A 72,089-nucleotide genomic window follows, 5' to 3' on the forward strand; every position below is an offset into this window, starting at 1 on the left:
GTGAGAGAGAGTGAGTGGTGATGCCCCTTGAGCTGGCAGTGAGTGACATGTCAGTGAACGTGTGATGGGCTTGTGAGTGAGTGAGTTGAGATTGATGAGATGGTTGACTTAGGTGGCACAGATGAGATCATTTGTCCATTTTCTGTACTGGATGGCCAACCCCTTGTGTGTAGCATTGGCACTGACCACCACTGCCACCACCTCCCAAGTCAGAGTGATGAGACTGATGGGCTTTCTGTGGCCAGAGCAGGGGTAGAAGACTTTGTAGGGGACCTCTGCGGTATCCACAAGGTGTCCCAGGGATGCGTCACTGAATCAGGGGGCTGAACTCTTCCTGGCTTTTGGGGCCACGTCTTCAGCGGAGCAGTCCTGGGCTACAAGCATTTAGAAGTATACATTTGGCTGCATTTTAAACATGGTGCCCAGCGTGAGGAAGCAGTGAGGTAACGGCATGGCGGCCCAATTGGAGGCCGCCCACCAATGATGCGGCATGTTTCCCATGACTGTGTAATTTATGAGGCGGGAAGGTGACGATACAACGCGAAACCCACCATTGAGGCCGATGGGTGAAACAACCCTTTTCACACCTGCTACCACAGTTAGTGCAAATTTGGGATGATTCTGCCCTGAGAATCTATGTCCTACAAGATGAGCTGCCCCTCATTTGTGTGAAATGTAGCACTCGAGTTTCCATAGGTTTTGACCTGGGCCTCTGTCCCCATGGCAACTAAATCACATGGGCCTGTCTCCAGGCAGATTTCAATATTATTTCACCATCGCCCATTCTGAGGCATTCTGTTTTACCCTAAGTTAAATGAGACAGTGTAAAACATAACTATCTTATAAAGTCTCATAGTCATAACAATAACAAAATTGGAGTGAAAGATTATGTTGAAAAATAATTGTATATCAGTTTCAGAATCTAGCCCATAGTTGGAGTATGTCACAGATGCTTTAAAAAGTCTTTCCCCAAAGTCACCCACGAACAATGTATTTGTATGTAAGTGTGTATATTTTACCCCTGGATTGAGTAATCCTACTTAAAATAACCCATCAGCAAAGCTTTTTACTTAAAAGAAAAGGTTAGTTTATTTCACACTATTGCTCTGGAATATACTTAAGAGAAGATCGTCACCAATACATACACACACAAAGATTAGTTACAGTTTAAGATTTTAAAAAAAAGCTACTGATAAATATGAAACAAGTTCACTCTCTATTATTCGGTGCAGGCCTGGTATTTTGAAGTCAAGATGTTGTGTTGTCTGAAGTAAAGGTCTTGAGGTTGTAGGATTATCTCAGCAGCTGTGATGGCTTCCACAGTTGAATGGTCAGAGGTTGTTTTCACAGATAAGCTTAATAGATGGAGCAAGTTGCATGGAAAAGAGAAGGTTCCTTGCTTCTGGTTCTGCATGCACAGCACTTTCGTAAGTAACTACCCAGTTACTTACAAAAAAAACCCTTGGCTGTTTTCTGGATGCCTTTCTCTGTCTCTCCCTGTTGAGAAGTAGTTTCTGTTTCTCTGTCTCGATGGTTCTGTCTCGAGGCAGCTTACTTTGCCTTTTCTATACTTTCGGTAGGCAAGCCAAGATGGCCACTGTCTCAAACTGTTGAATCATGCCTCCAAATAAGGAAATTGGTTAACCCATGTATGGGCTGATCTCAGCCACTGTCTTTTTAGCTGAGGTAATTTGTCTTTAAATGTTCCAACCATTAACCTGAATGGCCCAATTCATCCACGGATGTTGAAATAGGAAGGGGGTGTTCACACCTCCAGAGAAATCCATTCATTTTGAAGACTCCTTGAATTCCAAATGTCTTTTATGAATCCTCTTGATGTAAGCACAGTCCGATCCACAATCTAGCTGGTCATGGTCAAACCACAAGAGAAGTCATGTGACCTCCTCATGTTGACATACGGTCCATTTTTAAAAATATGACCTTTAAGACAGCTCTCGAAAAATCGGCAAGACCATAACTGCACACCGTAACAAGTATAACATTCCTTGGGGCAGCAGTAATCAGGAATCTACCGTACAACAATCACCACAGTGCTAGTTATGCGTAATTGGTCATAGTCCTCTCTAATTGATACATTTTAGTTTTATCAATAGCTTGAAACAGAATTTTCTCCCAGAGGATATCATTAAGGTATAGAATTATAGAAGTACATCTGCAGGAACTAGTTTTTCTTGTGTTGAATTTTTTGAATAAAAAAGGCTCTTCCTGGGGCACACTGCAATATTATGTAGTATTATTAAGGACTTCAGTACAAACCTAAAATATATCCCAGTCCAACCAACTGCATCCAGCGTTTTCATCCCTATGGAGGCATAGTGTAATGTGGATTCTTTATTTGTGAGTAGTCATTCATTATAAATCTTAGAAGACTCAGGAAAAAATATATTAGAAGCCACAGTGCATCAAAAAATGTTGCAATGAAGGATTGCTGTTCATACCATAATGTTGTAGATGGTGTGCCAGAGATTCATAAAAGATTAACTGGAACTTAGTGTAAAACTCAACAGCAACGTCTTGCATTTATATAGTACCTTTAATGCCTGCAGCACATCACAGAGGGCATGGGGAGAAATGAATGGACACTGAGGCAGCTTGGGAGAGTTTGCAGAGGTGACTGAAAGCTTGATTGAAAGCACGGGTGTTAGGAAGCCTTTTAAAGATGGTGAGGGAAGCAGAGAGGTGAGAAGATTTAGGAAGAGAGTTTCCGATCACTGTGCTGAGTACCCTGATAGCTCTGCCACCAATAATAGGAGAGAGGGAGAAGTGGTGCACGAAAGACCAGAGCAGATGGGAAATAAGGAAGAAATTGCAGCTGGTATGATGAGGTGAGACCATGGAGGAGTTTGTTGTATAGATGCCAGTTCAACTCAAACTTTTCAACAGATCTATCCACATACACTGACAATACATACTCCAGCCCTTTATCTTGTCTGGGGGTAGGATTCTCCCTAAACAATTACACTTAACAAGCCTTAATATATCATACTTAATTAAATTCAGAGAGTGTTAATTGTTTGCCCTAGCTATCAGAACTCAGGTCTACAACTACCTGAAACATGCTGGCTTTGAACAAAATAACAGGGTCAAAATTATACAGGGCCTGAAAATGGACTCAAGGATGATGATGCAGGATTACACTACATCTGTTACTTCTGGCACAGGCAGATTTAAATGATTGCAGCATACAGACATCACTTGGTAGAGTGTCTACATCTGAGGAGGGTGTGAGAAGCTAACTGTAAAAGCTCACCTGCACTACTTAAAGGCAGCGTGCGTTGTGGCTGCAGCAGCTTTTTAAAAATTTATTCATGGGATGTGGGCTTCACTGACTGGGCCCATCCCTAATTGCCCTTGAGAAGGTGATGGTGAGCTGCCTTCTTGAACTGTTGCAGTCCCTGTGGTGTAGGTACACCCACAGTGCTGCTAGGAAGGGAGTTCCGGGATTTTGACCCAGCTACAGTGAAGGAACGGCAATATATTTCCACGTCAGAATGGCGAATGACTTGGAGGGGAACTTCCAGGTAGTGCTGATCCCATCTATCTGCTGCCCTTGTCCTTCTAGATGGTAGTGGTCATGGGTTTGGAAGGTGCTGCCTAAGGAGTCAAACTCATTTTAAAAATGGGGAATACTTAATATTAGTACAATATGGCAGAAACCATGCTCTAAGATCTTCCCATGCTGCACAAGAGGTGCAGGAAGTGGAGAGGAGGTGAAACATGATTTATCTGTAGGGGGCCCAGAGGCCCCTGGACAATCTTTGTTAAGGTAGCGAGACTGGATAGCAAGAGTGGCCAATGCCAAGAACCTAGCCCTGAGAAGCTGGATGCAGTGGGCACAATGTTCAGTGACTTCACATGAATGGTCAAGGTCAGTGATTGCATCTTCAAATCCCATATCCAACCAACTGCACCACTGGCCTCACACACTGCAAGGGATGGTAGAACAGGAAACAATGAAGAGGAAGAAACATCATCACTCGCTTTCACACTTGCAGCCAGCAACTCAGATACTGACACTATATGCACTTTGAGGGTGGCTTCGAGGCAGGATCTACACATGGTGTGTCACTGAGCATGAGTGGGTTATATCCAGGACAGTGGGCAAGGGTAGTGCATTCCCATTTTGCTGGAGGTCATGGTCACACAGGGGTTTTGCACAGAGGACTCAGATGAGAAATTCAATGGGGAAATTAACAGAATAAGACTGAAGGGGATGCACAATCAAATGCTTGGTGCATTAACAGGCCTACCAGAAAGCATGTAGTCCATGCCAAGCAGCATGGAGAAGCCTGGCACCAACTTGGCATAGGGATTTATGCAGAACTTGGAACCCATTCTTCACAGAGTGGAAATGGTGGTCAGCTCCTTAGCCAATTTGTAAACCCAACCATGATGCAATGCTTGATGGCTGATGTCTCAACATTCATTGCAGTGCAAGCAGAAGCCAACCAACAGTGATAGAAGGACGTTAAGACTTGGAACTGTTGACGAATAGGGTTTTGTTAATGGGTATCAAAGTTGGATGAGTCAAACACAGGCAGCCTGTCTGGAAAGGGGCTGTGTCTTTTGTCACCTTTCCTCCTCTTCCTTCTCTTGCTACCTTTTCTTCCTCTTCCTGCAGCTCAGCTTCTCACTGTATTAACTGGTGCCAAGGGTGTGCCCTCATGAAGGCCAGGTTGCATGGCACATAGGAAACCACCACGAACCTTGGCACCCATTTTGCCGAATACCACAGAGCACCTTCAGAGTGATCCAGCGAGCAGAAGCTTTGTTTCAGCACCCCAGTGATCTGTTCTATCACATTTTGTGCTTGTCATGTTTCTCAGTTTATGCATATTGCCCACGTGTGCCTGGGCGCACCCATTCATGAGCATGTCATCAAAGGATATTCTTTGTTGTCTGTGGCCACCCTTTGGTTTGTTGTGGTGGCTCATATGTCAACAGCACCCTGGGCTGCAACAGAATGAAGGCATCATGACTGCTGCTAGGATTTAGTGCATTGACTTGCATGATTTGTTGCGTATGGCTGCACACCAGGTGCCTGTTAAGGAATCTCTTTCGGTTGCTGAATGTCTCAGAGTTGACACGCGGTGTCCAGAAACTGTTTACTGCTAATGGTTTCCTGCAACATGGGGAAGACTGCAATCCTCATGAAGCGGCGTGTTCACTCTGCCTGCTTCTCTCTGACAGTAGAATTTGACATGTATTCAGCTCTCTTGAGATAGACAGCTTCAGTGACTTGCCTTACACAGCAGTGGATAGCAAACTGAGAGATGTTGAAACTAGCATTGGCTCCATCCTGGAAGGAGCCAGATGCATCAAAGGTCCATGCCCATGGCCACCTTCACAGCTACTGGCGCTACGATACACATACTACTCTGAGGTTACAGTTCCAGCTGCTGCAGGGGGAAATATTTCAGTGAGAACATACTTTGTGAAAGGGAATCGGCTATCACACTGTTCCTCACTGAGATTCAGGTAGGTGAATTGTGCCTTGAATGCCCTGGGTGGATATGGCCTCCTGATGAAAGACCTTGCCCCCTCCTTTCCCCTCTTTTCCAGCAGTCTGTCCTGCTCTGGGTCACCTCTATTCACCTTCCCGGTCTAGCAGGGAGGTGTGACCGGACTTTGGGTGTGAAGTTGGAGAAAAGGGACATGGAAGCGGGGGCACTTCTCAAAGTGTTTCAATTCCTTCCCATCCCCCACCAGACCCAACCTGGAGCCTCACATGCCTATTGGCTGTGTGTGCTCTTGTACAGGTGTAGGTGGGGCAGTGTTTGGTGTGGCTCTCATAAGTCCAAAACCCAGAGGACTTTAGCATTGAGCACCTGAGCAGTCTGAACAGGCAAATAAACACATGCCTCTCTGTCTGCTGAAGCCATGGAAGTCGCACCACATAGGAATAATAGAAAAAAGAGAATGACTTTGCAGTTTCAGAAGGGAAAATGCTTGGGTGTTTAAAAGTTTGTTAAATTGCAACTTTTATTGTCAATGTTTAAGCACCATAAGCTTCATTTCAAAGCTCTGTTGTCCAGTATTTCCACAGTTGCCTCTCACCTGCAGGTGACCTTCAATCTTAAGGAAGATGGTATGACAAGAGCAGAAGACCAGCATTGGGTGCCATTGAGAGGGATGGATTTTTGGCTGTGGAACTGCTTTGTGCTGAGGACTGGGAGTGGGCACATTGGGTTCAGAATCGGCGTGCCAGATGCTGAACTGCCTCAGATCGGCTGAACCATGGCCAAATGAGTCTATTCTGTGCATCCCAAATAGCTAGGTTTGCGGCTGTAGATGCCCTTGCCACTTCATGCTCCTTCTCTGCCCTCCTCCTGTTGCCCTTCCTCTTGCTCCTCCTCCTCAGGTGTAGAATGGTCTTCACATTTCTCCTCATTCATCTTCAGTTCTCATTTCTGCGCAATATTGTGCAAGATAGTGCAGACCACTATCATTCCAGGCCCCCAGGCTGCTGCATATAGGATGCTCCAGATTTGTCCAGGCAGCTGAATTGCACCTTCAGCATCTCAATGGCTTGCTCATGTCCATGCAGCTTTGGTTGGGCTTTCCCTGTGTGTCAGTGTTCAGACTCCTCACAGACATCGTCAGCCATGTCCTCAGAGGGTAGATTTTGACTCCGAGAAAAAATCTATTGACTTTGCTTGGAGGTGTGAATATTCGTGGGAGATTTGACTGGTGCAGGATGAAGGCAGCTCCCTCAGTATCTTGCACAGACATGCATGATGATCTTTTAGTGATTACATACCAGCAAAACATTCCTTTCAATTGATGAATACTGCTGGTTAATCTGGGGGGCACCTTGATTGCCACACTGTGCAGTCTGTGACACCCTATACCCGTGGGGATAACTGCTCTGCTCTTCTTGAAAATTATGCCATTAGATCTTTTATATTCACTTGGGAGAGCTAATGTGGCCTTGAGTTAACATCTCAGCTGAAATATGGCACCTCTGACAATTCAGCTTTTTGGAGTGGTTGTCGAGATTTTTGTGCTCAAGTTCCTGGAGTGCAATTTAAACCCACAAATTTCTGACTGAGAGTTGAGAATTACCAACTAAGCCGCAGATGATACTTAAATAAACATTTCACCTAGATTTAATCAGCTGTAAAAACTGTGATTGAACAATGCCATATCTGTTTGAGTTACCACTTTGTCAAAAAGGAAGTAATTCAGGATTGGGAATTCTGCTGACAGGCTACGAACATATGAAATAGGAACGGAAGTAGGCCATTCAGCCCTCGAGCCTGCTCTGCCAACCCACATTCCCATCTATCCCCAATAACCTTTGATCCCTTTGCCTAACAAGAATCTATCTACCTCTGCCTTAAGATATTCAATAACCCCGCCTCCACCACCTTTCTGGGCAGAGTTCCAAAGTTGCACACCCCTCTGAAAGAAAACAATTCTCCACATCTTTGTCCTAACAGGGCAACTCCTAATTTTAAAACAGTGCCTCCTATTTCTGGACTCACCCGCAAGAGGAAACATTCTTTCCACAGCCACCTTGTCAAGACTGTTCAGGATTGTATATACTTCAATCAAGTCACTCCACACTCTTCTAAACTCCAGTGGAAACAAGCCCAGCCTGTCTAATCTTTCCTCATAAGACAACTCGCTCATTCCAGGTATCAATCTAGTAAACCTCCCCTGAACCACCTTCAACGCATGTACATCTTTCCTTAAATAAGGAGGCCAAAACTACACACAGTATTCGAGATATGGTCTCACCAATGCCCTGTATAACTGAGGCATAACATCCTTACTTTTATGTTCTATTCCTCTCCTAATAATGGATAGCATTCCATTAGCCTTCTTAATTACTTGCTGTTCCTGCATACTAACTTTTTGTGACTCATGCACTAGAACACCTAGATCCTACACCTTGGAATTCTGCAGTTGTTCCCCGTTTAAGTAATAATCTGCTTTTTTATTCTTCCTGCCAAAGTGAACAACTTCACATTTTCCCACATCATAGTCCATCTGCCAGATTTTTGCCCACTCACTCAACCATCTGCAACCTTCTTATGTCCTTTTCATAACATATTTTCCTAACTATCCTTGTGTCATCTACAAATTTAGCTACCATGCCTTTGCTTCTCTCATCTAAGTCATTGATACAAATTGTAAAAAGTTGAGGCCCCAACACAGACCCCTGCGGGACACCACTCGTCACATCCTGCCAATCAGAATAAGACTCATTTATGCCTACTCTCTGTTTTCTGACAGCCAGCCAATTTTCCAACCATGCTAATATATTACCCCCTACACCATGAGCTTTTATCTCCTGGCCTTTAGTTTCCTGTTTTGTGCCTCCCTCCCTTCTTGAAAAGATGGGTTGTATTTGCTACCTTCCAGTCTGATGGAACCTTTCCTGAATCTAGTGAGTGTTGGAAAATTAACACCAACGCATCTACTACCTCATTAGTCACCTTTTTGAAGACCTGAGAATGAATTCCATCAGGACCCGGAGACTTGGCCCCAGCTATTCACAATATATATCAATGATTTGGATGAGGGAACCAAATGTAATATTTCCAAGTGTCAGAAAAAAAATAATAGCCTGGCGTTACCAATTAAATTAAGCTGATTCATCACAGCAGACAAAATTAATAATTGGTAAACTGACTGGCGATTCCCACCCCGACCAAAATAGTGACCCTACAGTAAGGGTTTATTGATTTCTCTAGACAAAGGAAAACCAGTTGCCATGTTAAAGCAACAGAACTAGTCAAAGTCTGTAATTCAGTTTTATTTGATGCAAAAGCTAATGATTTTGAATTGATATTTAAAGCATCGTCAGAGATGGTTGGTTTATGCAGTGTTTTTATTACTGGTGTATTAATGTGTTATTTTTAAATGTGCTTCTCATGAATTTAATGGAATGCATTTACATCATCCCTGTTAACTGAAACAGCTGAAAGGTCAAACATTACCTAAGTGAATATTCATTATATTTATTCTTAGTGGTAATAAAGGTGAATTAATTGGTTCAGATGCTAAGAGAAGAACTTTTCTTGTTCTAACTGTGAAAATTTGGTTCAATTATTGAAATCATGAAAGGGGCAAAATGAAAATTCATGTGTGAAATTAGAACCAGAATTCATATTAAAATCTAATTGAACTGTCCACTATAACAGGTCGTAGCATACAATAATTCCACTGCCAGCGATTTAATGAATGCTAAAAAATTGTAAGTTCATTCCATCCCTTTACAGTGAGAGTTAGTGAATATCATGCAATGCTACCTGTGTAAATAGAAGCTAGTTTTCCTAAGGAGGAAGGGCCAAAAAAAGCTGCAACAGCAGCACAGGGTGCTGGAATAGTCTTATTCAGAAGAGCTTCAAGAGCATATCAATTATGATTTGTATCCACCATGTGTGCAGACAGCAACTTGGACTCCTTGGAGGGCCGGTTGGCTAAGTTGCCTGAACAGGCAGTGTGGATCAGATTGGTGCCAACAGCACAGGGTTCGATCTCCATTCTAGCTGGATGGATTCAGGACCTGACTCCTTGCCCTACCTGTGATGCAGATCGCGGTGCTGTGGGTCAGGCCTGGCTTCAGGCAGAGAACTGAAGAAGATGTGTACAGAATACGCTGCCATGAGGTACGTGCCCAACCATACTACAAATGTGCAATTCTTCTGAAGACCTTTAAGTCCTGCATCAGCTTAAAGGGGCTATCTCGCTTCACTGTTGATTCTGCTCCACATTACTTAGCAGTATAGCAAATTAATTCCTGATTGAATTTTAGTAAGTTGTCTTGTTTGTTCCTTAATAGATCCATTCCTGCTTCTGTTTTCTATAGGATTTTTTTTATTGTTATGAGAGAGTCTTGTGCGAACTACCCCAGCAATCTCTGAAAGTATGTGCAAGAAGCAGGGTAATCTTCCTCTGGCGAGGAATGCGGAGAACTATTGCTGCAGTTTTTTGGGTTATAGGTACAGCTTTGAGCCAAAAGGAAAAACGTGTAACCCTCTTTTTGCGTATCTGTTCTACCCTAAACCAATTATTATTCAAACATTTTTAAATCCATTATGGACAAGGTTCAAGGGGAAACATATGGTCATGTTTCAATTTACAGAAGCCAATTACACCTAAGTCAGTTCAAATTCATACTTTTGAAATGGTCTAGATTGACAGAATGACCTGGAGTGATGACGAATTTAGATAAACTAGGCATACACTGCACTGAAAGTTACAAGCATGTACTTACATACCAGAATCACTTAAGACAACAAACTTGGAGCATCAATAAATGCATTAGCTTGATAATAATTCTTGATAGTGCCGTGCAAATGAAATCTTAGGGGAAGGGAATGACTGCTGTGAAGAATAACTGACTGGGACTAGATCTGCCATCGCGCAAGTTGTCTCCATCTGATCACAAAGATTCCAGCAGTGCACTAGTGTTCTTTGGCCTTGTCCTTTTGTTGCCTTATCTGCTTTGCTCTGTTTCTGCCCTTTTTGTCATCTCTGCTTCTCCTGTGTAAGAAGGAGGTATTGGCAGGTTGCTGGCAGGTTGGCAAAGCAGCAGCACCACTGCATATGATAGTTGAACTTGAAGAAGCAGCTGAAAAGAGAACTAAAAGAATATTGGATATTTGGGAGAGGGAAAGGAAAAAAGGGAAATCTGGAAATCCAAGGAGTGTGAGACAGAAACAATGTCAATTGATGAGAAAGCTGAAGGTAATTCTGCAAGAGTTAAAGTCAGTAAACATCATCAGCTCTTTACCTTTCCCAATCATTGTTCCTTCTCACTAATTTACTCTTTTCTTACTACTCTTGACTTCTTGCTGTGATGGGTTCCATGGACACTATTTATTCTCCGTACCTCTTCCAAGTTGTCATTTGTAAACTTCAACAACATGTATCAATCAACAGGCTGGGTAAAGTGGGGGTTTGGGGCGTAATTAGCAGTTGTGGCAGGCATATCAAAACCACATTTCCAGCAAGGCTCAAAGAGTGATTAGAAACAAGAATCGTGGTCAACTTTCCATTCCTTGACCTTTAGGCACAAATGACAATTGTGAGACTCCATTTGTTGCCCTGACTGTGATCCAGCACAAATTGGAGACTGAACCCAGACTCTTTGTTGTTCATGGAGCACAGCTACTATCAATTTTAAAAGCAGGATACTTAGCAACTAAATGCAACAGCATTTAACATAAGGTGCCAGGAGATAAAAGAGCATGAGAAGAAGCGAGAGAGGACCTGGGAGACAAAAGAGCGCAAGAAGGAGAGAGAGAGGAACTCGGAGGTAAAAGAGTGCTAGAAGGAGTGAGAGAAGAGCCAGGAGATAAAATAGTGCTAGAAGGAGAGAGAGAGAGAAGCCGGCAGATTAAAGAGCTAGCTGCTGGTGCTGGTGATGGGTCTCAGTGAACCGACCAGATTTGGAGAAAATCAAGTGTGACGTCATACGGAACTAGGCAAGTGATTGGTTGGTGAGTATTTTACTTGTTTTGCTCATTTATTTTTTAAATACTGGTAAAATTTATTGGTAACTGTAAGGTTTTCTTTAATACAGTTTTTGTAGTAGCAGTAGTAAAGCTTATTGGGAGTAGTGAAGTTTATTAATTAAAATAAATAAAAATAAATAAATATAAATAAATAAAAATAACTAAAACTTTAAAATACAATAAATAAAATAAAATAATGAATATAAATATCTAAAACACATACCAGTGTAATGAAGTAACATATAACTTTTAATTGTAGATGGTGCTATCTTTCAATAAGCACAGTAAATTGTAGTATACATAGGAAATTGTCTGTTAATTAAGAAAATAATTAAATTAAATTAACTAAATAACATTTAAAAAATGGCTGATCAGGCGTTCTGTTGCAGCTGTGGAATGTGGGTATTCTGTATGCCAAGGCAACCCAGGGTAAACACGTCTGCAGAAAGTGTGAGTAGCTAAAGGAATTCCGGATCAGGATTATTGATCTGGAAACTGAACTGCAGACACTGCGCAACATAAGGAAGGGGGAGAAATACCTGGACACTTTGTTCCAGAAGACTGTCACACCTCTTAGAATAGGGTTGTCTGTTTTGGACAGCAATGAGGGACAGGAAGATATGACCATCAGTGAGGCAGGTAAAGGGACCGACCAGGCAGTTGTGGAGGAGCCTCAGACTTTGCAATTGTCAAACAGATGCAAGGTGCTTGCTACCTGTGTGGATAAAAGTGAGGTCTGCAGGGTGGGAGCAGACTGGCCATTGTACCATGGTACATGAAGCTATTCAAGCAGGGGGGAGCAAAAAGGAATGTAATGATATTAGGGACAGTATAGGGAGGGGGATTGACACTGCTCTCTGCAGCAAAGAGCATGAGTCCAGACGGCTGTGCTGCCTGCCCGGTGCCAGGGTTCAGGCCATTTGCTCAGGGCTGGAGAGGAACTTAAAGGGGGAGGGGGAGGATCCAGTTGCCAATGATATAGGTAGGACAAAGAAAGAGGTTCTGCACAGTCAGTATGAAGAGCCAGGCACCAAATTAAGAAGCAGAACCTCAAAAGATAATCATCTCTGGATTATTACCTGAGCCAGGCACAAATTGGCATAAGGGCAAGTAAGATTAGGGAAATGAATGTGTGGCTCAAAGTCTGATGTGGGAGAGATGGGTTCTAGTTCGTGGGCCACTAGCATGAGTACTGGGGAGAGTGGGGGCTGTACCAGTGGGACGGTCTACACTTGAACAATGCGGGGCCAGTGTTCTAGCGAGCTTCATTACTAGGAATGTAGAGAGGGCTTTAAACTAAACAAGGTGGGTGAGGGATCAAGCTTGGGTAGATGTAGAAAATCAAGGGATAGATTCAAGGTAGGAGGGCAAAATATTAACATGGGAAATGAGGGTCAGAGAATGGCAGGAAGGGGCAGAGAGAAAAAAACCCTAAGAATACACCAACAGTCAAGACAAGGTGTTGCAAAAGTAATAAAAAGACAAAACTAAAGGTTCAGTTTCTGAATGTGCATAGCATTCATAACAAAATTAATTAATTGATAGCGCACATTGAAGTAAATAAATATGATCTGATAGCCATTATGGAGACATGGCTGCAGGGTGAAAAGGATTGGGTCCTGAATATTAGAAACATAGAAATAAAAACAGGAGTAGGTCATTTGGCCCTTCAAGCCTGTTCCACCATTCAATATGATCATGGCTGATCCTCCATCTCAACGCCGTACTCCCGCTCACTCCCCATACCCCTTGATGCCTATAGAGCCCAGAAATCTATCAATTTTCTTCTTAAATATGTTCAGTGATTTGGCCTCCACAGCCTCCTGTGTTAGAGAATTCCACAGGTTCATCACCCTCTGAGCAAATAAGTTTCTCCTCATCTCGATCCTAAATGGTCTACTCCTTATCCTGAAATTGTGACCCCTTGTTCTAGACCCCTCGGCCAAAGGGAACATCATCCCTGCATCCAGTCTGTCCATCCCTATCAGAATTTTATATGTTTCAATGAGATCCCCTCTGACTCTGATTCTATTTCATCTCCTTGTTGCTCTGGGTTCTCCAAAAAAATCCCTGCTGCCAAAAACTACTGTTCCGGTTCAGTCTTGCAATTCAAACTCCTCCCATTTAATATGTTGCTCGAGATCCCACCCTCTCACACTAAAAGCCACCTATTACCAGCACAGGTCATCCTCCAGCTCACCTAATCAACCCAAAGGAAGTTCAACCATGAAAATTGATTACGTCTCTTGCCAGCATCAAGTAGTTGGAAGCAACATCCTGTTCCCCGCGGATCAGAATTGTGCTGTCAATGTAAACTGCTCCTAGAAACAAACTTTCCAGTGGTTGTTACTTTTGAAGCTTTTCATTCAATACAGTGTGTGAAAGTATTTCCCGTTCTTCTCTAGTTGTAGACCAAAACCACACCAAAGCCACACACAAAACCAAATGGAGCAACTGATGCTCATCATGGTTAGAAGTGCTTTGAAGATCTGCCATTTAACAGTGCAGGACAATAAATGTAAGTCAAATCTGCATCAAGTTCTGGGATCCTGACGATTTCTGGGGGAGGGGTTGGTGGGAAGGCTGTTGTGAGGTCGGAAAACTTGGAAGAGTAGATTTCCCGCATGGCCTGCAGAATTTAGTTGACCAGCTTTAGGGCAGGCAGTGGTGTAGTGGTATTGTCACTAGATCGGTAATCTGGAAACCCAGGGGTAATGCACTGGGACGTGGGTTAGAATCTCACCACGGTAGGTCGTGGAATTTGAATCCAATAAAAATCTGGAATTAAAAGTCTAATGATGACCATGAAACCATTGATGAGTCTCATAAAAACCCATCTAGCCCATTAGAGAAGTAAATCTGCTGTCCTCACCTGGTCTGGCCTACATGTGACTCCAGACCCACAGCAATGTGGTTGACTCTTAAAGTGCCCTCTGAACAAGGACAATTGGGGATGTGCTGAGCCAGCAATACCCACATTCCAGTGAATAAATTAAAAAAAAGCTCCTTTAAACTGGGTTTCCTGTCCATGAGCAGTCTGATTGGCAGGTAGGTGTATTAGGAAAGTGAGAGAGATCATGGGTGGGAGTGAGGGGGAATGGGATTCTGATTGTTAGGGGAGTGTCTAGATTGCAGGGGTGGGTCAGATTGCGGGAGAGGCCTGTGGTAACCCTGGAAGTTTCTATTGCAAGTGGGAGGAGTCAGATGGTGGTCTCCTAGTTTCTAATCCCAGGAGGGGTCCCATGGTGTCCAGGGCAGGTCAGGATCATAAATGGGGGATGGTCCATTGGTGGTCTGGGGAAGGTCAAACTGTGGAGGGGGAGATGGTATTGCACAGTATCAGGAGCAGTCAGTGGTTATAGTGAACAGACGCTGATTGGGGTGGGGAGCAGTTGACAGTTAGGATGGAAAAGATGGTAGTTGGTGGAGTTGAGCCAGCCCATTTTTGATCAAGACAGGGCGGGGAATCCAATGTTGATTGGGAGAAGACAATTTATTGGGTAGCTGGTTGGGACTGGAAAAAACACATCAACTCCTCCTGGCCCACACCAAGTGCAGTAAAAGCACTTACCTCATGGATTCAGTCTCTTTCACCTCCTTTAGGCTAGAAGTTTCTCAAGATATCTTAAAAAATGAAAATGGAATGATCTATTAAAATAGGGGTACAAAACTTCATTATAATATCTGAACAAACTATCCATTTCCTATGAGAAGATTGGTCGCTTGCCCCTCATTCCAGCTGTGCTAAAACTGGAAGTGGGCAGGATCAAGTGGGCAGGGTTGGATTTCTGTTTCAGATTTCTTGCATTTTAACCTCTGACATGATCCCACCCATTTTTGGGAGTTAAGATTCACCCCTGCTTAAGGTAAAAGGAAAACCTAAATAATTCAAAAATGCTTTCTAACTGGCTTTGTTAGAATTAAAATGTTGTGTTTTTAGATAGTTTATCAGCATGCATTCTTATCCACATTGAGCTCCTCCTCAAAATGCAATGCTGCAAGATTTGTGAAGCTTTCTTCTGCTAGGCAAGCAGACCTGGCGATATCTCATAGCGGAATCAAAATAGTTTTGGGTGAATTTTTGGTTGAGTTAGTCAATATCTAATTTGAGAATATTGAACTGAACTGCTAATTTAATAAAACCATGAAAGTAATTATTGATTATTCTGTTTGTGATTCAGCATATTGAGACATTTCAATGACTAATTTCTAACAACTTGTAGAGTATATCATCTAATAGTAGATGCATAAAAGGTATTTATCTCAATAAAACTGTACCAAAACATCATGGTACAATTTTGTGATTCCTCATTCTTAGGAGCTGCTAAATTAAAATATTTAATAAAAAGTTCTAATCATACATATGTTTGCTTGGGGTTTCTGAGGTCTATTTTCATTACACTTGGAGATATACTGGTGGCTGTAAGAACCCTTCATGAAATTTGTCAAGAACTCTGAACATTTTTTTGTGTGGAGTTTGTTTATCACTGCCTGTTCTCTACATCATTATATTGTTCATGTTTAATGCGAGTATAATCAAATGTAAGAAAATGTAGAGCTTCATTTGGGGTGATTTTTAAAAATCTAGACAGTGATGTCTTCCATAATAAAGTATTTGTGTATCATGGTGGACATAAATACACCCTCCTTTGTGTGTATAATTAAAAAAAGACAATTTGTAGATGAATGATTTAATCTCATGTAATCCCTGTAATTAATTCTCTGATCTCACTTTACCATTTGTCAATTTTGCTAAAGCAAGAATGCATTTTCAAATAAGAACATAAGAACATAAGAAATAGGAACAGGAGTAGAGAATTCAGCCTCTCGAGCCTGCTTCGCCATTCAATAAGATCATGGCTGAGTTCAATGCTGGTTCTTCCAACTACAATAGTGTTTTGTATAAAGTGATATGATGAATTATAGCCAACATTGTTCCTTCACATCTCATTATGCATAAATTGAACTCCTTCCTGAAAGTATGATTGATATATAGTATTCAAAATTATCTTTTCCAATTTTGTTTATTTGTGATATTTTATTTTCAGCATTTATTTTTCATTTTATGGAGCTTCCAAAAGTAATTTTCCTTCCACATTTGTTTTTCTTTAATGAGGTCCATTAACTTTGTATTTATTTCAGCTGAGATTCCATCAAACATGAGGGTGCGAGTGTACTTATGGACTTCTTCCAGTGCGAGATACATGAGCAACAAAAGACCTCACACTAACTATGTGTAGGATTTTGAGGCAAGACTTCTCCCAGAGTCCTGGCCTACACTTATTCCTTACCAAACAATATTAGAACAGATTATCTAGTCATTTATCTAATTGTTATTTGTGGGACATGATTGTGTTAAAATTGGTCACTGTCTTTACCCATAGAACAGAGGCTGTATTTAGGAGTACTTTGTTGGCTGTGAAATGCTTTTGAACATCATGAAGTCATGAAAACTTCCATTTAAATGCAAATCCTTTCTTATACCCAGAATTAATTCTAAAAAGCATTCGATAAGGTTATTACACAAAATTAGGACTCATTGGATTGAGGTTAATATATCAGCATGGATTGATGATTAGTTATCAGAGAGTAGGAATAAACGGGTCACTTTCAGGTGGACAGGCTGGAACTAGCGAGCTGCCACAAGAACCAATGCTTAGACTCAGCTATTTATAATCTATATCAATGATTTAGATGAGGGGATTGAGTGTAATGTATTCAAATTCGCTGATGCTACAAAGTTAGGTGGGAAAGTAAACAATGCGGAGGATAAAAAGAGGTTGCAAAGGAATACAGACAGATTCAGTGGGCAAGAACATGGCAGACGGAATATAATGTGGGGAAATATGAGGCTATCTACATTGGTCAGAAAATCAAAATATTTTTTAAAAGATGAGACGCTGAGAAACGTTGGTGTTAAGAGGGACCTGCATTGTCTTTGTACTGAATCACAGAAAGTTAATCAGAATGAGAGCAAACTGAGAGATTAGAAGGAGCACAAATAGAATGGCATAAAAAGCATGGTGGCAGAGCAGACCCGAGGCCAGTTGACAAAGCTGAACAAGATCAGGTAACTCAATATGGGCAGGAATTCAAAGAGTGACACCAGAGCAAGGTCAGAATTAGTGCAGAGCCCAAGGGAACAAAGAGCGGGATCAAGGGTATGTAATGAGGTAAGGATCTACATCTAAGAACTAAAATAAGGAACTAGAATAATCACATTTTTGTTTAGAAAAAGTGAGGTTTTAGGTTTTAATACTTTTTTCATGTTTTTCTCTCATTCTTCCAAACTACCAAGAATATAGGCCAATTCTACTCAATCTCTCCTTATAGGAAAACATCCCATCCCAGAAATCAATCTAATGAACCTAAGGCAAGTACATTTTTCCTTAGTGAAAAGATTAAAACTGCACACTGTGCCATTCAACATTGCAAGTTTACACAGACAGTTTCCATTATAAGGAAAGGGCTTGCATTGATATAGTCTCATTCAATTCTTCAGGATGTCCCCAAGAGCTTCATGGCTAATTAATTTATTTTCGAAGTGCTGCCACTGTTATTATGTAAGCAAGCACAGCAGCACATTTGCACACAGCAAGGTTTCACATACAACACTGAGATAAATGACCAGGTAATCTGTCTCTAAGGCCCAGATTTTCATAGTCTCGATCAGATCCAAATGGAGGGAGGACTGGAAAAAAATGGACGTTGAGTGGCACACCCAGTGATCCTGCCTTCTTTTCTACTCTCGGCTATGTTCTTGAGGGTGGGGGTGGGAGTAGGCTCCGGAACAGGGCTGCTCCTATTAAGGAGGCAATTAATAGTATTATGGGCACATTGAGACTCTCTTTCCTGTAAGCTTTTTTAAATTTTCAGGTAAGCAGCAGGACTTTAGCAATTGTCCTGTTTTTCACCAGCTACTTGGTGGCATGGACTATGGATTGAAGGTGGAAAGAGATTAAAAGGTAGGTAAAGTGGTTTGGTTTCCTTTACAGTTCATTATAAAATGCTGTAACATGAGTTGTATCTGCGTTCATTAAGCTGAGTTATAACAGTGATTGCAAGAAACAATTACCCCTTAAGCAATATGTTTGCCAGATTGTTATTTCTGCCAATTGGGAAGGTGTCAAGTAAAAACCAACATTGCAAATGTAGAAACATTTTCAGATTAATTGAATAAGTTCATGAGATGGATAAAATGGGAGACTACATTTTACAGTTTTGAAAGTGTAGCCTAGAATGATAAAAAGGTCTAATTGCTTGAGCTTTTCCCATTGCTTTTATGTATTCGGTCGAGACATCTGTTGAGATAGCAGTTCTGAAGTCAATTTGTTTAATTTGGGAGAGTTATGGGCTCAGGTGCAATCCAACTGCCTGATAATTTTACAAATGTTTGATTCTGTTCACACAGTTGGCTTGAAGACTCAGTTTGTTTACTTTGAGTGAGTTATGAGCTAGTCAATAGCTTCCAATTGTTATAATTGGGTTTGTGAGTTCATTTATTTGGTGGATAATATGTGAGGACAGTGAGGGGGAGGAGGGAGAGTGGTGAGGGAGTGAGGGGCTGAGGGGATCAGGGGCTGAGATGGTGGAGGGTTTAAAGCAATCAGAAGATTCAAATATATATAGATGAGTCGCTGATTGCATTGGAAGAACCAGGCCAAGGTGTTTTGGATATGGAGGTGGGCCTTTTAGCGCCTGCTTTGGGCTCGGTTGGCCTCCATTTGTGCTGGAGGCAGCAGATCAGTCTCCAGGCCACGTAGGCCCCGGACCCCTGGAAAATCCTGCCTCCTGGCAGTCTCAACATGGAGACGGGAATGGAATGTGGGATTGGTCCTGTCTCCTGATTCTACCTCCAACATGAAAACCTGGCCCTAGGTGTTTGCTGAAGACTAAATGCAGGCCAGGGTACTGGGAAAACCTCTCTGCTCTTCTCACATCATGTGCAATGTCACAGGAGAGATATAAGTATAATTGGAAGTCTTAGTTTGGAGGGAAGATATACCTGTTCAGGGCTCCCCCACTTTGCCTAAAACTTGACTGAAATGTAACTTTGTGAACTAATAATGACTAGCATTTAATATAGTAAAAGCTTCCCAAGGTGATTCTAAGGAGCATGAACAGACAAAAAAATGTCACTAAACCAAAGGAGGTGTTAGATCAAGGGACTAAGAGCTTTGTCAAAGAGCTAGGCTTGAAGGAGCACCTTAAAGATGGAGAGAGAGGCGATGAGATGGAGAGCCATAGCCAATCCCTCCATTATGCACTGTTCCAAAACTACTTCATTCCAGGCCCAGAATTATATGAAAGTCTGTGCTAATCAAAATGTTAAAGTATTGTGTTCAGGCTATTTATTTGCAGAAGATAATTACACAGAAGCAGAAATGCACACTAAGAAAACAGCAGCGCAATACTGGCACAGGACAAAAACTGATTCATAAACATGAAGCGTCTTCAGTCTTTAGAAATCCATTTTCCAAAGCTTTTCAATTGTGAACTATCACACGGTGAAAACTCCATAAAGCCCCTTCAGGCTGCTTTTGTTGGAACAAGCACTTGAAGGAGGGAACTAAAGATCCTAGATAAACCTTACAGTTCTTATACCCATTTTTAGGATTCCAAAGGCAGCTGCCCGCTGTAGAACAGACAGCTTCCTCACAATGGGCAGACATATCATATAATACTAGTTATATTTAAAATTTGAGCGGCTGAATCTTGGATCCTTGTTGAATTGTTTGCTCTTGGCACTTGATCATTAGGAATCTGCGATATGAAGCTGCATGTTTGTAAGCGGCAAAGGTAAGGTGCTTCCTGTTGTTATGAGCTTCTGAATAGATGCAACAATATGGGCGCTGGCTAGGCCAGATGGCCCCCCACAGGAAACATGGAGCTAATGAGTCAGTTTTGCACATTTGCACAGCACCAAACCAGATTTAACTCTCTCATTACCAAGACAAAAGAACTTCATCTCAACAATATCTAAGTGAACTCAGTTCTAAAAACCTATTGCTCAGTGGTCACTAGGAACCCCATTGTGGTTTCTAGTGACCACACCTGTAGCAAGTGTTGGTTGCTCGAGGAACTCCGGCTCAGAGTTGATGAGCTGGAGCCTGAGCTTCGGACACTGCAATAAATCAGGGAGGGAGAGAATTACCTGGATTCTGTGTTTCAGGAGATAGTCACAACCCTAAGATTAACTACCTTAAATTTGGCCAGTGGTCAGGGACAGAAGGATGTGACTATGAGTGAAGCAGGTAGAGGGATCCAGGAAGTAGCACTGCAGGAGCCTCAGCCCTTGCTCTTATCCAACAGGTTCAAGATTCTTGCTCCCTGTGTGGACGAGAGCGGTGGCTGTAGGGAGGATGAGCAAACTGACCATAGCACCATGGTGCAGGGAGCCACTCAAGTGGGAGGAGAAAAGAGAAATGTAGTTGTAATTGGGGATAGTATAGTTAGGGGAATAGATACTGTTCTCTGTAGCCAGGATCGAGAGTCCCGAAGGCTGTGTTGCCTACCTGGTGCCAGGGTTAAGGATATCTCATCTGGGCTGCAGAGGAACTTGGAGTTGGAGGGGAAAGATCCAGTTGTCGTGGTCCACGTAGGTACCAACGATATAGGTAGAAGAAGGAAAGAGGTTCTGCTGAGGGAATACGAGCAGCTAAGGGCTAAATTAAAAAACAGAACCAAAAAGGTAATAATCTCCGGATTACTACCTGAGCCACGAGCTAATTAGCACAGGGTCAATAAGATTAAAGAGGTAAATGCGTGGCTCAAAGATTGGTGTGGGAGAAGTGGGTTCGAATTAATGGGACATTGGCACCAGTACTGGGGAAAGAGGGAGCTATTCCGTTCGGACGGGCTCCACTTGAATCATGCTGGGACCAGTGTCCTGGCGAATCGCATAACTAGGGTCATAGATAGGGATTTAAACTAAATAGTTGGACGGAGGGTTCAGTAGCATGGAAGTATAAAAAAATCAAAGTTTAAGGAGAGGGTAAGAGTGCAGGTTAGTGACAAGGCTGATTGCTATCAAAAAGTGAAAGGAAGGGACAGAGTGTGTGAACACCATATTGCACCAAAGAATCATATAAGAGTAGGGAAAATTGACAATAGGGCAAACTTAAAGGCTTTGTATCTGAATGCACGTAGCATTCAGAATAAAACTAATGAGTTAACAGCGCAAATAGAGATAAATAAGTATGATTTGATGACGATTACTGAGACGTGGTTACAGGGAGAACAGGTTTGGGAGTTGAATATCCAATGGTACTCAGTGTTTTGGACAGATAGGCAGGAAAGAAAAGGAGGTGGTGTAGCTTTGTTAGTAAAGGAAGAGATCAGTGCTATAGTGAGGAATGATATAGGCACTGGAGAGCAAGACGTAGAGCCAGTTTGGGTAGAAATAAGAAATAACAAGGGAAAGAAATCCTTGGTGGGAGTAATCTTTAAGTCCCCAAACAGTAGTTCAGCAGTAGGGCACAGTATAAACCAGGAAATAGTGGGACCATGTAAGAAAGGCATGGCAATAATCATGGGTGATTTTAATATACATATAGACTGGACTAATCAAATTGGCAAGGATAGCATTGAGGGAGAGTTCATAGATTGTATTAGAGATTGTTTCTTGGAGAAATATGTTGTGGAACCAACCAGGGAGCAGGATATTCTGGATTTGGTTTTGTGTAATGAGATGGGATTAATTAATAATCTCATAGTAAAGGATCCTCTAGGGAAGAGTGATCATAGTATGATAGAATTTCAAGTTCAGTTTGAGAGCAAGAAACTTGAGTCCCATACTAGTGTTCTGGCGTTAAACAAAGGTAACTACATAGGTATGAGGGCAGATTTGGCCCTAGTGGACTGGGCAGGAAGACTACAAGGTAGGACAGTTGATGCACTGTAGCAGATATTTAAAGAGATATTCAATTCCTCCCAAGTAAAATATATCCCAATGAGGAAGAAAGATGGTAAGAGGGGAAAAAGCATCCATGGCTAAGAAAGAAAGTTAAAGATAACTTAAAGGCAAAAACTAAGGCATACCAAATTGCAAAGGTCAGTGGCAGGCTGGAAGATTGGGAAACTTTTAAAGATCAAAGGGTTACTAAAAAATAATAAAAAGAGCAAAAGTAAATTATGAAAGAAAACTAGCGCAAAATGTTAAAACTGATAGCAAAAGCTTCAAATACTTCAACAAGTATATAAAAGGAAAGAGAGTTGCTAAAGTGAATGTTGGTCCCTTGGAGGACGAGACTGGGGAGTTAATAGTGGGGAACGCAGAAATGGCAGTGACGCCTAACCAATATTTTGCCTCAGTTTTCACAGTGGAGGACACTAGTACCACCCCAATAGTAACAGGTAATGCAGAGGATAAAGAGAAGGAGGAACTTAGAACAATTACCATCGCTAAAGAAAAAGTCAGTGGTAGGGAAATTATTGGAGAAGATTCTTCGTGACAGGATTTACTACCATTTGGAAGCATATGGGCATATTAGTGAGAGGCAGCATGGTTTTGTGAAGGGGAGGTCGTGTCTCACTAACTTGATCGAGTTTTTCGAGGAAGTAACAAAGATGATCGACGATGGAAGGGCAGTGGTTGTTATATACATGGATTTCAGAAAGGCCTTTGACAAGGTCCCTCATGGCAGACTGGTACAGAAGGTAAGGTCGCACGGGATCAGAGGTGAGCTGGCAAGATGGATACAGAATTAGCTTGGTCATAGAAGACAGAGGGTAGCAGTGGAAGGGTGCTTTTCTGAATGGAGAGCTGTGACTAGTGGAGTTCCGCAGGGATCAGTGCTGGGACCTTTGCTGTTTGTAGTATACATAAATGTAACTGGGCTAATTAGTAAGTTTGCAGACAAGACTAAGGTTGGAGGAGTTGCAGATAGTGAAGAGGATTGTCAAAGGATACAACGGGATATAGATCGGTTGGAGACTTGGGCGGAGAAATGGCAGATAGAGTTTAATCTGGACAAATGCGAGGTAATGCAATTTGGAAGGTCTAATACAGGCAGGAATTATACAGTAAATTGCAGAACCCTTAAGTGCATCGATGGGCAGAGGGATCTGGGTGTACAGGTCCACAGGTCACTGAAAGTGGCAACGCAGGTGGATAAGGTAGTCAGGAAGGCATATGGCATGCTTGCCTTCATTGGCAGGGTATTGAGTATAAAAGCTGGGAAGTCATGCTGCAGCTGTATAGAACCTTGCTTAGGCCACACTTGGAATATTGCATGCAATTCTGGTCACCACATTACCAGAAGGATATGTAGGCGTTGGAGATGGTGCAGAGGAGGTTTACCAGGATGCTGCCTGGTCTGGAGGTTATTAGCTATGAGGAGAGGTTGGAGAAACTTCCTTTCCTTGACCTCTCTGTCTCAATTTCTGGTGATAGGCTGTCCACCAATATCCATTACAAGCCTACCAACTCCCACAGCTACCTCGACTCCAGCTCCTCACACCCCGCTTCCTGTAAGGACTCCATCCCATTCTCTCAGTTCCTTCGCCTCCGTCGCATCTGTTCTGATGATGCTACTTTCAAAAACAGTTCCTCGGACATGTCCTCCTTCTTCCTTAACCGAGGTTTTCCACCCACGGTGGTTGACAGGGCCCTCAACCGTGTCCGGCTCATCTCCCGCACATCCGCCCTCACGCCTTCTCCTCCCTCCCAGAAACATGATAGGGTCCCCCTTGTCCTCACTTTTCACCCCACCAGCCTCCGCATTCAAAGGATCATCCTCCGCCATTTCCGCCAACTCCAGCATGATGCCACCACCAAACACATGTTCCCTTCACCCCCCCTGGCGGAATTCCGTAGGGATCATTCCTTCCGTGACACCTGGTCCACTCCTCCATCACCCCCTACTCCTCCTCCCATGGCACCTCTCCATGCAAACGCAGAAGATGCAACAACTGCCCCTTCACTTCCTCTCTCCTCACCGTCCAAGGGCCCAAACACTCCTTTCAAGTGAATCAGCATTTCAATTGCACTTCCCTCAACTTAGTCTACAGCATTCATTGCTCCCAATGTGGTTTCCTCTACATTGCAGAGACCAAACGCAGACTGGGTGACCGCTTTGCAGAACATCTTTGGTCTGTCCGCAAGCATAACCCAGACCTCCCTATCGCTTGCCATTTCAACACTCCACCCTGCTCTCTTGCCCACATGTCTGTCCTTGGTCTGCTGCATTGTTCCAGTGAAGCTCAACGCAAACTGGAGTAACAGCACCTCATCTTCCGACTAGGCACTTTACAGCCTTCCGGACTGAATATTGAGTTCATCAATTTTAGATCTTGAACTCTCTCCTCCATCCCCACCCCCTTCCCGTTTCTTCCCCCTCCTTTTTGTTTTTTCCAATAATTTATATAGATTTTTTCTTTTCCCACCTATTTCCATTATTTTTAAATGTATTTCCACCATTGTTTATTTCTACCTTTTAGTATTCCCCCACCCCCACTAGAGCTATCTGTATCTTATCTGTCCGGTCTTATACTCTTAATTAGCACATTCCTTTAGATAATATCACCACCTTCAACACCTCCTTGTTCTTTTGTCTCTGGCAGCTTTTGGTTATCTCCACCTATCACTGGCTGCTTGTCTCAACAACCGCCCCCCCGCCCCTTAAACCAGCTTATATTTCACCCTTTTCCTAATTTTACTTAGTTCTGTTGAAGGGTCATGAGGACTCGAAACGTCAACTGTACTCTTCTCCGCCGATGCTGCCAGACTTGCTGAGTTTTTCCAGGTATTTCTGTTTCTGTTTTTGTTTTGGAGAAACTCGGATTGTTCTCACTAGAGCGACGGAGATTGAGGGGTGACTTGATAGAAGTTTACAAAATTATGAGTGGCATGGACAGAGTAGATAGTCAGAAGCTTTTTCCCAGAGTGGAAGTGTCAATTACTAGGGGACATAGATTTAAGGTGAGAGGAGAAAACTTTAGAGGAGATGTGCGGGGCAAGTTTTTTACGCAGAGGGTAATGAGTGTCTGGAATTCGCTGCCAGAGGAGGTGGTGGAAGCAGGTACTATAGTGGTGTTTAAGAGGCAGCTTGACAAATACATGAATAGGATGGGAATAGAGGGATACGAACCCCGGAAGTGCAAAATGTTTTAGTTGACGGGCAATATGATCGGTGCAGGCTTGGAGGGCCAAAGGGCCTGTTCCTGTGCTGTGCTTTTCTTTGTTCTTTGTACTGAGCAAACTATTGGGATTAAAGGGTGACAAGTTCCCAGGATCTGATGGCCTACATCCCAGGGTCTTAAAGGAAGTGGCAGCGGAGATAGTGGATGCACTGGCTATAATATTCTAAAATTCCCTGGATTCTGGAAAGGTTCCAGTGGATTGGAAAAATGCTAATATAACGCCCTTATTCAAAAAGGGGGGAGGCAGAAAGTAGGAGACTATAGACCAGTTAGTTTAACGTCTGTCATTGTGAAATTTTTGGAATCTATTATTGGGGAAGTAGTAATGGGGCATTTGGAAAGTCAAAATGCAATCCATCAGAGTCAGCATGGTTTTATAAAGAGTAAATCGCGTTTGATTAATTTGCTACAGTTCTTTGAAGATGTGACAAGCAAAGTGGATAATGGGGATCCTGTAGATGTAATATATCTGGACTTCCAGAAGGCCTTTGATAAGGTGCCGCACAAAAGGTTAATACACAAGATAGGATCACACGGAGTTAGGGGTAATATATTATCTTGGATAGAGGATTGGCTAACCAACAGAAAGCAGAGAGTCGAGACAAATGGGTCTTTTTCTGGATGGCAAGCTGTAACTAGTGGGGTGCCTCAGGGTTCGGTCCTTGGGCCCCAACTATTTACAATCTATATTAATGACTTGGATTCAGGGATAGAAGGTACTATAGCTAAAATTGCAGATGACACCAAAATAGGAGGGAAAGTAAGTTGCAATGAAGAAATAAGAAATTTCCAAATGGATATGGACAGGTTAGGTGAATGGGCCAAAATTTGGCAGATGGAGTTTAACATGGATAAGTGTGAGGTTATCCATTTTGGTCGGAAGAATAAAAAGATGACCTATTATTTAAATAGAGAGAAACTTCAGAATGTTTCAGTGCAGAGGGATCTGGGTGTCCTCGTGCATGAATCGCTGAAAACTAGTGTGCAGGTACTGCAGGTAATAAGGAATTCAAATGGAATTTTGCCATTTATTGCTAAAGGAATAGAGTATAAAAATAGGGAAGTGTTGTTGCAACTGTACAAGGTATTGGTGAGACTGCACCTGGAGTACTGTGTACAGTTTTGGTCCCCTTACTTGAGGAAGAATGTAATTGCACTGGAGGCGGTTCAGAGGAGGTTCACTAGATTGATTCCAGAGATGCAAGGCTTGTCTTATGAGGAGAGATTGAGAAGTTTAGGCCTATACTCGTTAGAGTTTAGAAGATGAGAGGAGACCTAATTGAGGTATATAAGATGCTAAAGGGGATAGACAAAGTAGACGGATGTTGGAGCGGATGTTTCCCCTTCTGGGGCATTCTAGAACAAGAGGCCATAATTTTAGGCTAAGGGGTGGTAGATTTAAATCAGAGATGAGGAGGAATTACATTTCTCAAAGGGCCGTGAATCTGTGGAATTCACGACCTCAGAATGCAGTGGATGCCGGGACGCTGAATAAATTTAAGGAGGAGAAAGACAGATTATTAATCAGTAATGGGTTGAAAGGTTACGGGGAGAGGGCGAGAAATTGGAGTTGAGGCCAAAATGAGATCAGCCATGATTGTAATGAATGGCGGGGCAGGCTCGAGGGGCTGAATTACCTATTCCCGCTCCCAGTTCTTATGTTCTTATGTTCTTATGAAAGAAGGCATATTAAAAATTTTAATAAAAACTTTTCTCTAAAGCAAAAATAAGCCCTCCTTTAATAACAATAATTCTCAATACAGATCTATTGACAATGTCTTGTTAATTCTTTAAAAGTTAGAAAGACATTGTCAATAGATCTGTATTGTAGACACAAATAGTAATTTTCACCTGACCCACAAAATTAGAAATAGGAATGTGAGATCATCAGAATGGTGGAAGTTGTCTGAATGAATGTTTATATCAGTAACTTTTCTTCAGTAAGGGACAGGAAACATCACTGGATCCAATCACTTTGGGCGGAATCGTCCGTGCCCACTGGCTTCTGGCGCGCTTGGCGGCATTAGTGGACAACATGGCGAGAAGCCAGAAATCGGTTTCACGACATCGTGAAACCAGTTTGTGATTGTCCGCTCAGCCCGTCGATGGTAGGCCGCATTTCCTGCCATCAGACATCGGGAACATCATTGTAATACATCTGAATATCCTTATAAGGCCATAATCATCCGTAATCGTCCTGCCATGCTGGATCGTATTGCACGCTGGTGTTGGAGGCGTGTGGGCAAGGGCTGCCCTGTGGCTGAAGGTAGTGCACACGCACATGTGGGGTTGGGGGAGGAGGGAAGCAGCCACAGTTCGGGAAACCTTCCATAAAGTGACAATCCCTGACAGCTGAGGCAGCACAGACACAGCCACATTGACATGCATGGAGTCAGGCCTCTAGTTTATCTGTCCGCTCAAGCAGCACAGATGCATGGAAGTGCCTCCAAGTGCTCCACATCTTTTCACCCCTCAGACACAGACTGTAAGCTAATGAACATTTTAATGGACTGCAGAACAGTTGGACGACTGGGCACGTTGTACAATCTCCTCGCTAAAGCTGGCCATGGAGCAGTCACTGGTGGAAGCATTCACAGCCCCTTGCAATGTCATCATCCCAGTTTGGACCGGTCTCCCCTCTGGTTCAAGCTAACAGTGCAGACATGCAGTGTGGGATGGGAGAATGCCTGTGCCTGAGCTGAGAGCACAGCGTGCAGTCCAATGGGCAATGGCCAATTGGTCAGGTGGGGTGGGGCAAAGGTGGTTGGGTTTCTTTGAATAAACCATGCGAATGCAAATCAGTGCTCTTATTAACTTGTATTGTAAGGCCAGAACTAGAGAGAGTGAGTAAATTCAGTTCTAAACAAAAATTGAATTTGGAAAGATTGTGGGCATATTGAATAGATTCTCTGTAAAATAAATTATGATTGTCTTGATCTGAAGAAAGCATAACAAGTGAGTGGTTAGGAATGGGAGTAAAGCTTATAATGATAAGCACAGGTAGAGAATTGAATACTGGACATCTGGAACTTTTTGTCTACTGAATTGTTGGAAGCATTGAGCCATCATGTTAAGAAAGGTGACCAGTCTACAAAGAGATAGATTTATTTCTGGTTTGATTTACTTTACCTATTGATTTGGAGAATCTTTCCTTCAGAGATGAAAATAGGCTGGGCAGAGTTCCCAGATGAATGATGTGTGAAGGATTGAGCTTCTGCCACTTAGAATGAAATATTGCAAATTGAGATTCACATGAAGTTAAAAAAAAAAATTACATTGTTATGTTATTATCTAAGCGACTGCAGTACATGAAATAATGTATATACTTTGGTTATTACCAGAAATTAAATTTAAGCTATTCGGTGTTTTCAAACTGGATACCAGCTATTGTTGAGGAAAGATATTCTTGCATTGGGGCAGTACAGTGAAGGTTCACTAGATTGGTTCCTGGGATGAGAGGTTGATCTATGATGAGAGATGGAGTTTAGAAGAATGAGAGGAGATCTCATTGGAATATACAAGATTCTGAAGAATCTTGACATGGTGGACTTTGAAAGGCTGTTTCCCCTGGCTGGGGAATCTAGAATACAGGGGCACAGTCTCATGATAAGAGGTCGATCATTCAGGACTAGGATGAGGAGAATTCCTTTACTCAAAGGGTTGTAGATCTTTGCAATTCTCTAACACTGATGGTTGCAGATGTGTCATTGCTTTGATCCTGATGGAAACTGATAACATTAGAGAGAAACTTAACCTTTCAGTTAATAGCTGAATGGATGACACAAAAAGATTTCAAGTTTCAAGACATTTACTGCAACAAACAGAGCAAAAGCACTATTAACTAAATGCTATTTTTGTAGGCAACTTATATGTTAAACTACAGGCCAGAACTTTTAACACAACTGAATAAACCTTGTATCAGGTACAGTAAGTACCCCTTTGAAGTTGCCCTGCTTTAATTTATTCCACTTTAAAGGTGTGCAGTTTTTAGGACGGCTATTCCTGATTCATGTCTTCAATTTCGATTTAATGTCATTTTGCATCTTTTGCATCATTGTTTCTTGTCAATGTGATGTTGAGCCCTGTGACCCAATTGGTGCTATTCTGAAGTGAGTATGGCTGGAGGAGTTACTTTGCACTTGAGGCAACTGTGATTTTATTTTTCAAAAAATTCTGAAGCAAAGTTCTCAACAAAGAATATCCAGGCCAACAGGTTTTTTTTATGCAATGAAGAAGTTGAGGCCAGGGCTGCTCATTTCTGTGAAGAAATGGCACATTTCTTGACTCTGCAGTCCAATTTTAATCTTGTAGCTCCAGTTGTGCCTGCTGTGAAGCTTTACATTGGGTGAGGTAGAGAGACCATAATAAAGTCTGTGTGAGAGAGACATTTGCTATTGTACATAAGTAAAATTGCTTTCCTGGGCTCAGGGCTTGTTTGAGTGAAAAATACAGGGTGCAGTATTTACCCTTCAGGAGCCTGACTCTGCAATTTTCTGATTAATTTTGAAGCTCCAAGTCTGGAGCTTTCTCAGCTTTGCAGCAGATGAGGAAGACAAACCATTTTAAAGCTAGCGAGAGAGGCATTTGTTGAAGGTGGCAAGCCAAAATTCCCAGCATCAAGGTGCTACTCAGTCAAAATCACCTCCACTGAAACATTTTAGAGATGTCCTCAAAGCATCCCTGCAGAGCTCAAACATCTCCACCGACACACGGTGGTTGACCAAAATGGGAGAAGGTTCATTTGGGAAGGCACCGAGCACAAAGAGACTTAGTCAGGAATGTGCAGAGGTGAAGGCAAAGTGGCAGATAGAGTGAAAAAAACCTCCAAACAACTCATCTAACTGACCCTCCATGCAACGCCTTACCCACATGTACAGTATCAGAGTTTGTAGATTGCGCACTGGACTTATCAGCCATCTCAGAACCTACCGAACCAAAGTGGAAGCAAATCATCCCTGAACCCGAGGGACTGCCCAGAAGAAAGAGAGACTGGTGATTGTTACCCAATCTGAATTTGGATATGCTACACTGCCTTTTAAGTGGATATTCAATTCTCTCAGAATCAATCCAAAGTCAATATTAGCTCCTGAGGATTTACTTTTGCTTTTTTCCTTGCCCAGCCTGGTAACTTCTAACTCCAGAACTGTCCTCCATGGTGAGAATATTACTGGAGATCTTCCATCTCCACAGGCTAGGTGAATCTTCCAGCCTCGTTTTAATATAATCTCCTGAATATATGTTCTTTTCAATCCAAAATGAGCTTCCATCTGCATTCTGGTGGGATGAACCATAGAGACTTTCACCCTGTAGCTGCTCTCTCTCTCTCTCTCTCTCAGACCCTGGTCGATTAATCTGTCTGATATTCAGTGATATTTTAGGAAAGCCTGTAACATGATATCACAATAGCTTCTCTGTGCCCTTCCCATCTCAAAGCCCATCACCATGCCACTATGAATCACATTGGCCTTGTATCCAGGTAGGGATGATAATTAGCTATCTTTTAAACCCCAACTCTATCCTATTCTGGAATCAAACGGAGGGTTCAAAGTATACTCCTGGCACTTTAACACTTCCCTGGGACTTGGAGCCCAGTCTGTCCACTGGTATCACAGCTGCCTTCACTATTGTCTAAGTTAAAGCCAGGGGAGAAATGATAGGGATGGTTCCCCTTTTTTTATATTTCTCGACTGATGTGAAGGCAGATGTGTTTTAAAAGAACAAGTGCTTTAACCCCCTGAGTGCTGTAATGATAAGGAACAGACAAGTGACAGGTTTTCTTGTTAAATTTTAAAAGAAAGATAAATGTTTATTAGTCAATACCCAAATGTATATGTAGCCACACCCACTTGCACACCCATACAGACACACATGCTGTCAAGAAAATATTAAAATTACACAAGGTAGCATGCACTTAGGTCTTAAAAGTTTGAGTTTCTTTGGTCACACTTGTTTTTCCTCAGGGTGAAGACTTAAAACAATGCTGTTCTGTCATCATTTTAGTCTACTGATGAAAAGAATCTGGAGGTTTAGGAAGATAGATTTGCTGTGGTTTATTGCTTGCAGTGGCAGATTTCTCTTGTTCCACTTCAGTTGAAGCCCTATAGTGAAACCCTGGTTCAGTCCCTCAAGTAGAGAGGTACTGGACAACCTGAATTCTCTGCCTGCTGGTGTTCTTAGGTAGAGTCTTGAACTCTCATTGGATGTTTCTCTTTCTGCTCCAAAAACGTGCCTTTTTAAGTCTTATCAGAAACCTATTTCCTGTTATGTGTCAAGGATATTTCTGTCCAGTGTTCTCACAAATGGTTTCTGGTGGGTAGGCCACAATGGCATCTGAGTTTTGTCCATTTGCATACCATCATGATAGAATAGGATTTCTTTTCATACCCATTCTCTGGATTTCAACTCTGAAGTCAAAAAGCCTGCAAGCAATTGTGAAAACAGTTTCTTTAATTATTTGGAGAAAAGCAGCCATTAACCACAGGAAGGGTCTTTTGCATTTTAATGACTTCTCAAAGATATGTCCAGAAAGGTGGTTTGAATTTTAATGACTTGTCTGGACATGAAGATTATCCCAAGGGTCTTGCAGTTCCATGTGTATTGGCAGAAAAGAAAATGTCACCTGACCTCTCCACACAATTTTGTTTTAAAGTTTCCATCCTCCATTTTGTTTTAAGTAGCATCCATTTTGAATTCATACTTCATAAGTCCATATTGTGCTGGTGTGACATCTGTCAGTGTGAGTACTTGCACCTTTTTGCAGGAAAACAATCTAAGTAAAAACAGAAAATGCTGGAAAAACTCAACAGGTCTGGCAGCATCTGTGGAGAGAAACAGAGTCAACGTTTTGAGTCCGTATGACTCTTCTTCAAAACATTAACTGTTTTTCTCTCTCTACAGCTGCCTCCAGACTTGCTGAGTTTTCCCAGCATTTTCAGCTTTTATTTCAGATTTCCAGCATCTGCAGTATTTTGCTTTTATATTAAAATGATCTAAACCTTCCTTTAATCTTTAACAGCCAAACCCCCATCCAGTCTTGCTGAGGGGCAGGCTTCAGAATAGGTTACATGACCCGCATTCTACTTTAAATTAAAGACACAGTCCCATACAATTATGAGGTTTATAAGATTGTTAACAGTTGAATATATTAAGGTTGAGATAGTCAGATTTTAGGTCTCTCAGGAAATCAAGGGAAATGGGGAGCAGGGGGAAAGTGGAGTTGAGGTGGAAGATCAGCCATGATTGGATAGAATGGCGGAGCAGCCTCGAAGAGCCACATGGTCTTCTCCTGTTTCTATTTTTGATGTCCTATAATATCCTACTTAAATAGCAGCATATGCGCCAATTCAGCAGCATGTAATTATTTATCTACAGTGTTTTCTGCAGCTTCTGCCAGGATCTAGTACTAAGCGTTAATATGATTTGCAGCTTTAACTAAATCGTGGCTGGGCTGTACAGGTGAACAATAGAACAATTTACAGTTTATGCATTCAGTGCAGACGTATCAATCTCCAGATCACTGATGGCTCAGTGGCGGGTAGTCCGATGGCACTGATGCCAGTAATACTGATAAACAGATCAGCTCACTGAATTTTTTTTCATAATGTGCCAGGAGCATAGGAGAGAGCCTGCATTTTGAGCACCAGTAACTAAGGAAGGGCTGCTGCCTGCCCATTGAATGCTTGCATTATTTTCCCAAAGGGTGGAAAGGGAGAAGGACCACATAGAGGAGAAGCTTGCGGCTTCAAATTGAGGTGTTCTGGGAAATATGATATAAAGATCATCAACAGCGCAATATGGGGGTTCAAATGGGATTAACATTGTCTATGATAGATTGAAAGAAGAGGATAAATGTTGTAGGGTGGCCAAACTGTACTATTAGTGATAGAATTGAATTGCAGACACTTCTTGGGTGGAAATGTTAAGTTTATTTACAATATTCTCAGCAGCAACTACACGTGTGCTTTTAACTCTAACTCTATCTCTATACTGACTCTGAGGTAGCCTGCGCTACTCTCCTATTGATTACTACAGATCATGTGATCTTGCCCATCAAGTGTTATTCTTAAAGATACAATACACATTAAATACCATAATTGCTACATTCCTCCCTCTTTAACTTGGCTCTCCATACTATATTTACAAGTACATATTTTTCAAGGCAACACAATATTTACACTGGGTAAGGAATTTACAAGTTCAGTCTTTCAGGTGGTTTCCTGGTACGTGTGGAACACTGCATCTCCACAACTTCAGATTCTTTGTCAGGAACCTCCTTTTTGGGAATTGCCTGAATATCAGGTGCTTCGTGGGCACTTGTAGTTCTGTTTTATTAACTCTTACAGGAACATCAGACATGACAGTCCTGGGCTGAGTATCCTCAATAGGAAACACAGACCCAGTCATGATCACTGGTGGAACCAAATCTTGGTCATTTATCTCTCTCATCCTTAAATGGTCCACATGTTTACGGATGATCTGGCCTTCAATTAAAAGTGGCTCCCTTCCCTTTGGAGGAACTATCACTTGTGCTCCCCACAATAAGATGCCATCCTGGCTGGTTATTTCTTGTCTTCTGTTGAAGTACGGTTTCATTTTGTCAGATATGGGATCCTGTGACCAACCATGTAGCACTTGTTCTCATACCTGAGATAGGACTTAGTCCCAAGACCTATTCAGTCTCCGATCTGTTGAGCACATACTGGCGAGGAATCTAAGAAATTTAACAGTAAAATAAGTTCCTGTGGAACTGGGATGTGCTAATCATTTTCTTGTAAAGGCAAGTGACTAAGGGCAACAGTGTTTACAATTTGATTGCTAGGTCTATGTACGAAAGTGTATTTCCATGCTGCCAGAATTAAGGCCCATCATTGTATTCTTGCTGAGGCTATGGGTGGTATAGCCTTGTCCTCACTAAACAATCCTAGCAATGGCTTGTGGTCTGAAATGATTGTAAAATGGTGGCTGTGTACATACTGGTGAAATTTCTTGGCACCAGAGATGATGGACAGGCCTTCTTTTTCTATCTGTGAGTATCCCTTTTCTGCTGTGGTGAAGGTCCTTGATATGTAACCTTGATGGCCGTTCCGTACCATCATCCATCCGATGAGAGAGCGCTGCTCCTACTCCGTAGGGAGATGCATCACATGTCAGCACCAATTCTTTCATCTGGTCATAATGCATGAATAGATTGGACAAGTGCAACAATTGTCTCACCTTTATGAAAGCTTCTTTCTGGGGTGCCTCCCAAGACTAACGTTGGTTCTTTTTGAGTAGGGAATGCAGGGGGGTCAGCACTGTAGACAAACTGAGTAAGAACTGCCCATAATAGTTGACCATCCACAGGAATGATTTGAGCTCTGAGACATTCTTTGGTGCAGGTGCCTCTCTTATGGCTCTCACTTTCTCCTCAACCAGGTGGAGGCCCCGGAATCTACCCGGTGACCTAAATAGATTACCTCCCTCACTTGGAACGTACACTGTTCTTTTTAGCATAGATTTTAATCTTGGCCTTCTTTTTGACTTCACTATTGGCCAGAATTCTCTGAGATGCAAGCTCAACTTTTCTGAGTTCAGTGGCTGAGTCTCCCAAAATTTCATTATTTGTCTGCTTCTTGGGAAATTCTGCGACTTTTGCTTCCAAAGCCTGTTTGATTTCATTCAGCTGATTCTTCATCTTTTCTGTCTCTTTTTTGTATTTGTTTGCTGCCTCCTGGAAAATTGAGCATTGTTGTGTCTTCTCTGTCAACTCATTCTTCAATTTGTTCAGAGAGGTATTGAATTCTTTCTGTTTCTCTTCATACTTTTCCAAGGGTGCAAACATTGACCTGAAGGAATCTTGTTGTGTGTGAAGATCTTTCAACAGATTTTCTTTTTCCCTTCAAAGGTTTCTCACCTCATCTCAAACTTTGTTATCAAGCAGGGTCTCTTTGAGTTTCTTCTGCTGTTCTTCCAGGTTTTGGCTCAAGACAGCCTGCATTTCTTCAGGTTGTTGAGTCCTTACATACTCCTTTTTCAAAACAGGAACGCTTCCAGCTTCCCTTTGGAATCTCAGTGGCCAATCAAGGTTGATTTTCCTTAGCCAATTTCATCCTAGAAGGCTTGGTCCTCCGTCTCCCAATACTGACACTAGAAGCTTTGCCGATTGGCTTCCATAATGGACAGTTACTCTGTTTATGCCTTTTACAGATGTCTTCACCTGTATATGTTTTTATCTTGGCGGCAGTTTCTTTCAAACTTAATTGATGTTCACCAATATTCAAATATCAGAAGGTATGTTCCCCAATTACTGTAGTGAAAGCTCCTGTGTCCATTTCCATTCAAACAGGTTTGCCATTTACTTTCACTGTGACAAAGATTGGTTCTGTCTTTCCAACTTTCAGACTAAACAACGAGTAAATGTTTGAATTTGTCGTTTCAGGCTCTTCTACATTGTAGATTTCATTGGGCTTCTTCTTTTGTTTACAAACCTGCTTGAATCTTTCCTTGCATTGCCTCACCATATGTCCATATCTATGACAATAATAGCATTTGATTTTTTTAACCTGCCAATCACTAAAAGACTCTATTAAAATTAATCTTCGATTTCGCGGCTAAGTTATTCTTCTTTATTCTTTGGCTAGTGAAGGCTATTTCCTGCTTCTTGGCGACTCTCGCTTTTTCACACCTCTTTTGGCTGAGGTTACCCGTTGAGGTGGGGGACAATGCCATTTTGCGCACCCTGTCTTGCTTTTGAATCTCTTACAGCGTTTCCATGGCCAGCATGATCTCTGGCACTATCTAGTAACCCAGATTCACTTTGGACAATAATCTTCTCTAAGTAGTGTCCTCTTTCACACCTCACCCTAAACAATCTCTGTGCATGTCGTTCAGAGTTGTACCAAACTCACAATGTTCAGTTAGCTGCTTCAAATCTGTCATGCAGCATGCAATTGTCTCACCTGGGGCTCTATTTCGTGAATTAAACTTGAACCCCTGCATCGTGACTGAGGGCTTGGGTTGAAAGTTGACACTTCACGAGGTCCACCAATTCATTGAAATTTTTCAAATCTGGGGCACTGGGTGCCGTCAAACTTCGAACCAGACTGTAGGTTTTGCTCCCACAAGTACTCAAGAGGATCGCTCGACTCTTCTCTTTCCCCGTAATCTTGTTCACTTGAAAAAAGAATGTGAGGCATTCTATGTATTGAGACTAATCATCTGTGGCTGGTTCAAAAGGATCGATTCTCCCAAATTGTGGCATTTTGAGAGAGGATAACTTCTTCAATTCTAACAGAGCTTACGACTTACAATCACTGGGCAAGGTACAGTGCTGATTTCTTTTTAGCTTGATTTGTTCAATCGTGTTTTATCCTCATTGTCAGTTTGTTATAGGGTGGCCAAATTGTACCATTAGTGATAGAGTTGAACTGCAGACACTTCTTGGGTGGAAACATTAAGTTTATTTATAATATACTCAGCAGCAACTATACATGCATTTTGAACTCCAACTCTATTTCTACATTGACTCTGAGGTAGCTTGTGCTAGTCTCCTATTGATTACTACAGATCATGTGATCTTGCCTAACACGTATTATTCTTAAAGGTACATTACACACCAAATAAAACCATAATTACTACAATAAAGAACAAGAGGCTTGTTTGAGAAAACAGATGAATGAGACAGCGCTGAGTAAAGCCAGTTGCTGCAGAGATCCCCTGTGAGTGCACTATATAGACCCCTTTTAAACATCTCCTTAGAGTTATGTTTCCAGAGGTTGCATTTCACACCTGATGCCCTGAAAGAACTTTACACCCACCTGCAGGGCAAATTCCAGATGACCTCAAGAACAAGGAGTAGGTCACGGTAACAGAGAAAAGGACAAATTTGTTACATTTCTATGCTGCACAACCTTGCCATGATCAGGGGACAGCCCTTGGCACCTGCTATCTGGCAAACAGATGATCATGAGGAGTAGGAGGAACAGGAAGAGAGGAGACAACCCAGGCAGCCTCTTGTTCCCTGGGTTGTCCATGAAGAAATCACCTGAGTGCGATACCAGTAACCACAACCTATTTCCCCATTCACCAATAGTCCCACACCTTACCTTCCCCCTGTCACTGACCATTACAACCCCTGCATAGCCACAACTCATAAATAAAAGCCAGCACAAAATGAACACTTGAAACCAAAGTTATAAACCAAACCAAACTATATTCCATACAAAAGTCAACAAATTGTCCCCATTCATTCCTTTAGTGCCTGTTTTCTGTGTACCTTTGCCTGTCCTATTGTTCTCACATAGTGTTAAGCTAGTGGCTGTAGCATGACTGGTGATAGTGGGTGAGACTATAGGTGGCCTTGGAGAATGACCTTGAGCAGCTCAGGCCTTGGAAGGTTCAACTTCGGACTGTATCACCTCGGTGAGAGTGCAAGAGGAGCAGCAGGGCCTTTAACAGTGAGAGAGTGCGAGAAGAGCAGTGGGGCCATTAACATTGAGAGAGAGCGAGAGGGGCAGCAGGGCCTATAACATTGAGGGAGTGCAAGAGGAGCAGCAGGGCCAGTAACAGTGAGAGAGTGCGAGAGGGGCAGCGGGGCCTTTAACAATGAGAGAGTGCGAGAGGAGCAGCGGGACCATTAACAGTGAGAGAATGCGAGAGTAGCAGCAGGGACATTAACAGTGAGAGAGTGCTAGAGGAGCAGCGGGACCATTAACAGTGACAGAGTGTGAGAGGAGCAGCGGGACCATTAACAATGAGAGAATGCGAGAGGAGCAGCAGGGACATTAACAGTGAGAGAGAGCGAGAGGAGCAGAAGGGACATTAACAGTGAGAATGAGAGAAGAGTGTGAGACCATTAAAGAGCGTGGAGAGAGAGGCGAGAGACCATGAAAGAGTGCAGAGAGCAGCTTTTAGGGAGTAGGATTGGTGAGTATTTCTAGTCTTTAAATTAAAAGTAAGGTCTTTAGTTTGTGTTTAGGTCTCTAGTCTATTTTTTCTTCTTTTTTTCACTTTTTCTTAAAAATAGCTTGTTAAGTATAAGATCGATACTGGTGTGTAAAAAAAAATACAATAAAGTGTAAAGAGTGGAGGATTCTTCAAGTGTAAAGAGCAGGAATACTAGAGTAATTAATTAAGTAATTAAATAAATTACGATAGTGATGTGTTGCTGCTGGAGCATATTGGAAGCTGCTGGACACCAAGGTGATCCAGAGCAAACACATCTACTCTAAGTGTTTGCAATTCGAGGAACTTTGGATCTGAATTCAGGAACTGGAGTCCGAGCTGCAGACATTGCGCCACATCAGGGAGGGGGAAAGTTACCTGGACACTTTGCTCCAGGAGACGGTCACACCCCTCAGATTAGGCAAGACAAATTTGGTCTGTCATCAGGGACAGGAGGGTGTGACTGCGGGTGAAGCAGGTATGGGGACCGAGGGGATAGCATTCGAGGAGCCTCAGCCCCTGCAACTGTCCAACAGTTATAAGGCTCTTGAAAGCTGTGTGGACCAGAGCAGGGACTGCAGAGAGGATGAAGGAACTGACCACAGCATCATGATACAGGGAGCCATTCAAGTGGGGGGAGGAAATAGGAATGTAGTAGCAGTAGGGGACAGTATAATTAGGAGGATAGATACTGTTCTCTGCAGCTGTGAGTGTGATGCCAAAGGCTGTGTTGCCTGCCCGGTACCAGGGTTAAGGACATCTCGTTAGGGCTAGAGAGGAGCTTGGAGTGGGAGGGGTGGGATCCAGTTGTCATCATCCACGTTGGTACCAACGACATTGATAGGACTAGAAAGGAGGTTCTGCTGAAAGAATTTGAACAGTTAGGAGCTAATTTAAAAAGCAGAACCTCCAAGGTAATAATCTTGGGATTGCTACCAGAGCCATGGGCAAACTGGCACAGGGTAAATAAAGTTAAGGAGTTAAATGCGTGGGTCAAAGAGTGGTGTCAGAGGAATGGGTTTCAGTTGATGGGTCACTGGCACAATACTGGGGTAGAAGGGAGCTGTTCCGGTGGGACGGGCTTCACTTGAGCTGTGCTGGAACCAGTGTCCTGGTGAACCGAATAACTAGGGCTGTAGAGATGGCTTCAAACTAAATAGGTAGGGGCGGGGGAAAGGATACGGCAGCATTGCAGGACAGCTATTTAGGTATTGATACCCAGAGTGTGACAGGAAAGGACAGAGTGTACAAACATTAAAAAAACAGAAGCAAATAGGGTCAAAGGGGCAAAAAATGGTAAAAAGGCAAAATTAATGGCTCTCTACTTAAATACACGTAGTATTCGGAACAAAATAAATGAATTAACGGAACAAATAGAGGTTAATGGGTATGATCTTATAGCCATTACAGAGATGTGGTTACAAGGAGACAAAAGCTGGGAACTAAATATTCAGGGGTATGTGACTTTTCGAAAGGACAGGCAGGAAGGAAAGAGTGGTGGGGCAGCTTTGTTAGTACGAGATGGAATAAGTACGATAGCAAGAAATGATCTTGGATCAGAAGATGTTGAATCCATATGAGTGGAGGTAAGAAATAACAAGGGGAATAAGACACTGATGGGAGTAGTCTATAGGCTCCCTAACACTAGCTATACTGCAGGACAGAGAATAAATCAGGAGATGATGAGGGCATGTTAAAAAGGCAGCACATTAATCATATAGATTGGGAAAATCAAATTGGCAGAGGGAGCCACGAGCAAGAATTCATGGAATGTATTCGGTACACTTTCCTAGAACAATATGTTGTGGATACAACCAGGGATCAGGCTATATTGTATCTGGTAATGAGTAATGAGACAGGTTTAATAAATGATCTCAGACTAAAAGATCCGATAGGTAACAGTGACCATAACATGGTAGAATTTAGCATTCAGTTTGAGAGTGAGAAACTTGGGTTGGAAACAACTGTGCTAACTTAAATAAGGGTAATTACAAAGAAATGAGGGCAGAGTTGGCTGGAGTGGACTGGGAAAGGAGCTTAACAGAAAAGACAGTTGTTGAACAATGGCCGACGTTTAAGAAAATAGTTCATGACTCAAAATAAAGATATATTCCAGTGAGAAAGAAGGATTCTAGGAAGGGAATAAACCAACCATGGTTAACCAGGGAAGTTAAGGATAGTATCAAATTGAAAGAAAAACCATACAATGTGGCAAAGATTAGTGGTAAGCCAGAGGATTAGGAAAGTTTTAAAAACCAACAATAAACTTTGAGGGTAAACTAGCAAGTAATATAAAAACAGACAGTGAGAGCTTCTTTACATATATAAAAAGGAAGGGAGAGGCCAAAGTAAATATAGGCCCTTAGAGAATGAAACTGGGGAAATAGTAATGGAGAAACAGGAAATGGCAGGGGAGTTGAATAAATACTTTACATCAGTCTTCACGATAGAAGGCATTAAATGCTGTCTTTCTGAGAGAGAACAACTGGTATGTGTTCCATGGAGCCACTGCTACGCTCCCAAGATGGTGGCTCGTATATATTAGTAATGTGTCGGAGGACAGGTTTCTGGACTGCTGTGAAACACTCAAAGCCCTTTATCCACTGTAATCCACAGCAAAAATGGCAGCTGTGTGAACTTTCACTGCAGTTCAGATATATTAGATGGCTGTTACTTGTGCTGCAATGAAAGCTGCAAAGTCATCAGATGCTGCATCATGATCGGGTCCACAAAGGAGTTGGTCACCACTTTCATGATAGAAAAGATGGGTTCCAAACTCTGCACATAGCTCAGTGCCCAGCTTGTGCTGGGCTCCTCCATGGTCCTTGACAATGAGTACAGGTTTTCTAGCAGGCTTCTCAATGCACTAAGCATTTTGTTGTGCATACCCATCAGCCTTTGTCTGTAGGCTGTCACATCAAAATGCCCATTGTGAGTTCTCTGCAGCAGAACCTATGTATGACCTCACCCTCCAGTCAGCTGGCACCTGCGCTGCCCTTTTGCCTTCCCTGGCTGCAGCCCATTTTTGCCCAGTGTCCCACCACATGCAAATCTTGTTCTAATTTCTGTTTTAAAGTATGCGCTGTGTAAATATCTGAGCTGGCAGTTGTTGCGAGTATGAATCAGATGATGGGATTGTTTCTGCATCACTGCCTTATTGATTCCTTCACTGCCTGGGCAGATTGGACCTGTTGGGTAACTGAAAGAAGAAAGGCACAAGGGTAAGGTTTTGCTGTGGGGATGGGCTGTGGGGGGTGGGGTGTGCGGGAAAGTAAGAGGACACCGTTTGCAGACCATAAATCAGAAGATAGTGTGTGATGAGGGGTAGGTTGGATGTGAGAAGGCGGTTTGGGTATGAGAAAGGTGTCAGTGCCACCATTGGCCATGGCCTTAGCAACAGATGCCCCCAAAATGGCCAACACTGTCCCCTCCTTTTGGGGTTAGGACATACAGGTACGCCAGCTCCCCTCCAGTTAGTTCCAGCAGCATTTGGTTGTGTACCACCTTGGAGGGAGGGAAGTGTGTCAGTAAACACAATACGTTTGGCTGCAGTGGCTGGTTGAATAACTGGCAGTGTGTGCAAGCTGTAAGATGCAAGTGTGAGGCTTGCAACAGTGCAAAATGTGTGGAGATGAGATGAAGCACATTAATTTTAGATATGAGTCCTGATTGACAGAGATGTTTATTAAATGAGTCATTGGGGTATGATGATTTAAGTAGTATTTTGAGTTATTGATACAGATAGTAGAAGATGGCAATTAAGATGCATTCACTGACCTTGACCACTTGTGTGGGGTCATCTTACTTCTTGCGGCACTGCTTCTGAGTCCTCAGGGCTTGATTCCTGACATTGAACTCCATGGCTACCTGTTCCCATTGTCTTCTGAGCATGTGTCTGGCGCGACTCCTAGCCCTCTGCAGATACAGGACATTTCATCTCCTTTCTATCTCTTCACCAAGGCTTCTAGTGCAGTGACCAAAAACCTTGGATCTCGCTCAATCCCATATTACGGCATTCTTCATGTTTTCCCTATGTCAGAGTCATTTCCTTCATCACTGCCATCCCGAGCCATAATACATCTCCCCTTTTAAGAGGTCAGGGAAGCTTTAGGCAGTGCAGGTTTGCTTCAACTAATCTTAGGAAATTACTATTTTTGACCCCCACCCTGCTCATGCATGCAGCCAATGAACAGTGTGCTTAGTGGTAGCTGCACACAGCAATCATTCAAATGAACAGGCTGCATGAAGTTGGCATGTTGGTTGCATTACATTGAAAGGGTCCTGATTAATAGTGCATTGCAGTCCCTGTGCCTGTTCTTGGGGGCTATCCAATTAACTTCCAATCTTCATTCCATCTAAACAGGCAGTTGCCAGTAAGGGGTTGCCAATTTGACAATATTGACACAACTACAACTCACCTCTCTCCCCTTTCCACCCACCCACCCCTTCTACCACAGTACAGAATGACAATCTTTCACATTCAATAAGCAATTACAGTGTTGTATGGTGCCAGGTCACCTAATTTACCATTCTGTGGCTTTGAGTTCAATTTTTAATACTAATATTACAAACTATTCCACCTTTGGGTGTAACTCAATGAAAATTATTTCACAGAGCTCTTTATTCTTTGTGGCAGGTTGAAAATGTGTTTGCTATTTGACATTTTGATTTTCCTTGAAGTTATCATTCCAGCTTAGTTGGTCATTCAGGAACTCAGGTTAGTGTGGTAGCATCTCACCATAGTGGCTCTTTGATCAAGGCCATATGAATCAGCAGAAAGCAATATAATTGCTGCCACACAGCTTTTGTGCAGCCTTCATACATCTTTTATTTTTCAGACATTCAAGGGCACTGTTCAGCCAGATCTCATTGCATTAAATGAAAGCAAAATCACAAATATAAAACGCAATCTGAATATGGCAATTTAAATGCTTGAACAGCTCCCTCGCTTTTGCCTTTTGAAACCCTTGACCCCATGATCATTCATGGCCTTCCACTCCTGATATTCTCCAGTACAGTTCCAGAATTTAGTATTGCTTCCTAAATTCTGAGGCATAGACATGAGTACATTTGTTGTATCATTGGTCTTCTCATTCAATTCTAGATTTAGCTTCACCAAGCTCAGCAATGCTGTACCTCCTGCTACTCTACGATAAGGACCCTCCATGACAAACTACATCCTCAAACATGCTGCCACTGCCCTCACCATCAATTCTAACATCATGTGAGAGGAACATTGCTTCCATGACAATACTCTCCAATTTTATCTCTGGCTGTCTATGCTACCCTGGTGTTTCACTCAATCTGAAGTCAAGCTTCAAATCTCATTTTCTATCACTAAGAACATTAAAATTCACGTTTGCAATATTGATTACTTCTGCCTTTTCCTTGATCTCTTGCCTCAGGGTCAAGGTTAGGGTTGAGGCTTACATTAATTAATTTATTTTTCTGACAAGCAGCTTTAAACATCTTTCTATATATATATAAAGGCATATTAACAATCGACCAAGCAAGCTATTGATCCAGCAACAGAAAAAAAACATTTTATGCAGATGGCAGCAAGGGCCATTGATGCTCTATTTACTGTTTTAATTTGATGTCAATAGAAGCAAACATTCATCAAGTTTTGACTGAAAGTCTTCCCATCAACACTGCATTGTTTTTTTCCATTTTAACTTAATGATGGACATAACAATGAACTGGCAGACAATTGAGGAATACATAGTGCCAGAAGAATTTTTGCTGAAAAGACTTTTAAACATTGAAGGAAGCTTATGAACTGTATTATCTAAGCTAAACTAATATATCTATTATTTATTTACATCAAGGGAAATCAGGAATGGGCAATTGTCTTGCCAGCGAAATTCCCATCCTATGAAGGAATAAAAACATTCCTATGAAGACTCTTCTTAAATTTTGAATTGTGTTATTTTGAAAATCTGACTGACTCCCTGTAAGTAAAATCTTACACAAAATGGAATCTAGTAGAGTAAGTTCACAGGAATTAATGTAGTGTTTGACATTATTATGTGAAAATAAACAGAATGGTTTGCCTCTCAGGCCTTATAGCACGGTTTCGCAGAGCAATGACACAAGTGGTTTGAACCCCACTTGACTGTGCCTGGAAGTTAAGGGTAGTTTTCAGTAAGTTTGAGAAGCACTGCCAGTTGAATATAATGTTGTTGCAAAGGTTGTAAATAACCTTTAGATCTGGACTTCAGGGGACAAACCTTTCCAATTACACCAATGCAATGAATATACTGCCTTGGCAAAGAAGTACTGCGCAACCAGCAAAATGCAATCACGAATAAAAGTCTATAATACAGCTCATAATTCTATAATTGTACTAACTGTTCAATAACACTTTCCAAAGTATTTTTCATTAATAAGAGCATTGGCACTCTTATAATGTACTGAATGACCTCAACTCACATCAAATCAGGTGACAAACTAGCAGAATCATTAACCATCAATCTCTTTCCATTTTTTATCTCTGTTAGTTTAGACAGGAGATAATGCAAACATATATTTTCACTCAGCTTTTGTGATAGAGTGGTGTGTCAAGCTTAAAAAGTGAGAACAGATGTTGCCTGTGCTGATGGTGAGTGTGGTAATTATGGTTTTATCTAATGTGTCATATACCTTTAAGAAGAATGCTGTTAAGGAAGATCACATGATCTTGAGTAACCAATAGGAGACTAGCGTGGGCTACCTCTGTAGTGTAGTCAGTAGTGTAGAGATAGGGTTTGAGGTGAAAGCACACATGTAGTTGCTGCTGAGCACCTCTGCAAATGAACATAAAGTTTTCCAGCTGAGAAGTGTCCACTGATCAACTATATCAATAGTACCAAATCGGCCACCACTTACAACAAGTGTACGACAAGAATCCACAAGACCCTATGGTGAGCCATAGTGGAGACTGAGCAATAGAATACTTTTGTTGGTATAATGCCTGGAAGTCAAAGATTATTCCTGGACTGCACAGTTTTTAAATCTTATGGATATTCTATCAGGCACAATGTGGTTAAACATGCTCTTAACTATGATAAGGCTGCACTTAATGCCAATGTGTAAATTGTGTGTAAAATTGCACTTAATCAGGAATCTTAGATGTACAAATACCTGTCAAAAGGTCATTGAGCTGAAATGTTAACTCTTGGTTGAAATTTTCAGTGCTGCCACCGGCCTCATCCCAGCATTCTCACTGCTGGGATCAAAGCTGACCAATTAACTGCTGACAGGCGGAGGAGACGTTCAGTAGGGCGCTAGTGGCAGTGTGAGGCCATGCCACTCAGAGTGCTTGTGCTATCTTTAAAAGGGTGCCAGCTCTCTTTTGAATTGTTGCAGCAGTGAAGGGATGGACAGCAGCAGAAAGCAGACCCATCCAGCAATGGCGGAGGCAAGATTCCGGTGGTCCCGTGATTTAGCGGTGCCTCCTTGCATGTCCTTCTCCTGCTGCTCAGACAAGCCGGGAGATCCTCTTCCCCTTGGAAGACGAGATCTGCCCACCAGGCCAAGCAAACCCGAATGGAGATTGGAGGTCAGCTGCCATGGAGTCGTCCCTAGAACCTGCCTGCAATGCTGTAAGTTGGTGAATGACATCATGCGATCTGCCAAGGTAGGTACACCACAGTGTGCCTGGCCTTAGTGGCTTACATATGTCCAGGCGTAAGGGTGAATTAGGTAAAGAAGGGATGCCAACCCAATTCCTGGCAATGGAACCAGGCAGCAGCATTGGCAGTGACAAGCACGGCAGCATATCGGTGAGTGATCCGTGACTCCTGCTCCTCTGGTTGTGAGCGGCCACATGCAGGAGGCAAACCTGTGGGACCATCATGGGCAGTCAGGTGGCCAGCATCATAGGTGACTCGCACTTCTTTGTTGGGTGGCTAACAAGAATCATCTGTGTGCTTGTGGGAAAAGACAGCCCACAATACCTGGGAAAGGATGAAGACTGGTGGTGGCGTCCTGTACCTCGCTATCCTGACCCTAAGTGAGGAGGACATGCTGGGGCTTGGAGGGCAGCATGGGGGCCGATCCATCATAGGGAGTGGAGAGATGAGAGAATGAGTGGCCTAATGAATGGGCAGAAGAGAGCTGCTGGTGAACATATGGTATAATTCTCCTGTGTTCACCACAGATTAGATGAAGCTCCACACTAAGAGTGAACTGAAGGACGAGATGGAATTACTAATTACTCTACTCTCTCAGCAAGGTCAAAGAGAAAAGCAGCCACCTGCAGAGACTGGAGGAAAGCCATCCACCTCTGAGATGGAGGAGGGGATCTCAGAGGCTGCACCGTCACATACCCTCCACCAATGCAGACACTCCCATGTTGCTGGATATGTATTTGTCAGGGGAAATTAGATCACAGGCTGGTAAGCACAGCACAGATGTGCCTGCACAGCAGATGGCAGCTGTGCCAGCTGAGGGCACTAACACTTAGGGGACTCTGGGAGGTCAGATGATGCTGAGCCTCAGGCTCTGGAGTCGCCAACAAGACAGCAGATGGTGGAGCTACAACAGGAGGTTAGGGAATGTCTATTGAAGTTTCCAGAGGCTCTGTGCACCCTGGCGTAGATGATGAAGGAGTTCATGCAGGTCACCAATGCTCCCATGTCTCTGGCATGGCTTCCTCCTTGGAGAGACTGGAAATCTTCATGATGAACTATATTCAGCAAACCAGTCAGCAGATGCTGGAGATGCACGTGGACCTGCAAACCTGCCAACTCCATGAGTCTCAAGCAGCAATGGCTAAGTGAGAAGGGGGCAAGGGGCCAGCACTCACTGCCTGGCCCTCGGACTGCTCAGATGAGCAGTGGGGTATATGTGTGCCTGAAGCATCTTGGGGCTCCTCTCAGGGTGCTCCTGATATGGACAGCAGCTCCTCAGCCCTTCTGTTTGTGACACTAGCGCCTCACTCCATCACGGAGGCAGAGGAGACTCCTACACTTGCAGCTAGAGGATGACAGCTAAGGTCATCCCAAGTCATGAGGTAGCATGATGCTTGCCTCTACCTCAGCTGGCCATGCAGGGAAAGCGCCAGGTAGGAACACATGGAAAGAATTTAAGAAGAGCACCTAACTGGACTCAAGGTTCATGGGTTACTTTTTTGTTTTCATGAACCATGAAGATATTTGTAACAGTATTAAATTTCTGATGTTAATGAGAATAATTGTTAAGTTCTCTCCCATAGGAAGCTTGTTAAAGTCAATAGGCATATCACCAGAAGATAGTTCTGTGAGATGTTGCCTATTATTGGGGCCAAGGTACAGGCCCTGTATTTTAGTCTTGTTTGTGTGTTGGTGTAAAGTACAAAAGAACAAAAATAATATTTTTTTTATTCATTCATTGGATGTGAGATTCCCATTTATTGCCCATCCCTAATTGCCCTTGAGAAGGTGGTGGTGAGTCTTCTTGAACCGCTGCAGTTCATGTGGTGTTGGTACACCCGCAGTGCTGTTAGGGGAGGAGTTTCAGGATTTTGACCCAGCGACGATGAGGAACAGCGATATACTTCCAAGTCAGGATAGTGAGTGATTTGGAGGGGAACTTCCAGGTGGTGGTATTCCCATTTATGTGCTGCCTTGTCCTTCTAGATGGTAATGTTTGTGGGTTTGGAAGGTGCTGTCAAAGGAGCCTTGGTGAATTCCTGCAGTACATCTTATAGATGGTACACACTTCTGCTTCCGTGCATCGATGGTGGAGGGAGTGAATGTTTTTGAATGGGGTGCCAATCAAGTGGGCTGCTTTGTCCTGGATGGTGTCTTGCTTCTTGAGTGTTGTGACAGCTGCACTTGTCCAGGCAAGTGGGGAGTATTCCATCACGCTCCTGATTGTGCCTTGTAGATTTTGGACAGCCTTTGGGGAGTTAGGAGGTGGGTTATTCGTCACACGGTTCCTAGCCTCTGTAGCCACAGTATTTATATGGCTGGTCCAGTTCAGTTTCTGGTCAATGGTAAACCCCAGAATGTTGATAGTGGGGGATTCAGTGAAGGTAATGCCATTGAACGTCAAGGGGAAATGGTTAGATTCTCTCTTGGTGGAGGTGGCCATTGCCTGGCACTTGTGTGGTGCAAATGTTACTTGCCAATTGTCAGCTCAAGCCTGGATATTGTCCAGGTCTTGCTGCATTTTGACATGGACTGTTTCAGTATCTGAGGAGTTGCGAATGGTGCTGAACATTGTGCAATTATTGGTGAACATCCCCACTTTTGACCTTATGATGGAAGGCAGATCACTGATGAAGCAGCTGAAGTTGGTTGGGCTCAGGACACTACCCTGAGGAACTCCTGCAGTGATGTCCTGGAGCTGAGATGACTGACCTCCAACAACCATCTTCCTTTGTACTAGATATGACTCCAACCAGTGGAGAGTTTTCCCCCTGATTCCCATTGACTGCAGTTTTGCTTGGGCTCTTGGATGCCACACTCGGTCAAATGCTGCCTTGATGTCAAGGGCAGTCACTCTCACCTCACCTCGGGACTTCAGCTCTTTTGTCCATGTTTGAGCTAGGGCTGTAATGAGGTCAGGAGCTGAGTGGCCCTGGCGGAACCCAAACTGGGCATCAGCGAGCAGGTTATTGCTAAGCATGTGTCACTTGATAGCACTGTTGATGACTCCTTCCATTACTTTACTGATGATCGGGAGTAGACTGATGGGGCGATAATTGGCCAGGTTGGATTTGTCCTGCTTTTTTGTGCAGGACATACCTGGGCCATTTTCCACATAGCTTGGTAGATGCCAGTGTTGGAGCTGTACTGGAACAGCTTGGCTGGGGATGCAGCAAGTTCTGGAGCACAAGTCTTCAGTACTATTGGCAGAATATTGTCAGGGCCCATAGCCTTTGCAGTGTCTTCAGCCGTTTCTTGATATCATGAGAAGCGAATTGAATTGGCTGAAGATTGGCATCTGTGATAGAACAAAGAACAAAGAAAAGTACAGCACAGGAACAGGCCCTTCGGCCCTCCAAGACTGCGCCGATCATATTGCCCGTCAACTAAAATATTTTGCACTTCCGGGGTCCGTATCCCTCTAATCCCATCCTATTCATGTATTTGTCAAGCTGCCTCTTAAACACCACTATTGTACCTGCTTCCACCACCACCTCTGGCAGCGAATTCCAGTCATTCACTACCCTCTGCGTAAAAAACTTGCCCCGCACATCTCCTCTATAGTTTTCTCCTCTCACCTTAAATCTATGTCCCCTCGTAATTGACTCTTCCACCCTGGGAAAAAGCTTCTGACTATCTACTCTGTCCATGCCACTCATAATTTTGTAAACTTCTGTCAAGTTGCCCCTCAATCTCCGTCGCTCTAGTGAGAACAATCCGAGTTTCTCCAACCTCTCCTCATAGCTAATAACCTCCAGATCAGGCAGCATCCTGGTAAACCTCCTCTGCACCCTCTCCAGCGCCTACATATCCTTCTGGTAATGTGGTGACCAGAATTGCACGCAATATTCCAAGTGTGGCCTAACCAAGGCTCTATACAGCTGCAGCATGACTTCCCAGCTTTTATACTCAATACCCCTGCCAATGAAGGCAAGCATGCCATATGCCTTCCTGACTACCTTATCCACCTGCGTTGCCACTTTCAGTGACCTGTGGACCTGTACACCCAGATCCCTCTGCCCGTCGATGCACTTAAGGGTTCTGCCATTTACTGTATAATTCCTGCCTGTATTAGACCTTCCAAAATGCATTACCTCGCATTTGTCCAGATTAAACTCCATCTGCCATTTCTCCGCCCAAGTCTCCAACCAATCTATATCCCGCTGTATCCTTTGACAATCCTCTTCACTATCTGCAACTCCTCCAACCTTAGTGTCGTCTGCAAACTTACTAATTAGCCCGTTACATTTTCTTCCAAATCATTTATGTATACTACAAACAGCAAAGGTCCCAGCTCTGATCCCTGCGGAACTCCACTAGTCACAGCTCTCCATTCAGAAAAGCACCCTTCCACTGCTACCCTCTGTCTTCTATGACCAAGCCAATTCTGTATCCATCTTGCCAGCTCCCCTCTGATCCTGTGCGACTTTACCTTCTGTACCAGTCTGCCATGAGGGACCTTGTCAAAGGCCTTACTGAAATCCATGTATATAACATCCACTGCCCTTCCATCATCAATCATCTTTGTCACGTCCTCGAAAAACTCGATCAAGTTAGTGAGACACGACCTCCCCTTCACAAAACCATGCTGCCTCTCACTAATATGCCCATTTGCTTCCAAATGGTAGTAAATCTTGTCACAAAGAATCTTCTCCAATAATTTCCCTACCACTGATGTAAGGCTCACCGGCCTGTAATTTCCTGGATTATCCCTGCTACCCTTCTTAAACAATGGAACAACATTGGCCATTCTCCAGTCCCCTGGGACCTCACCTGTAGCCAGTGAGGATACAAAGATTTCTGTCAAGGCCCCAGCAATCTCCTCCCTTGCCTCCCTCTGTACTCTGGGGTAGATCCCATCTAGCCTTGGGGACTTATCCACCTTAATATTCTTCAAGACGCCTAGCACCTCCTCTTTTTTGATTTCAACATGATCCAGGCTATCTATACACTCTTCCCTAGACAAATCGACTGCTAAGTCCTTCTCTTTGGTGAATACTGATGAGAAGTATTCGTTTAGTATCTCTCCCATTTTTTATGGCTCCACACACAGATTCCCACCTCTGTCCCTGAGTAGGCCTACCCTTTCCCTGGCTACCCTCTTGCTTGTTATATATGTATAAAAGGCCTTGGGATTTTCCTTAATCCTGGTTGCCAGTGACTTTTCATGACCCCTTTTAGCCCTCCTGACTCCTTGCTTAACTTTCTTCCTACTTTCTTTGTATTCTCCATGGGCTTCATCTGTTCCCAGCCTTCTAGCCCTTATGAATGCTTCCCTTTTCTTTTTGACTAATCTCACAATATCCTTCGTTATCCAAGGTTCCTGAAACTTGCCATGCTTATCCTTCATCCTAGCAGGAACATGCCGGTCCTGAATTCTTATCAACTGAAAGCCCCCCACATGTCAGTTGTTGATTTGCCCTCAAACATCCGCCTCCAGTCTAGATTCCTCAATTCCTGCCTAATATTGTTATAATTAGCCTTCCCCCAATTAAGCACCTTAACCCGAGGACTCCTGTTATCCTTATCCACCAGTACCTTGAAACTTACTGAATTATGGTCACTTTTCCCGAAATGCTCTCCTACTGAAACTTCGACCACCTGGCCGGGTTCATTCCCTAATACCAGGTCCAGTATTGCCCCTTCCCTAGTTGGACTATCTACATATTGTCTCAGGAAGCCCTCCTGGATGCACCTTACAAATTCTGCACCATATAAACCCCTAGCACTAAGTGATTCCCAGTCAATATAGGGAAAGTTAAAATCACCCACCACAACAACTCTATTGCTTTTACATCTTTCCAAAATCTGCCTACATAACTGATCCTCAATCTCCCGCCGGCAATTGGGAGGCCTATAGTAAACCCCCAACATTGTGACTGCATCCTTCCTATTCCGTAGCTCTACCCATATTGCCTCGCTGCATGAGCCCACCAAGGTGTCCTCCTGTCGTACAGCTGTGATATTCCTCTTAACCAGCAGTGCAACTCCCCCACCTCTTCTACATCCCTCTCTATCCTGACTGAAACATCTAAATCCTGGAACGTTTATCTGCCAATCCTGTCCATCCTTCAACCAAGTCTCTGTAATAGCAATAACATCATAGTCCCAAGTACTAATCCAAGCTCTAAGCTCATCTGCCTTGCCTGTTATACTTCTCGCATTGAAACAAATGCATTTCAGACCCCCAGTCCCACTGTGTTCAGTAATTTCTCCCTGCCTGCCCTTCCTCTTAGTCCCACTGGCCATATTCACTGGTTCCCAGTCCTTTATTGCACCTGCTGACCTATTGCTCTGGTTCCCACCCCCCTACCATACTAGTTTAAACCCTCCCGAGTGACGCTAGCAAACCTCGCAGCCTGGATATTGGTGCCGCTCCAGTTTAGATGCAACCCGTCCTTCTTGTACAGGTCCCACCTGCCCCGGAAGAGATCCCACTGATCCAGATATTGGAAACCCTCCCTCCTACACCATCTGTTCAGCCACGTGTTTAGTTGCACTATCTTCCTATTTCTAGCCTCACTGGCACGTGGCACAGGGAGTAATCCTGAGATTACAACCTTAGAGGTCCTGTTTTTAACTTTCTGCCTAACTCCCTGAACTCCCGCTGCAGGACCTCGTCACTTTTCCTGCCTATGTCGTTAGTACCAATGTATACCACGTCCACTGGCTGTTCTCCCTCCCCTTTCAGAATGTCCCGTACCCGATCAGAGACATCCTGGACCCTGACACCAGGGAGGCAACATACCATCCTGGTGTCTCTTTCACGACCAAAGAAGCGCCTATCTGAGCCCCTGACTATAGAGTCCCCTATGACAATTGCTCTTCTGTGCTTTGACCCCCCCTGCTTAACAACAGAGACAGCCGTGGTGCCACTACTCTGACTACTGCTGTTGATTTCCTCTGATAGGCCATCCCCCCAACAGTATCCAAAACGGTATACCTGTTAGAGAGGGGCACAGCCACAGGGGATTTCTGGACTGACTGCCTGCCCCTTCTAGCGGTCACCCATCTATCTGTCTGTACCTTGGGTGTGACCACGTCTGTAAAACTCCTGTCAGTGACGCTCTCCGCCACCTGAATGCTTCTAAGTGCATCCAACTGCCGCTCCAACCGATCCAAGGGGTCTGTGAGGAGCTGCAATTGGGTACACTTCCTGCAGATGTAGTTGGCTGGGACACTTGAAGCATCACAGATTTCCCACATCCCACAGGTGAAGCACTTCACCCCAGCAACTGCCATTTCTAGAACTATTTAATAAATTAATTTAAATCTAATAACTGCTTATTGACTCCTTATTAACTATACGTTCCCTAGGGCTAGATTTCTACTATAAATGCTAAATTCTAAGAACAGTAATCCCCTGATTCTGGACTAGATACCCTCAATTTATTAATTAAGTGATTAATTTATTTGGTTTAATTAGTTTAACAATGTTTTAGTTTCAAATTCAGTGTAGATTCTCTACCAGCCAATCAGATAACAGATTTACCGTGACGCCACTTTAAAATTTTTTTTTAAAAAAGACCCAAGGTCCGCGAATCCCCGAGGTAAGGTTTTTATACTCACCTCTCTGGAACTCCGCCCTCCGACTCTGCTCCTTGGAACTAGGCCGCCAATCCCCGAGTTAAGGTTTTTATACTCATCTCTCTGGAACTCCACCTTCCAACTCTGCTCCCTGGTACTAGGCCACGAATCCCCGAGGTAAGGTTTTTATACTAACCTCTCTGGAACTCCGCCTTCCAACTCTGCTCCCTGGAACTAGGCCACGAATCCCCGAGGTAAGGTTTTTATACTAACCTCTATGGAACTCCGCCTTCCGAATCTGCTCCCTGGAACTAGGCCGTGAATCCCCGAGGTAAGGTTTTTATACTCACCTCTCTGGAACTCCGCCCTCCGACTCTGCTCCCTGGAACTAGGCCGCGAATCCCTGAAGTAAGGTTTGTATATTCAACTCTCTGGAACTCTGCCTTCCGACTCTGCTCCCTGGTACTCTGATACTGGGGACCTCCGGAGGAGGCTGAGATGGATCATCCACTCAGCACTTCAGGCTGAACATTGTAGCAAATGCTTCAGCCTTATCTTGTGCACTGCTGTGCTGGGCTCGTCCATCATTGAGGATGGGGATATATGTGGAGCCCTGTCCTCCAGTAAGTTGTTTATTTATCCACCACCATTCATGACTAGATGTGGCAGGACTGCAGAACTTAGACCTGATCTGTTGATTGTGGAATCCCTTAGCTCTGTCTATCACTTGCTGCTTATGCTATTTGGCACGCAAGTAATCCTGTGTTATAGCTTCACCAGGTTGACACTTCACTTTTAGGTATGCCTGTTGCTGCTCCTGGCATTCTTCATTGAACCAGGGCTGATCCCCTGGCTTGATGGTAATGGTAGAGTGGGAGATGTGCCGGGCCATGAGATTACAGATTATGTTCGAGTACAATTCCGCTGCTGCTGACGGCCCACAGCGCCTCATGGATGCCCAGTTTTGAATTGCTAGATCTGTTCGAAATCTATCCCATTTAGCACAGTGGTAGTGCCACACAACACGATAGAGGGTATCCTCAGTGTGAAGACGGGACTTCGTCTCCGCAACGACTGTGTGGTTTTCACTCCTACCGATACTGTCATCAACAGATGCATCTATAGCAGGCAGGTTGGTGAGGATGAGGTCAAGTATATTTTTCCCTCTTGTTGGTTTCCTCACCAGCTGCTGCAGACCCAGTTTAGCAGATATGTCCTTTAAGACTCGACAAGGTTGGTCAGTAGTGGTGCTACCAAGCCGCTCTTGGTGATGGACATTGAAATCCCCCACCCAGAGTACATTTTGCACCCTTGCCACCCTCAGTGCTTCCTCCAGTGTTGTTCAACATGGAGGAGCACTGATTCATCAGCTGAGGGAGGGTGGTACGTGGTAATCAGCTGGAGGTCTCCTTGCCCATGTTTGATCTGATGCCATGAGACTTCATGGGGTCCGTAGTCGATGTTGAGGCCTCCCAGGGCAATTCCCTCCTGACTGTATACCACTGTGCCATCACCTCTGCTGGGCCTGTTCTGCCGCCGGGACAGAACATACCCAAGGATGGTGATGGTGGAGTCTGGGACATTATTTGTAAGATATGATTCCCTGAGGATGTATACGTCAGGCTGTCGCTTGACTAGTCTGTGACACAGCTCTCCCAATTTTGGCACGAGCCCCCAGGTCTTCGTAGGGAGGACTTTGCAGGGTCGACAGGGCTGAGTTTGCCGTTGTCGTTTCTGGAGCCTAGGTCAATGCTGGGTGGTCTGGCCGGTTTCATCCTTTTTTTGAGGTTTTGTCGCGGTTTGATACAACTGAGTGGCTTGCTCGGCCATTTCAGAGGGCATTTCAGAGTCAACCACATTACTGTGGGTCTGGAGTCACAGGTAATCCAGGTCAGGTAAGGACAGCAAATTTCCTTCCCTGAAGGACATTACTGAACCAGTTGGGTTTTTACAACAATCGACAATGGTTTCATGGTCATCATTAGACTTATAATTCCAGGTTTTTATTGAATTCAAATTCCATCACCTGTCTTGGTGAGATTTGAACCCGGGTAATGATGTTTTACCTGCTGGCCACAATGATGGCTTTTCTTGCCATATCATTCCTAACCCATCGCATTAATTGTCCATTTCTGGGAAACACGCCGTTTCCATAGTGGGCGCCATTCGCACGCCACACCATCACTTCGCCGCTTCGTCATGCCGGGCACCATATTTAAAGTCCAGCTGTGCGCACACCTCTCAGAACTTCCAGAAGACATGAGACAAAGGCAAAGAAGACATGGCCCTGAAAGGCAAAAAGACTGCAGCCCCCCCACCCCGGTTCAATGACGTGTCCCTCGAGCGCCTTTTGGACAAAGTGCAGGCCCGTTGTAATGTCCTCTACCCGCGCTCTGGCTGCAGGATGGGCAGCAACCTCACTAACCTTGCTTGGGAGGTGGTGGCAGCAGTGGTCAGCGTCAATGCCCTGAAAAAGAGACAGGCACCCAGTGCTGAAAAAGGATGAATTCAGCCAGGGTAATTCACTCTTCTCATCACTCTCAACTCACACACTCACAAAACCACCACACATCCACAGGGATCTCACACCTCAAGGGACAACACCACTAACTCTCACACACACCCTCACATCTCCATCAGGCTCATATTCTCTGGAGCTCACATCCTCATCCTGTCCATAGCTCTGCTCACCACACAAACATTCCACATTGCCATATGTCCTGTTCACACTCACTCCATCTGTTTTCATGCAGGAGAAGCCTGCTCACATCAGCAGGAAGAAGTCCCAGACTCGGGTGGAGTGGCCCACATTAGGGTCCGTCACTGACTTTGAGGAGTGTGCCATTGCGTTAACTGCTGAGGACTTGGAGCGTGCCTGTGGTGATGGTGAGGGCGGCAGCGAACACCCTCGTGAGGATCCTGCACCACATCATCCCTCTCTCAACGCAACTGTGAGTGCTCTCTCTCTCCTACTTTTGACTCTGCTGCCGTGCACTAATCATCTCTACTTTGGTTCACAGGGAACTCTGCCAAGAGACTGAATCCCTCAGCCAGCCAGGCCCTCAGCTCCATCCACGTCCTCAGCTCCAGCCAGGAGGACACCTCCTCCATTGAAGAGCTGGAAATAAGCAGCCTGGAAGTCCCATCACAGCACTTCCCCACACCCTGCACCAGCACAGAGACACAGACCTTGGTGGAACCTAGATCTAGAACAGGCTCAGGTTCACAATCTGGTGGTCACCGCACAGATACGTGTGCGCAGCAGGAGGAGACAGGTTCGTGCGAGCTGCCCGGCACTGGGAGGACTGCTGGGAAAGAGGCATCTGTGAGGTCCAAGTCAGATGATGAGCCTCGAGGTTTGGCCTTCCAACTCATCCTGGAGCGTCAGCAGAAGGCGTGGGAACATCACACAGAGCTGTTGGAAGCCCTCAGCAAAGTGGCACACAAGTCAGAGGAGTGCGTCCTCCTGCTCTCTGATGAAGTGGTGCCCACATGTGCGTGTGTGGGGGTCTCCATGGGGAGGATGGCAGACGCCATGGAGACCCTGGTCCAGCAGAATGTGGAGGTGCGTGCAAATCTGCATTTCATTGTGGGAGCCATGGGTGAGTTCCTGCAGTGGCAACGCGAGAGGGAAACGGGGCACCTCAACGTCCCTCCAGGTGCTCCTTCCCCTCAAGCTGTCAGACCGTGGTCTCCGGGCACCTGAAGGGAGGAGGAGTGGCAGCTGGACACCCCTGGGTCATCCACTCAGGAATCTCAGAGGCTGTCCTCTCCCTCCAAGTCCCCTTTGCCTGTGAGCCCCTCAACCTCATCGTCTGTCACTGCAGAGGGAGCAGTTGGCCAATGAGTGATTCTGGAGGGAGAACTGTGCGTGTGGCAGGGTCTTTCGGAGCCTCGTACAAGCACTCACCCACACACGTGGATCCCTCACGTATCACACTCACCTCAATGTCCTGAGCAGTTTGAATGCTGCCTGCTGGGGTTCACTTTCAGTTGTCCGTCTGAGCTGACCTGCATCTCCACCCACCCAATGATCACACTCCCATGCAGCACCTGATCTCGCCCATCACGACTCTCGTTTCACTTTCGATTTGGACAGCATGGTCTCGTTTTGGTTTTTTGTGCACTCACCCATCTTTCCCCCTCCCCCAGTCACCCATCTCCTTTTCCTCATCACATTTGACCCCCCCCTAGATTCACCTTCCACCTCCCTCTGTGACCTACCAGCCACAATCCTTTTCCATCGGGGATGTCCAGGTGAACATGCACATTCCCTTCCTTCCCGAAAACCCCACCTCCATCCACATATACCTCCCTGACCTCCACCTTCTGACCCCCAGTGTCCATATCTGCCTCTGAGTCCCCACCAACCGCCCTCACCTTACCTTCTACCACTACATCAAACCCTCACCCTCCCACTCTACCACCTCACTCTGCCCTCGGTCACCCTCACCATTTCCTCATACTACACCCACCCACGGTTCGCTCCCCAGGAGTCAATCATGGACCCATCAGGCCCCCTCCCTCATATGTCAACTTGGACATCCCCCCCCTCCGGACCCCTTCGCCCCCAGAACCACTGCCCCGCCCCACCGGAAGCCCTTCCTCCCTCGCTTAGTCCTCCTACCATTCCCCCACTCCGACTCCCAACCCCGCTTAGTCCCTCCCCCTTCCTGGCTTCCTCAGACACCTTTACTTCTTCAGCCAACCTTAGTCATTCCACCCTCCTGACTCCTTTCTCCAGCCTTACCTCTTCCTCCAGCCTCTTCTTCGTCTACCCTTCCTGACTCCCTCAGACACCCTCACTTCTTCCTCCAGCTTTACTCCTTGCCCACCCTTACTACCTCCCCTCACCGCACTCGTTCCTCTCCCTGGACTCCTTTCGCTCTCTGCACTCCTTCCTCCTCCTGGAATCCCTCTCCACACTCCATCCTCCCCCTGGATTCCCTCTCCTCCCCGCACTCCTTCCTCCTCCGGACTCCCCCCCCCTCCGAACTTCTTCAGCCCTCTGAACTCCTTCCCTTACACCTACCTCCCCAATTGTCACCTTCTCCCCTCTCTTCCTCCAGCCTCACTTCTTCCTCCAGCCTTGCCCTTTCCCTCTTCCCGACTCCTTCCTTTAACCTTTTCTCTTCCTTCACCTTTACTTCTTCCCCTCTCCACACTTGTTCCTCTCCCAACCACACCCCCGACACCTTCATTCTCCCCTCCCAACCTCACCCCCCCAAAACCTTCATTGCCCCCCACCCTCTGCCCCCGACACCTCTTCATCTTCCAGTCGATCCTAGACCTTCCTCCCCCACCCCTTTGAATATCATCCATTGTGAGCATCAATGGTGACTTTCCAACTTCAGAGAGCGGGTTCGCAGCAGAGACTGAATCCACCCAACATGTCATGGACGTTCCTCCAGGATCCCGTTGCTGTCGGGCTCCAGAATCTCCTGCTCCTCGGATGTCTGCGATGTGAAAAAGGCCTTGGCAGTAAGTCCTGACTTTTGCACAGTTGTCAAGACGTGTTCTGCGCCAGCGTGTTTTCCCTCTGACGTGGACAGATGATCCAGCGGGGGTGGGGGGAATGAGTCCAGCAGGCTGGCGAATGATACGCTGATGTACTACAATGAGGTTCCTGATATCCGATGGTGGGGAACACGGCCCGCCATCGGCAAGTGGACCGACAATCTCAAACTGGTTTCACGACTTTGTGAAACCGATTTTTGGCCTTCCTGGCATATTGTCCGCTCACACCACCAAACATGCCCGTTGCCAGTGGGCATAGAAAATCCTGACCTTCGGAACTTGGCAATTACAAAGGTATGAAGAAAGAATTGTCCAAAGCAGGCTGGGAAAAAAGACTAAGGGGAAGGTCAGTGGATGAGCAGTGGCAGACATTTAAGCAGATATTTCATAATGCTCAGCAAAAATTTATCCTAGTCAAAAAGAAGGACTCGATGAGAAGGATGAACCACTCATGGTTAACAAAGGTGGTCAAGGAGAGCATCCAATCAAAACTAAGGCATACAAAATGGTGAAAACTAGTGGTAGGCCAGAGGATTGGGAATTTTTAAGGAACCAACAGCAGATGACTAAAAATGCCCATTGCACCACGATTGGCTCTGCTGCACAGGGGAGGAGTAAAAATTGTGGGATTGCAATAGTTATAGGGGATTCAATTGCAAGGGGAATAGATGGGTGTTTCTGTGGCTGCAAACAAGACTCCAAGATGGTATGTTGCCTCCCTGGTGCTAGGGTCAAGGATGTCTCAGAGCGGCTACAGGATATTCTGAAAGGGGAGGGTGAACAGCCAGTGGTCGTGGTACACATTGGTACAAACAACATAGGTAAAAAAAGGATGAGGTCCTAAAAGCAGAATATAGGGAGTTAGGAAGTAAGTTGAAAAGTAGGACCTCAAAGGTAGTGATCTCAGGATTACTACCAGTGCCACATGCTAGTCAGATTAGAAATAGCAGGATATATCGAATGAATGCGTGGTTGAAGAGATGGCGTGAGTGGGTGGGTTTCAGGCCTGGGACATTGGGACCGATTTTGGGGGAGGTGGGACCAGTACAAACAGGATGGGTTACACCTGGGCAGGACTGGGACTGATGTCCTAGGGGGAATATTTGCTAGAGTGGTTGGGGAGGGTTTAAACTAAAACGGCAGGGGGATGGGAACCTATGCAAGGAGTCAGAGGAGGGGGAATCAAGGACAAGAACAAAAGACAGAAAGGGGAATAAGAAAAGTCATAGGCAGAGAAATCAAGGGCAAGAATCAAACAGGACCTCAGTGAAAAATAGTGGGAAATGGACAAGTAATGTTAAAAAGACAAGCCTTAAGGCTTTGTGCCTTAATGCGAGGAGCATATGGAATAAAGTGGATGAATTAACCGTGCAAATGAGACATAAATAGGTATGATATAGTCGGGATTATGGAGACATGGCTGCAGGGTGACCAGGGATGGGAACTGAACATCCAGGGGTATTCAGTATTTAGGAAGGACAGACAAAAAGGAAAAGGTGATGGAGTTGCATTGCTGGTTAAAAAGGAAATTAATGCAATAGTGAGGAAAGATATCAGCTCTGACGATATGGAATCTGTATGGGTAGAGCTGAGAAACACTAAAGGGCAAAAAACTTTAGTGGGGGTTGCATATAGACCCCCAAACTGTAGTGGTGATGTTGGGAATGGCATTAAACAGGAAATTAGAGACGCATGCAATAAAAGAACATATGTAATTATGGGTGACTTTAATCTGCATGTAGATTAGGCAAATCAAATTAGTGACAATACCGTAGAGGAGGAATTCCTGGAATGTATACAGGATGGTTTTCTGGACCAATACATTGAGGAACCAACTAGAGAACAGGCCATCCTAGTCTGGGTATTGTTAATGAGAAAGGAATAATTGGCAATCTAGTTGTGTGAGGCCCCTTGGGGATGAGCGACCATAATATGATAGAATTCTTCATCAAGATGGAGAGTGACGTAGTTGATTCTGAGACTAGGGTCCTTAATCTTAATAAAGGAAACTACGATGGTATGAGACGTGAGTTGGCTATGATGGATTGGGAAATGTTACTTAAAGGGTTGACGGTGGATAGGCAATGGCAAACGTTCAAAGAGTGCATGGGTGAATTGCAACAATTGTTTATTCCTGTTTGGCACAAAAGTAAAAAAGAAAAGGTGGCCAAACCATGGCTTACAAGGGAAATTAGAGATAGTATTAGATCCAAAGAAGAGGCAAACAAATTGGCCAGAAAAAACAACAGACCTGAGGATTGGGAGCACTTTAGAATTCAGCAAAGGAGGACCAAGGGATTGATTAAGAAGGGGAAAATAGAGTACGAGAGTAAGCTTGCGGGGAACATAAAAACTGACTGTAAAAGTTTCTATAGGTATGTGAAGAGAAAAAGATTGGTGAAGACAAATATAGGTCCCTTACAGTCTGAAACAGGAGAATTTATAATGGGGAACAAAGAAATGGCTGACCAACTAAATACATACTTTGGTTCTGTCTTCACAAAGGAGGACACAAATAACATACCAGAAATGTTGGGGAACACAGTATTTAGTGAGAGGGAGGAACTGAAAGAAATCAGCACTGGTAGGGAAAAGGTGCTGGAGAAATTGATGGGACTGAAGGCTGTTAAATCCCCAGGGCCTGATAACCTACAACCCAGAGTATTTAAGGAAGTGGCCCTAGAAATAGTGGATGCATTGGTGGTCATCTTCCAAGATTCCATAGACTCTGGAACAGTTCCTACAGATTGGAGGGTAGCTAATGTAACCCTACTATTTAAAAAGGGAGGTAGAGAGAAAACAGGGAATTATAGACCAGTCAGCCTGACGTCGGTAGTGGGGAAAATTCTAGAGTCCATTATAAAGGATTTAATAGCTGAGCACTTGGAAAACAGTGGCAGAATCGGATAGAGTCAGCATGGATTTACAAAAGGGAGATCATGCTTGACAAAACTACTGTAATTTTTTGAGAATATAACTAGTAGAGTTGATGAGGGGGAGCCAGTGGATGTGGTTTATTTGGACTTTCAGAAGGCTTTCGACAAAGTCCCACATAAGAGATTGGTGCATAAAATTAAAGCACATGGGATTGGGGATAGTGTATTGAGATGGATAGAAAACTGGTTGGCAGACAGGAAACAAAGAGTAGGAATAAATGAGTCTTTTTCCGAATGGCAGGCAGTGACTAGTGGGGTACAGCAGGGATCGGTGCTGGGACCCCAGCTATTCACAATATATATTAATGATTTAGATGAGGGAGCTAAATGTAATATCTCCAAATTTGCAGATGACACAAAGCTGGGTGGGAGGGTGAGCTGTGAGGAGGATGCAGAGATGCTTCAGGATGATTTGGACAAGCTCAATGAGTGGGCAAATGCATGACAGATGCAGTATAATGTGGATAAATGTGAGGTTATCCACTTTGGTAGTAAAAACAGGAAGGCAGATTATTATCTGAATGGCTATAAATTGAGAGAGGGGAATGTGCAACGAGACCTGGGTGTCCTCGTACACCAGTCGTTGAAAGTAAGCATGCAGGTGCAGCAGACGGTAAAGAAGGCAAATGGTATGTTGGCCTTCATAGCCAGAGGATTCAAGTACAGGAGCAAGGATGTCTTGCTGCAATTATACAGGGCCTTGGTGAGTCCACACTTGGAATGTTGTGTGCAGCTTTGGTCTCTTTAACTGAAGAAGGATGTTCTTGCTATAGAGGGAGTGCAGCGAAGGTTTACCAGACTAATTCCTGGGATGGCGGGACTGACATATGAGGAGAGATTGAGTCGGTTAGGATGATACTCGCTGGAGTTCAGAAGAATGAGGGGGGAATCTCATAGAAACCTATAAAATTCTAACAGGACTAGACAAGGTAGATGCAGGAAGGATGATCCCAATGGGGGAGTCCAGAACCAGGGGTCAAAGTCTGAGGATACAGGGTAGACCATTTAGGACTGAGATGAGGAGAAATTTCTTCACCCAGAGAGTGGTGAGCCTGTGGAATTTGCTACCACAGAAAATAGTTGAGGCCAAAACATTGTATGTTCTCAAGAAGGAGTTAGATATAGCTCTTGGGGCGAAAGGGATCAAAGGATATGGGGAGAAAGCGGGAGCAGGCTATTAAGTTGGATGATTAGCCATGATCATAATGAATGGCGGAGCAGGCTTGAACGGCCAATTGGCCTACTCCTGCTCCTATTTTCTATGTTTCTAAGCTAATAAACAGAAAATTGATTATTTAAGAAGAGAGAGAGACAAAAATCAGGAAACTATAGGCCAGTCAGCCTAACATCTGTAATTGGGAAAATGCTAGTGTCCATTATTAAGGAAGAAATAGCAAGACATTTAGAAAAGCTTAACACAGTCAAACAGAGTCAACATGGTTTTGTGAAAGGGAAATCAAGTTCGACAAATTTGCTAGAGTTTTTTGAGGATGTAACAAGCAGAGTTGATAAAGGGGAACCGGTAGATGTAGTATATTTGGATTTCCAGAAGGCATTCGACAAGGTGTCACGTAAAAGTCTATTGCACAAGATAAGAGTTCATGGTATTGGGGGTAATAATGTATTAGCATGGATTGAGGATTGGTTAACACACAAAAGACGGGATAAAGGGGTCTTTTTCAGGTTGGAAAGACGTAACTAGTGGTGTGCCACATGGATCCATCCTAGGGCCTAATTATTTACTATCTATATTTATGATTGGAGGAAGGGGCAGAGTGTAATGTATCCAAATTTGCTGACAATACAAAAATAGGTGGAAGGGCATGATGTGATGAGGACATAAGGAATCTGAAAGGAGATATAGACAGGTTGAGTGAGTGGGCAAAAACTTGGCAGAAGGAGTTTAATGTAGGAAAGTGTGAGGTCATGCACTTTTTTAGGAAACATTAAAAGGCAGACTATTATTTAAATGGAGAGAGGCTCCTTAAAAATGCAGCACAGAGGGAACTGGGTGTTCTTGTGCATGAAACACAAAAGGTTAACATACAGGTGCAGCAAGTAATGAAGAAGGCAAGTGGAATTTTAGCCTGTATTGCTAGGGGATTGGAGTTTAAAAATAGGGAAGTCTTGTTCCAACTGTACAGGGCATTGGTGAGGCCACACCTAGAGTGCTGGGTGCAGCTTTGCTCCCCGTATTTAAGAAAGGATATACTGGCATTGGAGGTAATTCAAAAGAGATTCACTCAGCTGATTCCTGGGATGAAGTGGTTGACTTATCAAGAACGGCTAAATAGGTTAAGCCTTTATTCATTAGAGTTTAGAAGAATGGGGTGTAATCTTATTGAAACGTACAAGATTCTGAGGGGGTTTGACAGGGTAGATGTTGGGAAGATGTTTCCACTGTGGGGGAATCTTGAACTAGGGGGCATAGTTACAGAATAAGGGGAAACTCATTTAAAACTGACATGCAAAATAATTTCTTCTCTCAGAGGGTAGTGAATGTCGGAATTCTCTACCTCAGAGAGTTGTGGAGATTAGATCACTGAAAGTATTTAAAGAGGGGGTAGATAGTTTTTTAAAGTATCAGGGAGCTGAGGGTTATGAGGAGCCGGCACAAAAGAGGAGTTGAGGCCTGGGCAGATCAGCCATGATCTTATTGAATGGGGCAGGCTTGAGGGGCTGAATGGCCTACTCCTGCTCCTATTTCTTATGTCTTAATGTTCATTTCTTTAAATAATTCAGTACTGTGAAGAGCTGAATAAATCTCTTAAATCTAGTGGGGTACAGTAAATCCCACTGATGGTCAGTTCTGACTAGATTGAATTCTGCTTAATAATAAATTACTAACCCCAAAGTCCAAAATCAAAGTCAACAACAGCTTTCTATGGTCAAATTGCTCTCAATTTCAATAATTGTGAACAGCTGTTGACCTATGGTATTTAACATCACTTATTTCCTTGTCCCATTCTCATAAGCTCAGAACAATGCAAACATGATCTTTAGGAAAGTAAATGAAATAATGTGGAGAAAGGCTGACATGGCTAAACCTTTCTGGAGAAAACACTGAGGTAAAACCTGGTACAAGTACTCAAAATAACATAGAGAAGATGGAAATAATAATTGAACACTAACTGCAGGACACAAAATTCATGTGTTGAGCAGGGTTAAAGAATAGAACAAAACACTTTTTTTCAGAACAGAATGAGAATGAGCAGCACCTTTCACATTCATAGGGTGTTCAAAAGTACTTTACATGTGATGGATTATTCCAAAGTACAATGGCTGTTAAATAAGAAAATGCAGTAGCTAATTTATACACAGAAAGCTCTCTCAACAGCAAATTAATGTACAGGTTATCTGCTTGGTGTTGATTAATGGTAGAATATTGGCCAGACACTGGGAGAGACTGGGGAGCTGTTAGAGAGCAGGAGAGTGGCAGGAAGATGATACATGGGACAAGGATGAAAAAACGCATAACCTTGCTGGTGAAACTGTTACGTGATAGCAATATGTTTTTTGCTGTGGGAGCAACAGCTGTTGCTGATAGTTCACTTGCTAGGAGGAGGGAGGGAAGGGTGAATTCCAATTGCTCATTAGTGTAGAGCAGGTGCAGAGGAAATGGAAATGCTTTGGGTCTTAACAAGAATAGCACTTAACTGCAGAGGATGGACATTTAAATAAAAATAGAAAATGCTGAAAATACCCATTGGGCCTGGCAGCATCTGAGAGGAGAGAAGGTTAAGATTTAAGGTTGTTTACCTTCCATCAGAACTGGAAACAGTTAGATATCATGTTTTAAGGAAGTACAGAGGCAGGGAAAGGGGGAGGGGAAAAAGAACAGAAGGAAAGGGCTGTGATCGGGTCGAAGGCAGGAGAGACTACGTCAGCACAATGAAGTGCACGAGCTGAAGAGTTTAGTGTAGAGGAAAAAATAGGCTGAGAAGCAGCTGAAAGGCTTAAAGTAGAGCTTTTTTGAAAATGCCAACACATTGCCCAAACTGCAATAACAGATGGCAGCGTGGTGCGAGCAGATGGCTGTGAATGAAGAAAAGTTATCTGATGTAACCCAAAAGCAACAAAACCTGCAAAAAGAAAATGAAGCTGTTCCACAGGAAAATGTTCTTTTCAAAGCTGAGTTTTAACAATTCAACTAAAAGTACAGCTAGGCACAACAACAGGCAGAAAAGATATTCAAAGAAATCGCTGCCCTGAAAGATTCTTTGAGGAATCAAAACATTGACCTGGAAAAAACGTGAATAGTTGATGCTGAGTGCTATTTCAGAAAAAAACTGCATTGGAACTATTAGTAGTGACAAAGCAATGCGCTGAAGCTTAGTGTGAGTTGGCAAGACGTCAACAAGAAAATAAACAGTTGAAAGAACAGTTAACTTTCCTTCAAGGTCAATGCAAAAGGAGTACATAACCCATTCAGCAGCATGAGGAAATGAAGACTGCCTTGAACAGCAGAATGGAGGAAAAGCAGAAAAAGTTGCGGAGACAGAATCACAAAATCACAGAATTGTTACAGCTCAGAAAGAGGCCATTTGGCCCATCGTGTCTTCACCGGCTCTTCAAATGTGCATCATGACTTAGTGCCATTCTCCTGCTTTTTCCCTGTACCCTTGCACATTGTTTCTATTCAAACAACTGTCTATTGCCCTCTTGAATGCCTCGATTGAACCTACCTCCTTCACGCTTCCAGGCAGTGCATTCCAGACTCGAACCACTTGCTGTGTGAAAAAGTCTTTTCTCATATCACATTTGGTTATATTGCAAATCACTTTAAATCTGTGCCCACTCGTTCTGGATCCCTTGACGAGCAGGAACAGTTTTTCCCTATCTATCTATCCAGCCCCCACATGATTTTGAACCCTCTATCAAATCTCCTCTTAGCCTTCTCATCTCCAAGGAGAACAGTCCCAAGCTCTTCAATCTACCTTCATAACTCAAGTTTCTCATCCCTGGAACCATTCTTGTAAACCTCTTCTGCACTCTCTCCAATGCAATCACTTCCTTCCTATAGTGTGGCACCCAGAACTGTACACAGTTGAGGTCTAGCTCATGTCTTATATAAGCTCAGCATAACCTGCCTGCTCTTGTACTCTATGCCCCTATTAATAAAGCCCAGGATACTGTATGCTTTATTAAGTGCTCTTACCACCTTCAATGACCTATGCTCATGTAAACCCAGGTCTCTCCATTCCTACACACACTTAAGAATTGTGTCCCTTATTTTATATTGTCTCTCCAAGTTCTTCCTACCAAAATGAATCACCTCACAATTCTCCGCATTGAACTTCATCTGCCACCTATCTGCCCACTCCACCGACTTGTCTATGTCCTTTTGAAGTTCTACACTGTCCTCCTCACAGTTTACAATGTTTTTAAGTTTTGTATCATCTGCAAACTTAGAAATTGTCCCCTGCACACCAAGATCTTGATCATTAATCAATATCAGGAAAAACAAGGCTCCCAATACCAATCCCTGAGGAACTCGACTACAAACCTTCCTCCAGCCTGAAAAGTATCCATTTACCATTACCCTGTTTCCTATTACTCAGCCAATTTTGTATCCATGTTGCTATTGTCTCTTTTATTCCATGAGCTATAACTTTTCTTACAAGCCTTTTGTGTGGCACTGTATCAAATACCTTTTTAAAGTCCATGTACACCATATCAACATAATTACCCTCATCAACCTTCTCTGTTACCTCTTCATAAAACTCCAGCAAGTTAGATAAACATGATTTCCCCTTTAGAAATCTATGCTAGCTCTTCCTAATCCACCCACATTTTTCCGTATGACTACTAATTCTATCCTGAATAATTTTCTCTGGAAACTTCCCCACCACTGAAGTTAAACTGACTAGTGGGCTTATCCTAATAACCTTTTTCAAACAAGGGTGTAATGTTTGCAATTCTCTAGTCCTTTGGCACCTCCCCTGAGTTTAGGACAGACTGAAAGTTTATGGCCAATGCCCCTGAAATTTCTACTCTGACTTCCTTCAATATCCTTGGATGCATCTTATCCAGTCCCAGTATCTCGTCAACCTTATGTATCGACTGTTTATCCAACACTTCTTCCTTAGCAATTTTGAACCCTTCTAGCGACAGAGCTTCCTCCTCTGTCACCGTGGCCTCGGTGCATTTGCTTCCTTGGTAAAGTATTCATTTAACACCTCAGCCATGCCCCCTGTCTCCATGTGTAAATCCCCTTTTTAGTCCCTAATCGGCCCTACTCCTCCTTTTACCACCCTCTTACTATTTATGTGCTGATATAAGACTTTGGGATTTCTCTTTATGTTGGCTGCCAGTTTTTTCTCATGATCCTTCTATGCTTCTCTTATGTGCTTTTTCACCTCCCCCCGAACATTCCGTATTCACCTTGGTTCTCAATTGTATTTTCTACCTGATACCTGTCATAAGCACACTTTTTCCTTCTTTATCTTAATTTGTATATCCTTTTTCATCCAGGGAGCTCTAGATTTGTTTGCCCTACCTTTCACTTTTGAGGGAACATACCTTGCCTGTGCCCGAACCATGTCTTCTTTGAAGGTAGCCCATTGGCTCAGCTACAGTTTTCCCTGCCAACTTTTGGTTCCAATCTATCTGGCCCAGCTCTGTTCTTGCCCCATTGAAGTTGGCTCTCCCCCGGTTAATTATTCTTACTCTGGATTGCACATTGTCCTTTTCTACCATCATCCTAAAACTTACGGTACAATGACCACTGTCTCCTAAATGTTCCCCCACTGACACTTGATCTACTTGGCCCACCTCATTTCCAAGAACCAGGTCTATCAGTGCATCCTTTCTTGTTGAACTGGACACATACTGCTGTAGAAAATTCTCCTGAATACGATCTAGGAACTCTTGCCCCTCTCCGCCTTTTACACTACCACTGTCCCAGTTTACATTTGGGTAATTAAAGTCCCCACTTATAACTACTGTATAATGTTTGCATCTCTCTGTAATTTCCCTGCAGGTTTGTTCCTCTACATCCTTCCCATTAGTTGGCGATCTATAGATTACACCGAGCAAAGTAATTGCACCCTTTTGGTTGACTGTGTTGAATTACAAGGAAACTCAAGACAAAGCAATTGAGCTTCATGAAGAAAAGGAAAACCTGTGGTAGGACCTTCACATGCTACAAGGTCAAAGCTTGTTCCTCTGGAAAAGTGCGAAGAGCAGCAAAATGCATTTAATGTTACTCTGAACGAGCTGAAGAGCCAAATGGAAGAGAAGGCTCGGCAATATTCATTATACCAGGAGGTAGCTAAGAGGTACAAGAAAGAGAGAGCTGAAGAACCAGCTTAATGGAAAAGAGGAAGCATTGCAAGGAAAAGCTGTAGAGTTTTCCAAGCGGTGAGTAGATAATGAAGCCATGAGTAGCACGATTGCAGAACTGAAACAAGTTAAGATTTCACTGGAGACTGGCCTGGCCAACAGTGAAACTGAAATGAAGGATAAGGACAAAGCTTTGCTGCAGGCAGAGAAAGAAAAGACGGAAGTAAGATTGGAAAAGGCAAATATGACTCTGAAAAACAAGGAACTAGAAAGAAAAGCACTGGATACCTCAAACTTATTGAGAACCATTGAGATGTTGAAAAATGACATGGCTTAAATGAAAAATAAGAACCTAGAATATCAAGAAAAAGTTGAACAGTTGCAAAGTTCTCACAAAGGAGCATGAAGAGCCTCAGAAGCAACTAGCAGAGGTAAACTTAAAAAATGTGAGTTTGAAGGACAGCACAGAAAAATTAGGCTCTGCTCAGGGAAAACTGTTTAGTGTAGAGAACTTTCATATTTGGAAAATAAGTTTGCTCATGAAAAATTAGAACTTGATGAACTTCAGATATTAAAAGTCTCTATTAAGTATCACGAAAAATGCCTGGCACAGGAAAAAGAATTACTGATGAATCAGAACAATTGGTTGAATGCAGAATTAACAACCAAAACAGATGAAATTCTTGAACTTCGATCCAATCTGAAGAATATAAAGGATGGGATGTACAGTATGGAACAGCAAATTCAGTCTTTAAAAGCAGAAAAGAAAACTTCTAAAAAAAATTGAGGATCTAATGAGTGAGTTGAAAATGTCTAAGCAGCAGTCAATGACCATGGAAGAAAGACTCCTGAAAGGAACTGAATGCCCAGATGAAGTTATTAAACTTGTATAAGGATTCCACAGAGAACTCTGAAACAAAGACAACCAAACTCACCAGAGTAGTGGCTGAGCTGAATGAAAAGAACCTGGAAAATAAGAGAGTAAACAAATATTTGCCTAAAATAGTGAAACAGGTGGAAATGAAGTTCATTTCTGAAACATCAACTTCCAGGAAGAATAGAGCAGACCCTATGGTAAAAACAAACCCGAGTCCACTCTAGGAATGAATGAAATGAACATTCCCTCCAGAAGTAACAGGATAAGCCAATGGTATCCAATCAAAGAAGATGGATGGTCGACAAAGGAAATCATAACACTAAAGAGCATAAGAAGCAAACCAAATGTTGAAACACAAGCGTTTGAAACACCAAGGCCAGGATTTTACGGGCCCTCCCGCTCAGCGGGATATTACGGTCCCACTGAACTGAAAGGGGATTTAAATGGCTCACTGCATCCGCTAGCAAGAATTCCTCCCATAGAAGGAGCATTTAGCACCCTGGTTGGTGGGAAGGGAGAAAGGAGAAAGGCAAGTCTAGCCAAGATTGCACGGATAACTATCGTGGCAGAGCTGGTGGCTTGCCTGGCGTTAGCACCAAAGTACATGTGGAACAGGGGAAACAATGTCTGATGTCACAGTGATTGAGAATGGTGTTCAAAATAAATTGTATTGCGACTACCTGGGTATTCTTTGATTTAAACCAAGAAAAATCGTTTCCTAACCTTCATGTCCATAGCTCGTGAAGTTCATTCTCACCCAGTGTCTTACCCAATACTTATCCCTCAACAAACCTCACTAAAACAGATTACCTGCTCATTAACTCATTGTTGTTTGTGGGAACTTGCTGGGTGCAAGTTGGTTGTCATGTTCCCTATATTACGGCAGTGGCTACATTTCAAAAGCACTTTATCGGCTATAAAGCGCTTTGGGATGTCCTGAGGTATGAAAGCTGCTATAAAAATGCAAATTCTTTCTTTTTCCTTTGCATTTCAGAATGTGCTTCATTGGCTGTGAAGCGCTTTGTGATGTCCGATGATTGTGAGAAGTGCTACATAAAATGCAAATATGTTCTCATATCATTGTTAACAACTAACAAGTGATCTGAGGAAGAAAAAGTCAAAGGACATTTTAGAAACCTAGCTGCTTGAACCAGTTACTCTAGCCTACTAAAACTGGTGCCCAATCACAGAGCTATTCCTAATTTTGTACTGGAGCTGAGACAACATTCAGTGCCACTTTCAGTGGACCTGCTTGGCAGTGGTGTAAGTTGCAGTTCAGAAGTGTTTGTACTGTGAATTTGCTTCCCAGTAAATGGCAACGCCAACCATGATTTGGCGTCAAAGTCACAACAGCAGAAATTATTCTACAACAGCTAGCACCACAAGCAGTTTATGAACCTTTAATTGTACCCAAAACCTCATTTGATCTGTTTGTCAAACCAGATGAAGAGTTGTGAACTGAACAGAAGGTGATTTCAATACCGAAGATGTGGAAGAGGAAGCCCTTACTTTGCTTCATAGAACAAGTTGACCAGGCATAATTTTTTTCCATCCTGAAGCACTTGACTGTCAGTGACTTCAGAAGCATCTAATTCATTTTGTTGATTTCTGCTGCTATATTGAATTATATTATGTTTAAAAATCCTCAAATTTGAAAGTTGCTAAAAATACTTTTAAAAATTCTGTTCATGAATGCACATTTATAATGAGCTATGCTTTTGAATGTTTGCTCTTTGTGGATGAAACTTATATTAGCTGTGAATTTTATTACTTTTTTAAC

Source organism: Cetorhinus maximus, chromosome 6, assembly GCF_964194155.1.
Source record: "Cetorhinus maximus chromosome 6, sCetMax3.hap1.1, whole genome shotgun sequence".
Classification (NCBI taxonomy): domain Eukaryota; kingdom Metazoa; phylum Chordata; class Chondrichthyes; order Lamniformes; family Cetorhinidae; genus Cetorhinus; species Cetorhinus maximus.